We start from the raw sequence: 72089 nt of genomic DNA on the forward strand, positions 1-72089 counted from the left end.
AAAGAGCCTCACATTCTTTAAAGTGTACAACAGGCTTATACAAGAGCCCGATGAATATAGGTATTGTATTGGTGCAAATAAAACTTAAGTGCCATTAGCTGGGATGCTGCTCGGTTTTGTAGCGCCAAAGTGGTTATATAGATATAATTTCAACCATTTCTTGAAGGAACGCTGCAAGAAAGGCAGCGCGTATCGTATTTAGAGCTGCGTGGCTTATTACTGAAGTACTGTTATCAGAATAGCCCGGGCTGCTAGAATGAATAATGCATTAGTCCTTCATAGCCTCTGATTTCCAGGGAACCTGAGAGTGAACAATTGTTTTGTCTCTTCACCCCCTTTTTCTTAGCCTAGTGGGAACAAACTGGCCTTTGGCCCTCTTGCTCTCAGCCATTACCTTCCCACCCCGAGCTATTCAGTATGAAAGAGCACTGTACTCGCGGCGTTCCCTGTTTTCACCTTCACCCACTCTCCATGGCACAGCTGGGGAGGCCCAGTGCAAAGCTCCCCTCAGAGGACCACACAAAGAGCCGACTACTGTGCTGCAGCTGTGACAAACCGGCCATTCTTTCCCAGCCACCTAAGCCACATATTCCCCAGTCTGAGAACAGATGCATTTAAGCTGAGCTCGAGGGGAAGAAATCTGGCAAAGCCCTTTGAATCTGATCCGCATTCAGAGGCGTTGAGGCCCTTCCAGTGTGGCGTTCAGAAACTCACATTCCGGAGTGTAGCAAGCCGGGGTGTGTGTGTGTGTGTGTGTGTGTGCGTGCGTGCGTGTGTGTGTGTGTGTGAGAGAGAGAGAGAGAGAGAGAGAGAGAGAATGTGTGTATTTGGACAATGGGTTGCCTTGCCTTTCAGCAGTCTGAAGCACATGCTGAAAACCGATGACACAAAACAATTCCAGTTCATGGATTTATACCATTGCTTCTCAGCGCCCGAATGTTATTTCCTGCCCGCCCCGCTTCTTGTATCACAGGAAATCTGGGTGTCTATTGTCCTGACCAACTGATGTAATGCATCTATTTGTCTTACTTATTCAGCAATTGTTCAATTTCCCACCCTGTTCACACAAACGCCCCTGGAGAGAGGGAACTTTAACCATTTAATCTATATAGGCCTAGTGAGCTGTGAAACACACGGCTGCTGTGTGCGTCTATCTGGGGGGATGTTAAACACAGCTCCTTGGGTGGCTGGGTTGCGAATACTGAGCTCAGGCTTTGCAGCCGGACTTCTGTTGCAAATGAACTATCAAGCAAAATGACAAAACCCGAAAGGTGCAAAAGGGCCTGACTTCCTAAGAAGGCTGGAAAGGAGTTTACAAGGCCTCTTATGGTGGATTAGCTGCCCTTAGCACCTTCCCCCTTTAATCCTCTCTTTGTTTATGTGGCCCAAATTTGTAAAAGGATCATCCCTTTCCCTCTACTCTATTCCCAAGCCTGTTTAAATACCATGATTCAGTGCTTATTCCCAGCACTGACTGGGAGACCAAGATGGCACCCACAACATCGGCCTTTTTGGTCTCCTAAGTATTTGTTTGTGTTAACAACAGCACAATATGGCAGACACTGGCCCAAGATTATGATAATTAGCTGCCTTTAACAACCTTTAATCTTCTTTTTGTCTGCATGGATTGACTGGATATTTGTGGCAGGGTAGTCCTTCCCCATTCTTCCAAATATTATTTAAGGCATGAGGCAACTGCAGGAGAAGATCACGGACATTGGTGCAGGAGTAGAGATGGGATTTTTTATTTTTGCCTGATTCAGATTCTCTCAGTTTTCAAATCTGAAATTCGTCTCACCATATTAGTTTGTGATTTTTTTAAAAAAAAGTCCAGCATTTAAGTGTATTTTTTGTATGTAATGTTGCTCAATACGCACATTTTCAAAGCATTTCATCCTAATATTTATATATTTTATTTTCAGTAATATATATTTTATTAACACACACTTTCCCCAAATGTAACATTTTGTAGACAAAATTCAGAGAAGTGTGAATTTTGAAGCATATTTGCATTTCAGTTCACATATTATTTTGGGAAGCACGAATTAGGTAGGTTCACATTAAATTGTGTACCAATATGAATTTCTTGCCCATCTGTATTGCAGAAGTACTATGCTGGGAATGAAAACTGGATTTGGTAGAAGCACCAGACCATGAGCTGTACCTTTGACAAGGCTATTTACCCCAGAATTCCTTCCTGTGTCTGAGTCCGAATGTACTTTCTTGAGTCGTAAACTGATCACCACTTGCTCAGAAATACAAATTAAATGAGGGTGTTTTCTAACTAAGAACCAGTTGCAAAGTCCTAGAAATCCGTAGCAATGAAATGTGGGTAAGACTCTTCATCTCTATTATTATTATTATTATTATTATTATTATTATTATTATTCTACCCTTCATCTGAAGATCATATGGTTCACAACATAAAAATGCAAAATTGAAGTACAAAATATAATAAAACAAAAACAAACCAATAACTGCCCTCCCACAAACACGTTTATACATACATACATACTTATCAGACCTTTATTAGGCATTTTACAAATAAAACCATAAAAGAGAAAATAACATATAAAAGCCTTGAAATGTATATAAAAAAGGCAGCAGTTGGCTACATACATACATACATATATATATATATGTAGAATCTGTGGTTTACCAAAAACTCGGCTACCCCCGCCGTTACCCTTTGGTCAATGTCAGATAGGCAGAATCCCACACTTTCACCTTGCTGGGGTTCCAGACCACCCAAAAGAGGGGACAGCACACGTTGGTGGAGCGTACTGTACAATGGGCAATGAAAGAGAATATGCTCTACAGTGTCCGGGACATTCATAGAACATCTGAAGAATCTCTTGTTTCTAGGAATGTTTTGATATCTTCCCCTGACAAATGCAGAGGGAAAAACATTCAAACGGGCCAGCATAAAAGCCCTACTTTGGGCTGGGATTATTAACTTAGTGACGTAATCAAGAAACACGTTTATAAGGGTATAGAATGTTAATCGGCTAAAGATCTGGTTGAAGAGAAACATTTTTGCCTGGCACCTATGCAATGAAGGAGCCTGGGAAGAGCATTCCATAAACAGGGAGCCACCCCATAATAAGCCTGTTCTCATGTTGCCACCCTCTGGACCCTTCATGGAGGGGGCACACAAAGAAAGGCCTCAGGTGATTATTGCATGCTCAGTTTATAAGGAGAAAGGTAGTCCTTGAGGCATAGCAGTCCTGAGCCATCTATGGCAGGGGGGGGGGGAATGGAAAATGAACATTTTTATATTTGGTTTGAAAGAAATGCTGTAGAGGCTCTAAGGCATGTGTCTGCTTCCCCTAAGAATCAGATGTGCATAGAAAAATATTCCCAATCATAGATGGATAGAAAGAATCTACTTCTTATCTCCGAACGTCATTTTGATTCAAGAATTGCTACCGTAGTTGCCACTGTCTTGATGTGTCATTACCTTCCTGTTCTAACAAATTCGGCTGCAGAGTGTGTTGTTGAAAGAGAAAAAGGCTGAAGATGGGCAACTATTTAACATACAGAAAATTGAGCACAAGCTAACTTTGAAGTGGAGGGGAGCGGTTGCCGGGAACGACTGGAGAGAACAAAGAAAGTGACCTTGTCAGGCTTAAATCCATTGATATTGAATGTATTGACAGGCATCACAAATATTCACCACATGAACAACAACAACAACAAAAACCCAATAAGGGAATCAGTGTGTCCCTTTGGACCTGGAGAAAGGGAATATATGGCTTTCCTACTTATAGATGGGGGTCGGTGATTTTGGGAGGGCACAGACAGGCATGGGAATGGCCAAGACTTTGAGGCTGAACAGCTGATGTTCAAAACAAGCTAAGGTTATAAAGCCCTAACGGCAGTCCTGACCAAGGTTAAGATCCTCCCTTCATTCACATCCTCTCCTAGCTACTTGGGAGACTGATGAGGGGGCACACTAGATATGGGAGGGGGAAAGTAAATGACAAGTAGATCAGAACTGTGTTTGTATGACTTCTGCTCCATCCAACCAACCCAGCTGGGGTTTGGGCTGTGGTGGAATTGCACCCAGTCCCTGGATGGAGATGGTACTATTATTATTATTATTATTACCCGGCCCATCTGGCTGGATTTCCCCAGCCACTCTGGGCAGCTCCCAACAGAATATTAAAACCACGATAAAACCACAGGGCGGGCGCCACAACCAAGAAGGCCCTCTGCCTGGTCCACTGTAACCTCACTTTTCACAGTGAGGGAACTGCCAGAAGGCCCTCAGAGCTGGACCTCTGGGGTGGAGACGCTCCTTCAGGTATACAGGGCTGAGGTCGTTTAGGGCTTTAAAGGTCAGCACCAACACAGAATCATAGAATCATAGAGTTGGAAGAGACCACAAGGGCCATCCAGTCCAACCCCCTGCCAAGCAGGAAACACCATCAAAGCATTCTTGACATATGCCTGTCAAGCCTCTGCTTAAAGACCTCCAAAGAAGGAGACTCCACCATACTCCTTGGTAGCAAATTCCACTGCCAAACAGCTCTTACTGTCAGGAAGGTCTTCCTAATGTTTAGGTGGAATCTTCTTTCTTGTAGTTTGAATCCATTGCTCCGTGTCCGCTTCTCTGGAGCAGCAGAAAACAACCTTTCTCCCTCCTCTATATGACATCCTTTTATATATTTGAACATGGCTATCATATCACCCCCTTAACCTTCTCTTCTCCACAACTTTGAATTGTGCTCTGAAACGTACTGGGAGCCAATGTAGGTCTTTCAGGACTGGTGTTATATGGTTTCAGAGGCCACTCCCAGTCACCAGTCTAGCTGCCACATTCTGAATTAGTTGCAGTTTCCGAGTCACCTTCACATGTAGCCCCATGTAGAGCGCATTGCAGTAGTCCAGAGCTTGCACCACTCTGGCGAGACAGTCTGTAGGCAGGTAGGGTCTCGGCCTGCGTACCAGATGGAGCTGGTAGACAGCTGCCCTGGACACATGACTGACAACATGGCTGACAGTGTGCAGATACATGCTGCATCTGGATGCTGGCTGAGGATGAAGCTGGCTGTAGGCATTTAAGATCACACCAATCCTAGATAGCCCTTGGTCCAGCAGCACCCATTGTGCCACCAGTGGCAGAGCTTCATGCTCCGGCACCGGGGGCGGGGCGGGCGGAGAGCAGGTGTGGCATGGGCGTGCCGTGCATCCTGGGGGCGTGGCACCCAGCACGGGGAAGAGCTGTAATGGCACCCCACTGGGATCGTGCTGCTGGGGGCGGTGCGCTCCCCGCCCCCCTCTTCCTCCACCAGTGTTTGCCACCATGTGAGAGCAGCTGGATGTATATGAGCTGTGTTGGGGTTTTCCCAGCTGCTGCTGCTCCCCTCTTGCTGCTGGTGGGGGTTATGTGTTGAAACAGGCATATGTGAGTCATATTCTTGACACGTGTTGGTGCATTTACAAGACCTGTCACCAAAGCAAAAATGGTAACTCACAGAAGCGCCATCATCATATCAAGCTGTGTGACTTGGCCATCAGAGATAATGGGAAAGGAGCGATTTCTGAAATTGGCTTGCAATTTGACATGGTGAGTGAATTAGACCATCGTTTCACTTGTCTAAATATTATCAGACTCATTTTTAAGTACCTTTCACATTCCTTTTGTGTTTTAAAAAATGGCTCATTAGACTTTCTGAGCCGGATGAGTGATATTTTCTTCACCGGCTTTCACTGCCATGCATCTTCAACATTTAGCAGCAGGCTGCCTCCGTACTGTCTCACATGTTCCAGTTTGCCTGAGTGGATCCCCCCCCCCGCCCCCCGGAAAGATCTGTAAAAACCACAGGAGATGTGCCCACAAACTAAATTCTGAATAACTAAAATGCCACCCAAGTTTTTAGAATTTCCCACCAATCACAATTTTCTGGAAAACAAGCAGATGCTAAGAGAAAATTCCATTCGGTAAGGCTAAAATCCTGTACCCAAATACCTGGGAGTAAGCTCCAATGAACTCAATGGGATTTACTTCTGCGTAGACATGTAAAGGATTGTTCTATTAGTTTCTGCTTGGAGATGTCATTTTTGGCCAGTGGCAGTGATAGTACAATAGTACAAGGACATCTGGTTGTGCAGTGGAAATTTCCCTCCCTCTCCTCTCCATGCGCACCTTCTGTGCATCCCTTAAATCTGTTGTGAGAGTTCCAAATCCTATGTGGGCATTCTCTTGGATCTGGTGCAGAAGGCGGTGATTTTGCTTCCACAGAACTGTAACCAACAGCACTTTGGGAGCACTGCTCCAACATGTTTATAAAAGCACCTACTGTTATTGGCATTCATCTGTCTTGAGAGACAATGGAGGAGTATACCATCAGGAATAAAGTCAGACTGTCGGAGAGTTACAGCACCTGCTGTGGCTGTAAAGACAGATACAGGAGAGACATGTTTTGTTGCAGCTGAGGCTGATGAAGGCATCCAGTTTCACTGTACAGATGCACTTTGGAGTTTCTTCTCTCTGTACTTTCCCCAGCAGTCATTTCTCTTCTGGTCACTGCTGTGGATGCACAACCTTTCTGTCTGTCTCCAGGCACTGTGGTGATCTGCAAGGGTTTCCCACACGGCGGGGTCAATGTTGCCATCCTTCATGTCTCATTTGCAGACATTGAGCAACTCCAAAAGTGTACTATATGGGTGGTAGTTAACTCAAAGTAGATTAACAAACATTACTAAGTCCGTTCTTTTCAGTGTGTCTGCTGTGAGTACAACTTGGTTGAATACCACCTTCAATATTTCAGAATTAATTCAAATCACAGTTTTTAATCATTGATGCAAAACACCCAGGAGCAAACTCTCCTCTTCCTTAGGTTCCTCTATCATCCCTGAGGTTTACCAATGGTTGGGCAAATTAAGGGAGTTTGGGAATATAAAAGGCCCTAGTCTGGTTGCTATGGAATATCTATTCCATAAAGGTTTGCAAACAGCTGAGTCTAAGCGTATTTTGGAAGAGCTGTGTGACCTACGGTAGCTTTTGAGGACAGGGTTCAGCCAGCCAGTCTGAGGCTTTGGTTGTTTTCACGGACAATTATATTATAGCTGTTTTCATTTAATTTTAATTGGATATTTATACTTGTAATAATTATTTAGGAAGTTTCTATTTAAAATCTCAATTACTTGGATAGTCATTAATGTGTTACATGCTGTTGGATCACACTATTTGAATCTATTTCATTCACGCACTAATCCAACTTTACACTTTATACAGTAGGAAATATTGGAATTTAGTAGCATAGAATCTGAATGCCGTGCTGCATACTTTCGACAACTACTTGTTCCCATCAGTATTTCTGAATTGTAATTGAAAGCAGCCTTTGCTTTAGGGTGAAACAAGTACAGGATGATGGATGAAGCAACACTGAGATATGATCTCTGCTTTCTGGATTGGGGAGAGCAATGTTATTTTGCAATTAGAAAAAAATCAATCATTTGCAAAATCTAGCCACCACAATGAGAAACATGTGTATAATCTTTGAAACAATACCTTCTCACGAAACAACCATATTATTTGGATCTATTTATATTTAAGTTTTAAATATGATTCTTTTGATGGGCACTTGTTGCATTGCAGCCTTGACATAATAAGGGAAGTAAAAGATTGAACATTCAGTGTTTTATTACCTCTGTTTTATTTTGGTTTTGGTAAGCAGCTTCTTCTTAGCAGAGCACAGGAACACAGCTTCATATCCAATGCTGCTCTTCCACTAGTGCAGCAGAGTTCCACTTCCACTTGCATTTCAAGTAACTAATGTGTTCATAGCCTTAGTGAGATGTTGGTGAATCATCTGCTTGCATGTTTGGTCTTCTTATAAGGACTGAAGATTCTAGATATGTATTGTATAGATTTATTCAATTAATATTTCTCAACTACAGTCATACCTCAGGATACGTCTGCTTCCTGTTGCATCTTTTCAGGTTACAGACGCGCCGAACCTGGAAGTCCCGGAATGGGTTACTTCCGGGTTTGGCACATCCGTGACCTGCGTGCATGCGCAGAAGCGCTAAATCACGCTTTGCGCATGCGCAGAAGCGCTACATTGCGTCACGCATGTGCGCAGATGTGACGCTTCATGTTGCGGCCTTTTCATGTTGTGAACGGGCCGCCGGAACGGATCCCATTTGCAACATGAGGTACCACTGTACTCAGCCACATGAGAACATAAGCTTCTCTATTGCCTCGCTATTATAATTTTACTGCAATCGAAAGGGTTGCAGTAAATAATCTCTCAAGAGAGTGAATACAATCTTCATCCTAGTAACAGCACAATTGTAACCTATGTGTGTGTATACATATACATATACATACTTGTATACTGCCTTTCAGCCACAGATCTCAGGGCGCTTATACAGTATTTCTAGCATATCCAACCAATATTCTTAATTGTTTCACATTCCATTCCCAGGAGGTACAAGGAAAGCCTTACTTTCTTGATCTTGTATTTCCAATGATTATTTGCTCAGATGATATACTTGCACAGAGAGGGAAGAGGGTTCTTGGTTTGTTTGTTTATTTGTTTTTATTATGTATTTTATGTTTTACAGTATCTTGCATTTTTACGGAGTGAGATCTCCCTGAGATCTTCACATGAAGGGCAGTATACAATTTAAATAACAACAATCACAGAGAGATGACTTTGCAGCCATTTCCCTCAGATTCAAAAGCAAGGTAAAATTATATTCATGCCATTTTAAATCACAACAGGAGATGCTTTGCTTGATCTAACCATATGTCCATTAATGCCAGAACTCTTTCTCGAGGTGTGGCAAGTCAGATGTCCCCAGAGACCGCTTAACATTGGGCCTTACATTTCAATCAGAGCCATGCTACGTATGAAAACAGAGGTCCCATTTTTAACCTATCATTGTGCAGCTTTGTCCATCCTAGGTATGCTGACTAAGGCTGAGGGGACATCTGATGATCCCAAAATCTGGAGGACACCAGGTTGGCAAAGGCTGATCTAGTGGCTAGAGAGCTGAATGTTTCTCCCCTCATAGGCCAAAACTCAACCTCTTTCAGTGATGAAATATGGCTGTACCATCCAATATGGTTTCTATTGATGGTTTGCATAATGTTCTTTTAGAATTATTTTCTTTGTTGATGGAAGGACTGTCACTTTTTTTTGTTTACTTTGCCTTAAAAGGAACCCACATATTCCCAGCAGGGCTAAAACAAAACAAAACACACAACCTGATATGGCTTACTGCTATTTCCCCTCCAAATTCCATTTTTATCCTGGAATCCCTCCATGTAACACAAGGTGCCTCCTAATCCCGAACTTTCCAAATTAAGGCTGAAATAACGTGTAGACAAAAATAAGTGTGGACTTAAAACTGTGCCTTCTGCACTCAGAAATATATATTTAATCTCTACAGTTCATTTCTTTTCTTGGACACCTAGCAAGGGCAGAGTAGTCTGTAATTTTAAAGCTCACATATTGTGGTGTCGGTTCTGCATTATGAACTGCATTGTTAAGACTGCAACCCATAGGCAGGGACTTGTCCTTTTCTTCTGTTTGGAGAGCTTAGCTTCATATTATAAATAATTAACAGCACCAACACTGTTAGTTCCTGATGTATTGTTTTACTGACCTGTCATTTATAGAGTTGTCAATTAATATAAAATTCATCACAAGCCCGTTAACCAATGTATTGATCCAGCTGCTAATTACATTTAGATTAATATGCATATTAGCAACACCTCAAGGTAAGTGTCTTTCAATGTAGTAAAGAAAAACAACATCTCATTGTTGAAAAGTTAAGGCTATTTTTAATATTTCATTTCCCATTTTCTCTTACAGTAGCATGCCAGGGAAAGAACAGACTTCAAAAAGAAGTGTGCTCTTAACTTGCAGTGCTGCCAAGTTAAAATTTGGCGATTAAAATCGGCACCCGTCAGTTAACCAACAAAATATGCTTAATCTATGCACAGCAAATAATATTTTTTTAAAAAAAGCTTTATTTCAATTCTTCAAATAGTACAAAATACAAATAATGCATAAATCATAAAAGACAAACATAAAAAATAACGCAATCAAATTTACAAAAAAGAATAAGAAAAAGAAAACACAAAAAGGAGCAAAAACAAAGGAAACAAAAACAAAGACAATATTTTACAACACTCAATAATGTAGATCATAAAAACAGAAATATACAAAACAAAACATCAATAAACATCAATAAACATATAACTTAAAACTTAACTTCCTACCATTCCTACATCACTTCCCTTTTCCTATTTTCTTCTAATCCTGCTTTACCTTAATTGCACAGCAAATAAATTAGCTGCAACTTGATTTCATGCAGCCAAAGCTTCTTGCCTCTGTCCCATTGTGTCTATATCCCCTCAGTTCCTGTCATACCTTTTCTTGTTCCCATAGCTTGATTTTAATTGCATTATTCAGTAGAATTGCATTATTCAATTTAATTACATAACAATTACAATTGCATGATTCAAATGTCTGCATGCAATGTGGCTTCCATTTGTGTGGTCAGGGATTCGTTTGGCTTTAGGAACATTTGACGGTGCTTCACATGGATCAGTTGAGTCACATTGTATGTAGCCACATCAGCACCACATCTCCCATTGCACAAGATAACAGATCCGAGATCCTTCCATGTGATAAATGTACGTGGTGGACCTACAAGGGAATCTGATAAAGCTGGTCTCATGTGGCAGTTATAAGTGCATAAGAAGAGAATTTGATTAGACCAATGACCCACCTAGTCCAGTGTGTTGGTGGGGTTGTGGTCTAAACCACTGAGCCTCTTGGGCTTGCCAGTGGTTCAAATCCCTGTGATGGAGTGAGTTCCCATTGCCAACCTAGCAATTCGAAAGCATGCTGGTGCAAGTAGATAAATAGGTACCACTGTAACAGGAAGGTAAACGGCGTTTCCGTGCGCTCTGGTTTCTGTCACAGTGTTCCACGGTGCCAGAAGTGGTTTAGTCATGCTGGCCACATGACCTGGAAAGCTGTCTGTGGACAAACAGCGGCTCCCTCGGCCTGAAAGCGAGATGAGCACCACAACCCCATAGTCGCCTTTGACTGGACTTAACCGTCCAGGGGTCCTTTACCTTTTTATCTTTATCTCTCACAGCAGCTAACCAGATACCTGTGGAAAATCCACAAGTTGTACCCAAGCACAAGAATACTCCACCCAAGAAAGAATCTTACACCAATGAGGTAAAAATGCAAATGTTTATCAAAGATCCTTCCGCTGGTTTAGGTCTTAATTCAGCTTCAAAAAGCTTGGAGGAGAGCGAAAGCTAGTTTATATCTTGCCGATGTTCTCTTTCTTTTCTAATTCCAAGGACAAACTCTTCTGAGTCATAGTTGCCCAATTTGCAGCAATGTCCTTCATATTCTTTCAAATGCAGAGCATTCTTTTAACTATCCAAGGATGACAGATTGACTCTTGTAGGTTTGAACAGCTTTAATTTAATGTCCAGTCATTGGGAAAACTACACAAAGGAGCTGGCTCGACAGAAGAAGGGTGCTATTACAGCAGCATGACCAGAATTTACAATGGTCTGCCTTTCTAGGTTAGTGTTTTTAAAACCTTTTCGATTCATCAAGCAGCCACTTTTCTGAGCTTTGCAAATCCCCATTTGCAATCTTGTTGTCTCTCGATTTTGACTTCTACGATGAAGAATGCTGATCCATTAATTGGGGGCCAGGGCTCCTCTTTTTTCTCCCCAAAGTGTTTTCTCTCTCCCTTCCAAGTGTGAACTTCAAGCACAATCCTATGGGTTGTATGTATCCAACAATGTTGTTCATTCTGTGCAAGAGTTTCCAATTGTGCAACAGAACGTCCTGTCCCTCTCCTCTCCCCATATGTCCCCACACCCCCAAGTCTGCTTCAAAGAGTTGAGGGGAACCCCAGAACAGATTAGAGTAGGTGTAGGAGTGGAAGGGCTAGCTCCATTCCTTGTACAAAAGAGACAACTTCACTAGATACAATCCTATGGGTAGTATTCTATTCTAGTCCTACTCAGTTGAGGATGAGAGTGAAGATGACGAGTGAGATTTTATTTCTTCTCTCATTCTATAATATTCATGAATGATGTGTTTTGCTCCTCGAGATTGCTGCAGTGAACAGAGCAAGGATTACTGTGCCATTGTCCCCAACTAGTGAAGGGAAGTGGGAAGTGGGGCAAGAGGAAGTGGGGCAAAAGGAATTTATTTGTCCCATTTGCCATTTTTGGCATCCTGCTTTAGGGGCCATGGCAGACTAAAGTTTGCAGATTGCTGAAGACAATCTATAAGACTCTGTGGTTCAACTTCATTAGCTTTATAAACAGGGTATTACAAGATTCTGCCATACATAATTATAACTAACTTACACTTTCCTGATAAAGGAACAAAATTCATTTTCCAAATACATTATGTCTGGGTTTTTATGGTGCTTGTTAGAATACACACTACGTTGCAAATTCAGTAACTTGCAGTGGCTCTCAAAGCCATTATTGGAAAATTAACAAGGTTCTACTGTATATCTCTGTTCTATTACAACACTGATAAGGTGCTTATATAAAATAGGCAAAGCTGTTAGATCTACCTGCATTTGGTATCAATCTTCTTATGCACTTTTCCCCCTTGGTGAAGCAAAGTGGAAAGAAAGGTCTGCAGATTTTGCATGCTGCCAACCATGAGGATACTGCAAGGGCCATTACCCAGGCATGCCATATAGAATCTAGCTTACAGCATTCATTTCCCACAAAGTGCATAAAGTAACATTGAGGACATATACCGGTAATTTAAAAATGAGGATAGAAGTACAACAGTAGAGAAAAAACTCCAGCACTTTGCTTTGGCAAATAACAAAGTTTTTCACGTTACTACCAAAAGACTGTTTTGCTATGGTTGATTTCACTTTTTTTGGGGGGGGGGGTCTTTTCTGCAGCTACAGTGCAAATCATTGGCTGGAATTTTAATAGCCTAGGCACTGTAATGCTGCAGTGAGAAGACTTTAGGACTGTATGGTCTCCTTTGTTTTTAACTACAGCCCCAAGGTCTACCAACAAGGGCAAGATAGTGGCTAAGGGTGGTAGTTGTCCTTAGAGGACATGCATACTCGGCCCATGAATTTCTTTCCCACCCCAGAGCTCAACTTACAGTCTCTTTGCAGAGATATCTACTCCTACGGTAGTTTCCCTCAAGCTATCTCCCTTTCAACAGCCTAATTGATTGATTGTCTTTACTGAATAAGTCTGTTAGTTGTTGCTTAACTATGGAGAGTCAGAAACTCTCGCTGATCTTTTGCAAACCACCCAGGGATCCACCAACAGACCCTGATCTTCCCTTTTCCCATTACTGGAGTAAAGAATAGAGTGTTGGAAGTTGGAACACCTGGCTTCAAATCCTGCCCAGCAGTGAAGCGCTGTCCCACCCTGAGCTCCTCTTGGAGGAAGGAAAGAGACAAATGTGATAAATAAATAACAGGAGCACTTAGTGAAGTCCATGGACCCTGGGCCAAACTCAACGTGATGCTAAATGCTTAGTTGTACATTTCATATATAGTTTTAAAAAACTGAAAATAGCAGCTGTTGTGGATGCGTGGCCAGTATTGTGACCTTGTGGGGTTATTCCTGCCATGCCACAAGTCCTGACCCAGTAGCTGCTATATGGCAAGGGAGGGAAGGTGCCATTGGTACCAATGGGCAGTGATTTCCTATTCCAAGGAGAAAGTGGGTGGGAATAATGTTCATATATTCTCCTGTCCTCCATAGCCCAATGGTCCTGATCCTGATCCCCTCCAACCCTTATGCTGATATTTATAGCTTAACAAAACACATACAACACATTTTGTAAACCACACTAAGATCTTTTGATGAAGGGCAGTATATAAATCTAACAAATAATAACAATTAATAACACTATACTATGCATTTAGTGTTGACCCTTGTAACGGTAATAAGGATCAGGGGTAGCCTTCTTCCAGCATTGACCACACCTTCATCATACGTAGGTTTGCAACTTGAATGGGAACCTTGGCCAATCAGAGACCCTGTTGCTCATTCAGCATCTTCTTAAGAGTGTTAGTAGTTTGTGAGGCATCATCAAATGAGTAGAGCTAGCCCCACACAGTCCCACAACCCCTTATAATTCTCATAATAAAAGCATGAAGTGAGCTGAAGGATTAACATCAAATCAACAATGATCCTCACAATCTGGGACTCTTGACAAGTGAATCTGATCATCTGATCCTTCAAAAAATGGATGGAATTAAAACTTCAACAGCTGATTCTCAAATAAAGCTAGATTTCCCTCCCCCTTTTGCTGATCCTAAAAACCAACTCCTGCTCTAACAATGATCTGCAAAAATGGAATGATTAGCTGTGCACCTTCACTACTCTCATTACGGTAGGTGTTTGTTTCTCCTCTGGGTTTGCCCATGCAAGCACAAATATCCTGTCACTCAAGTGGGAGCAGACAGAAGATCTTGTATCACCTGTTTTAGGGCCAGGACTGTGGAATAAATAAACCTGCTCTGCCTGTGGATTACAAGAAAATGAACTCTCCAGACACTTTCTGTCCAGACACTTTTCAGAAGCACATTCGCTGCACTTTCTGGAACACTCTTCTGCATTGTTAGTCTGTGAAGACATCTCAATATGATATTGCACAGTTTTATTTTCTCCTCTCCACAACTGCAAAACTATTCAGGGAAGCTGTAACCCCAGACAAGAGACTATGATGTGTTTGGTGTTACTATTACACTTTATGAAAATGTAATTTGAAATGGTGCATGTGCTTAAGGAAACATCCTGTAAGAATGGATTTGTGTTTCTTCCATCAGCCCAGTGATGACAGCAGTAGTTCCCTTTGTGGGATCTGCTTCTAAGAATAAGTTAATTCTTAGAAAAATAAAATATAGCCACATTCATGTAGCTAACAAAGTACAGCAACAACAGAACACTGGAAGACCATAAAAATTTGAAAGAAGAATACTCTCCACTGTTGCCTGTATGGCTTTCGCCAAAAGCAATTCCAATCAGTAAATAAATAATACCAGTAAGTCAATAAGATGCCCAGAATTTTAGTAACAGGAGCTCTAAAAAAACAACAGTTGCCTTGTTCAGACAATAGCATCTTGATTTAATATGCTGGGATGTGAATATTCCTTTTGGTCCTGCACGGCACCTCTGCTTCTCTCTTCACAAGAGCTGTAATGGGGCCACAAAATCTCCAATTAGCCATCACATCCCATTTCATCCAAAATGGGAAACTTTAGCTATCCACTTCAGAACAAACCAGGATCCTAAACCATGGTTTGAATTTGATTGAGGATCCTGTTTTGGTCCAAAGCTGGCAACTATAGTTTCTCAGTTTGCATGAAGCAGGACACTGTAGCTAATTGAGGCAGGATGCAGTGGCATTTAGGCACATCTCAACAGAAAGGGCTGCATGTGTAGACAAAAGACTCATTCACATCTTGGCCATTGATATTCTGGTGCAATGAACAATTTAAATCCATTTAATATTGTAAGCAGATCGGCAGTGGTGGAGTGTAAAGCTCACATGATTTCCCTCCAGGTGTATAAAGGGATTTTTTAAAAAATAGTTTTATAAGTTGTGTGTCTTTGTTTCTCAGTTTGATCCTTTCACATGGGTTTGTATGCATTGTGGTATTTTATGCATTGTGACTTGCAGTTATTTTTAATTGATCATGGTTTTGTAATTATGCATTGTTAAGAGTGGATTTCTATTTAATTATTCTTTGCTGATGTTTTGAGAGTTAATTTTGCTGTGTACTATTGCTTTCTAATAGATTATTGAATATTACTTTATTTGATATAAGTCGTTCCATTTTAAAGTTATATTTTATTATGACTTTTCATAGTGGATCAGATTATTATAAGACTATGCTCTTCGTTGTGTATTTTGCTGTTGTAAACTGCCTTGTGTAAATAATACAGAAAGGCGGTATACAAATTAAAAGGGAAATGAAATATTCATTAGCCACTGTGCATAGACCCAGCCAATGCACGAAGCCCAAGCACATGCGTAGGGTGCAGTCAATGGCACAATCACAATTTCCCTCTCCATACACAGAGAAGGATGTTTGCACAGGGCTCGTGTTTCTTCCAAATGTGATTTGCATTGTTATTGATGAGAAAGCAGCGCCTAATGAAAGTAATCAGCTGCCTATGGATCTATCGACTTCTTTCCAAAGATCGGCTTCCACTTTGCAAACAGTATTTGTGTGTCGGCAGATTCCCTTCACTTGAACTGCAATAGGCTCTTTCCATTGCTGCCCTGCTGGGGTGGCCATGTTTCTTCTGTTAAAGGGGATCGTTGCCAGACTTATAAACATGCATAATCAACAACAGATTAGAATCAAACACACATATATCATATTCATTCAGCATCTCTTAGCATAAGCTTGCCTGTTTAGCACGAACTACTGTATATGGCTTATTTGAAATCCACAGCTGGATTGTGGATGGTTTCCAGAAATGATTTCCAGTCAGTTAGGAGGAGGCACACAGCTTACTAGGTGTCTTTGTGGCGAGTATTAGAATATTTGTGAGTAGCCATTAGAATAAACAATGGGGAAAAACACCCATCCTGATCTTGAAGGATACAAGAGTTTCCTAATTTTGCAAGGGCAAGTATAAGAAGGGACATGGGCAGACATAGGCAGAGATTATCCCCTAAGTGACAAACATTGGCCTATATTGAGGTCCATAGGGCATGAGTGTAGGAGTGTAGCCAGGATGAAGATGCATGTCACACACAGTAGGGGGCTCTTTGTATTTGAACTACCTACCCTGGAGGTGAATTAGCATCTTTGCTATAGCATTTAAAATCAACAGAGTGCTGCTTCATCCACAGTCAGGTAGCATTACCTCTCCTGAAACATGCTCTGAACCTGTCTGGACTGGTATAGAAGGTCATACTGCTCAACTGTCCTGCTTTGAGCAGGACATCCTAGAATTGCAGAAGCCATCTTGGCTTCTAATTGCATCCAGGGGTGCCCCGTTTTAGCCCCCGCAAGAGCACAACCCCGCAAGACGTGCAGCCCGATTGGACGGTATGGAAGGGGACCTCTCTTGACAGGAGTTTAACTGATTCAACCTATCAGGCAAAGCTCTAAATTCTCCTTCATACTCCTCTGTTTGAAGCGCTATCTGGCCCAAGTCTTGTTTAATGATTAAGAATCATAAGAAGGAAGAGAAGGGGCTTAAATTTTCACAACAGCAGCAACTGAGGACAGCGGTTTAACGCGACACATGGGCCACCTAGTCACAGCTTTCCCCTATATGGTGAGATGCACTGTGTTTCCATTTAAATTATTTCTAAATTTGCATCTGCACTGTAAATTAGCACGTGAAATTTTATGTAAACCTCTGCCTTTTGAAGTGCAAATCTGTGCCCCTCATTGGGTCCTTCTTTGGGGTAATGCAATTTCTCTTCCTTGGTGAACCAGAAGTGGTCACCATGCTTTGCATGTGTGGTGGTTTGTTTGTTTTTTAAAAAAGAAATTCTGGGGCACTAAGGAATCCTGTTGCCTTTAATTTTGTTTTCTGCTCACACACTGGATAGCTAGCAGAAAGAAGTCTGGCTCCGTCAATGCTCAGATTGTTCTATGAGGTGGTGCTTTACTAATAGCTTTATTATTTACCCTTGTAAGCAAAGGAAGCAGCGCAGCTTAGCAAGAGCTCAGAGAGATCCACTTTCAGCCTGAAAGTAGGCCACTGTGTAGAAACAAGTAATTAAAGGGTACAATGCCTGTAATCAATTGCACACAGGTTATCTTTGATTGCTGCTGCAAAGGACAAGTTACATGCAGGCCCACAAGCCAGGAGGGGGAAAGAAAAGTAGTTCCTTTATCTTGCTTTTGAAGCTACTTTGCTGGGGAAACAAGGCCATTCTTATTTGAAATCTCCCCGTTTAATTAAAAGGAGGCAAACTTCAGATGATGATGATGATATGGCCTATCAAATGTGACCTGGAGACTGTAAAAGTGAGGGGTGCATGGAAGAAGAATTTATTTTCTGTACAAGTCTGTTGTGTATTTTTCCCCAGGCACTGCAGCCATCTGTTTGCTTATGGTGATAAGCCTTAACTGCTGATGCCTTTGGGCTTGAAGGGTATCCACTTTTGATACCGTGTATAATATATGCTTTGTGACACTTCTGAATGACGGGACCTTGTTTTGCCGTAATAAGCTTCAGGCTACCAGCTGTAAGTGAGAACTTGTGGACACTGCCTCTATAGGGAAACACAAATGAATTTCTCCAGGACCGTCACTACTTGCTTGTTCAGATTGAATTTCCCCCGCGGGCTGGTAGGGCATTGCAATTTTAAAAGAGAAAGAGGTAGGCTGTGGGGAAGATAGAAGCAAAAGGAGAACTTTGCTAAATTAGATTTTTTTAGTCCAGGGGTGAAGAATGTTGTCCAGATGTTGTTGGACTACAGCAGGCATCCCCAAACTGCGGCCCTCCAGATGTTTTGGCCTACAACTCCCATGATCCCTAGCTAACAGGACCAGTGGTCAGGGATGATGGGAATTGTAGTCCAAAACATCTGGAGGGCTGAAGTTTGGGGATGCCTGGACTACAGCTTCCTTGACTGTTAGCCAGGTTCTCCTTCTCCTGATGTAGTCCACCATGCTGCTTCCCACGATGGCCAAACAGGTCCTTCTGGGAAGTGTGCAAATCAATAGCCTTCTCTCAATGTTGCTCCTGAGGGTGGGTGGACAGACAGGCAGCTTTCAAGGCAAAATGGCCCTGAGCGCAGGGAAAGCAGCCTTATATAGGCTTTCCCCTCCCCTTTGCAAGGGTTCATGGGAAAGTTTTATGGTATTGCTGGATAGTTCTGATGAACTGCAAAAACATTTTTAGTTTGTTTTCTGTTGCCACCCTGGAACTTTTCTTTATTAGTGCCACTTTGTTTTGTACGATTCCTTGCAAATGAAGGAAAACAACTTTTCTGCTTGTATATGTTGATAATATAATTTTGGTTACTGAGAACAAACAAGATTGCACAAAAACAAGATTGGGTGCAGGCCTGGCCAGGACATAGGCATCCTGTGAGAAAGGTGACCTGTTGCGTGCTTGCTTGCTTGGTTGATTAACAGCTGTTGGGAACTTCAAGGTCCCTGCTCTCCCTTCTTATGGTCTTTATATTGCAACTAGAGACTTCAATAGAGAGCGTTCCATGTCAAGAAGGAGGGCAAGTGGGCACCCTATCAAATGACAGGGCAGAAGTTACACGGAGCAGGACCTTTTCACTGGTGGTGCCCTATTCTCTTTTGGCCTGTATTTTGGAGTTTATAATTTAGGAAGACTTTGGAAGAACTGATTGACAAGTCTTATCAGTCGCTGACATAGGAGTGGATTTTATTTGCTGCTATTCTGGGCTCCTGGTTCACCAGCGTTTACACCAGCATAATAGAGTTGGCCAGGACACCAGAAGGGATACAATTTACGAGCTTTCTCCATGATCTGCACAGCAGGGGCTGTTTAGTCAACAGTGCAAAGGCTGGGCTGAAGCGTTTCCTGTTGGTTACCTGCTTTCAGCAATACAGGTGGCTGGGCTCATCGTCCCAGTGTTGGGGGGGGGGAGAGGTGACAAAACTGATTTCCAATAAGTGCCCCCCTTTATTTCCATAACAAGTCCTTGAGTCTGTATTCTGAATAGTGATACCATGGACATAGAAGGTGCAGGGCTACTCCTAACCCCCACCCCCCCGGCACCAGGGCAATCTAGATGTGTTTTATTTATATCTATACAATTTTGCAGACTTTGGCTGTGAACTGGGGTCCTACAAAAAAAAAATCTAAATTTGGGCCCCACTTCTTCAAATTGGGCCCCACTGGCTAGCCCTGAGTCTCATAGTTGTTGGGCCTGAGTTACCCTGCCCTTGCATGAAGTCTTGGGTTTGCAATTTTTGGAGATGGGAGCAGGCAGGCTGGTGAGGCCTCCTAGATTTAGAGGTCCTAGGCTTCAGGCCTACTTAGCCTATAGTACATAAATCCAGCACTGAATGCAGGAAAGAAGCCCTTTCAGAACTGTTTCAAGTATTACAGGCACCAAAACCTTCCCCATCACTTGCCCTGAAATCCATGCTATTATTTAAACATTTTTTTTCCTGATGGATGACTACTTGTACTGCTCATTAATTGTCACTAAATGTTCAATTAAGATAATTGAGGCATAATTGTGATGAATGTCACAAGGTGATCTTAGCAAAGATCAGAAGGTTTTCATTTTCTTTTGGGTGGGAAGTGCATTTGGGATTGTTTCGTTTGTAGTGGCCTGCTATGCAATTGTGTGGTCATGGCTTTTAAAGTGGTGCAATTGTAGCAGAAATAGAGGTCAAGATTCAACCTACTTAAATATTCCAGTTGGCTAAATGGGTGTAGACAGGGGGGGGCAGGAGGGGGCAGCTGCCCCCCCTAGAAGCAAAAAATTATTGTATTTTACAGACCATAACCAATACTTTGCCCCTCCAAAAACTGAAGTGGAAAGGGCTTTGCTTTAGCAAGAGCAGCTCTCCACTTGCTGGGGGCGGGAACACAGCTGTAACAAAAACACATCAAATAAATAAAGCAAAGTGGCTACCAGTACTTAAGCAGTTAAGACAATGGAGCAGAATATCCCTTCTGGCAAGGTCCACCCTATTCACCCTATTGTTATTCAGTGGGAGTTGTTCATGGGCATTCAGGGATCGCATTAACAGTTCTATTGGCGATTTAATGAGGGTGCAGAGGATTCAATTTGACTAAGGTGGCCCTGCAAGGCTAAAAGGAAGTGAATAAGAAGGGGGGGCTGTAGCTTTGATAGACACAGTGATGTTTATAAAAAGCAGTGGTGTTCCAGTCTGCCCCTCCTCCTGCATCTGTATACTGTAAATCAGGGGTGGCCACCTCCCAAGAGACTCTGATCTACTCACAGAGTTAAAAACTGGGAGTGATCTACCCCCTTTTGGGGGGTTCAGGTCAAAGCTGTTGAGTTTTTTTAAGGAAGGGAAGCCCTGTTTTGGGGGGTTTAGGTCAAACTTGTTGAGCTTCTTTTAGGAGGGAGGGAGGCCCATTTTTGTTTAGGGCTTCAGGTCATAGCTTTTTTTAGGGAGGAGGAAAAATTTGGGTGAGCTTTTTTTAGGGGTGCCAGTGATCTAGCAGTGATCTACCACAGACATCCAGTGATCTACTGGTAGATCACAATCTACCTGTTGGATGTGCCTGCTGTAAATCAAGCAGAGAGAAAGCTGCTTACAAGGCTCCTGTACAGGTGTACCGGTATCTTCCTCTTGCTGCAGAGTTCTAGCATCACAGCGTCACCCAGAGGCACCCACAAATGTGAGTTATCCCTCTCTCTATTTCTTCCTTCCTTTCCTCCCTCTTCCATCCTCAATAAAATACTGGGGGGGGGCAGATAAGGCCCACATAGAAAGCCCATCAACATGGGGGGGGGGAAGGACTCTTTAAAATACAGTATTTACTAGTAATTTCTTTTGGGGGGGAGGCACCTAGGCCTCTAGGAGTTGGCTGCTATGCCTAGGACAATTCAAGAAAGCAGAATCATGCATATGCTATGGTAATATATCAATAGAATCATGGAATTGTAGTCGGAAGGGACCACAAGGGTCATCTAGTCCAACCCCCTGCAATGCAGGAATTTTTCCCCAATGTGGGGCTTGAACCCACAACATGGTTGAAATATTATGCTGATACGCAGCAACGCCTCGGAGCCATCGAGACTGCGGCCCTGTCTTGCCTCGCCCTCGCCTGCCCTGCCACCCCCTCTCCCCTGCCCGACCCTCCCATCCTCTTGCTGCAGAGTTCCAGCTTCACAGCATCACCCAGAGGCACCCACAAATATGAGGTATCCCTCTCTCTATTATTCCTTCCTTCCCTCCCTCTTCCATCCTTAATAAAATACTGGGGGGGGGCAGATAAGCCCCACATAGAAAGCCCATCAAAATGGGGGGTGACTCTTTCAAATACGGTATTTACCAGTAATTGGGGGGGGGAGAGGCACCTAGGCCTCTAGGATTTGGCTGCTATGCCTAGGAGTAGGACAATTCAAGAAAGCAGAATGATGCATATGCTATGGTAATATATCAATGGAATCATAGAATTGTAGTCGGAAGGGACCACAAGGGTCATCTAGTCCAACCCCCTGCAATGCAGGATTTTCCCCCCAAGGTGGGGCTTGAACCCACAACATGGTTGAAATATTATGCTGATATGCAGCAACGCCTCGGAGCTGTCGTGACTGCGGCCGTGCCTTCCCTTGCCCTCACCCGCCCTGCCACCCCCTCTCGCCTGCCCGACCCTCCCGTCCTCTTGCTGCAGAGTTCCAGCATCACAGCGTCACCCAGAGGCACCCACAAAGATGAGTTATCCCTCTCTCTATTTCTTCCTTCCTTCCCTCCCTCTTCCATTCTTAATAAAATATGGGGGGGGGCAGATAAGCCCCACATAGAAAGCCCATCAACATGGGGGGGATGACTCTTTCACATACGGTATTTACTAGTATTTGGGGGGGGGAGGCACCTAGGCCTCTAGGATTTAGCTGCTATGCCTAGGAGTAGGACAATTCAAGAAAGCAGAATGATGCATATGCTATGGTAATATATCAATGGAATCATAGAATTGTAGTCGGAAGGGACCACAAGGGTCATCTAGTCCAACCCCCTGCAATGCAGGATTTTCCCCCCAAGGTGGGGCTTGAACCCACAACATGGTTGAAATATTATGCTGATATGCAGCAACGCCTCGGAGCTGTCGTGACTGCGGCCGTGCCTTCCCTCGCCCTCACCCGCCCTGCCACCCCCTCTCGCCTGCCCGACCCTCCCGTCCTCTTGCTGCAGAGTTCCAGCATCACAGCGTCACCCAGAGGCAGCCACAAAGATGAGTTATCCCTCTCTCTATTTCTTCCTTCCTTCCCTCCCTCTTCCATTCTTAATAAAATATGGGGGGGGGGGCAGATAAGCCCCACATAGAAAGCCCATCAACATGGGGGGGATGACTCTTTCACATACGGTATTTACTAGTATTTGGGGGGGGGGGAGGCACCTAGGCCTCTAGGAGTTGGCTGCTATGCCTAGGAGTAGGACATTTCAAGAAAGCAGAATGATGCATATGCTATGGCAATATATCAATAGAATCATAGAATTGTAGTCGGAAGGGACCACAAGGGTCATCTAGTCCAACCCCCTGCAATGCAGGAATTTTTTCCTAAGGTGGGGCTTGAACCCACAACATGGTTGAAATATTATGCTGATATGCAGCAACGCCTCGGAGCCGTCGTGACTGCGGCCGTGCCTTGCCTTGCCCTCGCCCACCCTGTCACCCCCTCTTGCCTGCCCGACCCTCCCGTCCTCTCCAGCCAAGCAGGGTAGCCGCCGCCGTTGCCAGCCCCAGAAGCACAAGGTGGCCGCTGCCGCCGCTGCCGCCACCACGATGTCCTCAGGCCAGCTGGCCCTGTAGCCCCGCCCACGTTCCCACTTTGTGGCCCCGCCCCTGAATGATCATGGCTTGCCCCCCCCTAGTTTTGATCCTGGCTACGCCCTTGGTTGGCTATAGCGGAGACAGAGAGAGACTGTTTGTGCGACTGTTTTTTCTAGTAATTAAGAAGAAAATCAGTCTCATCTTTTAGCTTTCCCCTCCTCCTGTTGGAATCTTAATCTTTCCTTGATGTCTTATTTATATACCAGCACATAGACACAGAGTGTTCCAAATTGCCTTGTGGCATTGATGTACTCAGCTTCCTACAGGGCACACAGCGGTAAACATGCTTTGATTTAGATGTCTTCCACTGCCATGCCAGAAGTTCATGCAAAATAAAATTATGGCTTTTCAGCACAGCATATTCGATCCTCATCACATCGACAAAAGTGTGCCTTGGGAAGGGACATAAGGTGATAGCAGCATAATTTAAGGCCACACAAACAGCATAATGTTTTGAAGAATGAAAACACTACCATTGTTATAACACCTGTGCAGCTGTTTCTAGGTAGTTGCACAGTTTTAATTTCTGTAGATAAAAAGGTAAAGGGACCCCTGACCATTAGGTCCAGTCGTGACCGACTCTGGGGTTGCGCGCTCATCTCGCATTATTGGCCGAGGGAGCCGGCGTATAGCTTCCAGGTCATGTGGCCAGCATGACAAAGCCGCTCCTGGCAAACCAGAGCAGCATATGGAAACGCCGTTTACCTTCCCGCTGTAGCGGTTCCTATTTATCTACTTGCATTTTGACGTGCTTTCGAACTGCTAGGTTGGCAGGAGCTGGGACCAAGCAACGGGAGCTCACCCCGTCACAGGGATTCGAACCGCCGACCTTCTGATCAGCAAGCCCTAGGCTCAGTGGTTTAACCACAACGCCACCTGGGTCCCTAATTTCTGTAGATATGCAGTAGTAAATGCACAATAGACAACAGTGAGTGAATGACTCATTGCAGTGACATACTGTGGGTTGCCAACGCCCGGTTGGGAGGGTTGGGAGGGAGGGAAACAGATGGAGCATACATACACATTCAATTGCCTAATGGCATCTGCATCACACAGGAGATCACAGCCACAGAGATAAGAAAAGAAGAGTTGTTTCATTGTCTGGAGAGGTCACTTCCTGGTTCGCATGGAGAAGCCATTTTCAATGGAACCCAGCGATGGAAGTGCTGGATTCCAGGTGTTGAAATTTTGCACCCCTCCCTAACAATTTTGCACCCAGGGAAACAGACCCTGTGCCTATCCACACTATGCCACTGACTCACTGACTAAGGGAATATCATCAATATTAAGCATCCTGTCCCTGTCCCCCATGGTATTTAACTGGGATTTAACTGCAGCATAGTTATTTCCACCATTGGAAACAGGACAGAATTATTCTATGTTTGCACAACTTGCCATTAAACAAAATAAATTAAAACCATGATTTTGCATGGCTGCAAATATGTTATGAAAGGAGGAGATTGCCCGTTTTATTTTTAGAAGCAAGTTTCTAGCGCTTATGGCTATAGACAAGAGTTCACATGAAAACACATTGGTAGTTAGAGTGGTTATGGGTAAATAATACCCATACTTTCCTAAGTCCCACCTCCAATTCTCCCAAGCTCTTTTCATTGCTGTTCTCCATGTGCTTACGATGAATATGAGAAAAAGAAAATTTACTCACAGCATTGGTGACTGTGCCTTCCCCTCTGATTTGGGCTACACAACTGAGGTATTTCTTTGAGCAGATTATATATCTCACAACTGAGTGAAAGACAAGCATCTAGAAGACAATAGAATTCAATGGGAGACATGGTTAGCTCTCTTTCATCAAAATAAATGGGACTGTAATGTGCTTAGATTATTTTAAGAGCATACCAGGGAAGACCTATACACGTCTTCTATTATTATTATTATTATTATTATTATTATTATTATTATTATTATTATATCTATACTGCCTGTTATCAAAAGATCCCAGAGCGGTGTACAACATTACAAACACATTACAGAACATCAATGATAAAAGCATTAAAAAAAAACCATACCGACAGACAGCCTAATTTAAATAAAACAGTCATCTTAATAACAGTCCTATCTCCTACTCTTTCACAGGCCATAGGTTGTTTAATAACCATAGGAATGTTTTTGCCTGGTGCCTAAAGACATGATGGCGCCAGGTGAGCCTCTCTGGGGAGAGCATTCCGCAATTGGGGAGCCACCACAGAAAAGGCCTGTTCTTTTGTTGACAGCCTTCGAACCTCTCTGGGATGGTGGTCATACATACAGAAGGGCCTCAGAAGGCTGGACAAGTGCAAGCCTGGATCGGTTCATATGGGGAGAGGTGATCCCTAAGGTACTGAGGTCTGCTCAGAAGTAAGGCACATTGAATTCAATGGGTCTTCTTGCTAGGAAAGTTGTCACATATAAAATTTAGGGCAGGGCCATAGCTTGGTAATACGTCCAGTTCCTTAGTACCAGAAATTTTGAAATCCCAGATTGGCAACCCTTCTTACTATTCCTGATGTGGAAATTCTTTAAAAACTAGGTGAATGTGATAACATACTTCCTAACATATGCATATGACTGACAGTGCTTTGACCCAGAACTCTTAACACCTATTCTTCTACAGCAGGAAATATATTGATGCAATAGAAGCAATGTCATCTTAGTAGTAGATCACAGGTGCTTGGCGAAGAAGCAGGAAAGAAAGAAAATGATATTTGCTTTTATGTGTATGTTGTTTTGGCTGAATCACTGCAGAGTTTGCTGTGGGTAACATTTCTGGATATACTGACTTATAATTAAACTATCAAGCTGGTTTTTAGCTTTAGGGTAGGGTTGCTGTTGTTGTTTTTACACAAGTAATAGCAATTCTCTGCTGTAAGCCTTCTCCATACGTCACCAGAGTCTCGCTGCCCTTGTAAAATAACTGAGGGGGAACTTGTGGACGAGACGTGGTCTGGTGTTTTGTTTGAAGGAATAGAAAACATGCTTTCTGACAGCTTTCCTAGTATGCATCAAAAAAATTGCAGTCCCACAGTTGCTTGCTAGAGATTCACCTCAGTGAAATGCCAGAGCTGTCAATCAGAGTGATTTATTACATCCTCAATTCCCAAGTTGTTTGTCTGAAAAGGAGCTGAAGTTTCTAGAAGCCATTAGGAATCTTTTAGCCTAAAAATGGATATGCACAAAGAAGCTAAGCAGGGGGAAATTATGTATTCTGAGTAGCAATGATAACTTGGTGTGGGCCCTATTGTAATACTGAGAGCTTTGCAAATCTTTTGAGATGAAGCTATAAATAAACATTATCGTTGAGTTCAGCTAATAAATATTTTAAGTCTGGCACATATGAAACCTATTTTTTGTTGAGTGCTCATCTATGCAATCAAATATTTTAGCGTAATGAAGGACTCTACAAGAGCCCTCCAAGTTAGGTTATTCACTACATAAATATGCGTAAGAGTAGAAATGCTTGAATCCAATTAGTAGGCGTGCACTCAGTTGACACTAACCAGCAAGATTTAAGTTGTTCTGCATCCAATAGATTTGACTGGGAGAGATGGTAGGCACAGGTTTAACCCTTTCCTGCCAAAGCCAATGAGACTTAAAAGAACCAGTTTGTTCCACAGAACAGACTACTAGAAGAAAATGGAGCTGGGATTCATAGTTAAGTGTATTTCCAGCCCATGTCAGCCCTTATCTGAACTATACATTTAAAGTAGTACCATACTACTTTAAACAGTCATTGTTTCACCCAAAGAATCCGGGGAACTGTAGTTTGATAAGGGGACTGAGAGTTGCTAGGAGACACCCATTCTCACAGAGCTACGGACCTACATTTCCTATAATCATTTAACAATCAATCCCACTTCCCGGGAAATTCTGAGGGGGAAATGTCTTCCAATCCTCACATTAGTCTGGGAGGTGCAGATTGGATCAGTTAGCACCAGAATTCACAAAGTACAAATTCCCCAAGCACCCCCAGCATGGCATGATGGGTGATATTTACAATTTCTATAATAAAATTAAATTCTGAGAAAGAAGAATTGGTCAACAATGGCTAGTCTATTGTGTCAGGTTCATGCTCAGAGAGGTACTCAGTTCTGGTTTTCAAGAGTTGCGTGTCAAGACCTTCAAGCCAACCCCCCGTTAGAGTAAAGAAATTCACACAGACACAGACTTTAGGTTTAAGGTTATTGGGCAATTTTTTGGCCACAACTTTATTAATTACAGTAAATGCAGGCTTAGGCATTAGCAAAAGACTATATCGGACTCCTGTCCCCTTTGCAGGAAGTCTGTAAGGGTAAACCACCCAAAGGGGAGCTGCTTCAGGGGAACCCGCCTACATCTCCCCCTGGCATGGCCCTAGCCCCTCAAGCGGACTTCAGACAGGATCCAGGCCCTGGATTCCTTTAACAGAATACCCTTGGACAATGGAGGGGCAGGCGATGGCCGACCTCCCCTCCCCCACTCAACTATAATCCAATGCCTAACCGCCAAACCTTTCAAAGTTGTGACGATTGCTAAGAGGTAGGTGAAAACCAAGTGGCTAGTGCCATGCCAAATGGAAAAATTCCTACCCGGTTCCTGTCCCAAGACCGGCAACCAACCAAAGTCCAAAGCAAGGCCAGAGGACACCTAAATTAAAGGGAGGGTGGGCGTGTGTTCAGCAGCGTGAAGCATGTGCTTAGCACACATCGCGCTGCCGCTTTTATACTCCCCCCCCACAATCACCCCACTCAAATTGATTGGGCAATTAGCCCCAGTTAATCATGATGCCACCCTGGCATGAGGGCAATGGATCCACCCCTGCCAGGGTGCGGGGATCGGGTTGAGGGCCTGCCCACAACCAGGACCATCTATTAAGGTGATCTCACATAGAAAAAATCTTGTCTCAGCTTCCTTACATTCAAAGCATATGCATCAAGAGAGAGAGATTGTGGCTAACTGCTGTCTATGTAGGGATATGCACTGGCAACCAAACGACATCTTTGTATGCTTTTAAGCTGTATTGTATTTATCTACAATTTTCGCACACACAGAAATGAGCCTGAAAAATCACCTGAGGAAAAATGTGTCTCTGCGTCTATAAGAGAAAACGATTTCTTGTTAGCCAGATCTTTCAGCATTCCCAAAGCAGTAAAGAGATCTGTAAATATAGTTTTCTTCTCCACAATCCATTGACAATGAGCTTTTGACCATCAGCTAACAGTGCTTCCCAAATATACTGTAGATGGAACTCAAAATAGCAGAATTTTGTAACAAAAACTCGGAAGAGTAACGGATATAGTGTGGAGACTCACATGCCCTGATGATAAGTATTTTACTTATATTCTGCATATAATCTAAAAACCTTTAGAATAAATCACTTAAATTGGAATACAAGTGAGAGTACTATTATTAACTGAATGACCTCCACCTAATATCTAACATCTGGCAAAATACACTTTCTGGACTGCCAGATGTGCCCTACCAGTCTGGTACAGTTAATACTGCTTATTTTGCTGATTCTCAAGGAAATACAAAAGTAGAAGTAAGTGGAAAGTTGAAAACAGAGCATGTAGGTGATGTGAGTTTATTAATAATAAGCACTTCCCTAATGCTTTGGTGAAATTGATTCTATTTTTGGCCTCAGGCGAATCCTATAACAAGACCAGCTACCCTATTTCCCTCTCTTGCTGTTTGTATTGTTGATGGTGCTCTTCCTTGGGTATTTTTAGATATGCAATGACCATGTCTACAGCCTTGATTTTTCCTCTGCATGTGTGAGCATATTCTGCCTCTATCTGCAACTGCTTTTGTTGTGTGTACACAGTTTATCCAACCTTTTCAGTTTATTCCTGTCTTCTCCTCCTCCCACTGTTTTAGTGCAGTGGTTTGCTAATTTGTCCATGCATTAATGCTGTATTTTAATGTTGTAACCTGCCTTGGAAGCTTAGGACCAAGGGTGGGCAATTATTATTATTATTATTATTATTATTATTATTATTATTCATAATAATATCAGGATAAGATTGTGTGCATGGTTGTATCAAGATACTGCCTGTGAAATGTTTCAGTAGTGTGCAGGGGTGAATTGGTTGAGCACTGCACAAAAATGCTGTACGTATGATACATAATGCTTTTTTGCAGTGTTTTAGCTATGTGCGTGTGTTTAGCAGCAACACAGATGAAAAGTTGCAAATGAACGAAAGGGATGAAAAGTTGCAGCAAAAATTGCCACAGTTTGCACATAACGCTAAGCAGAGTTTTTTTCACCTCTCAGGTGGGCGCCATTGTCATTATAAGAGAACAAGGGAGGCATTCATGGTGAGTTCTGGCACCTCTTTTTCTAGAAAAATAATAGCACTGATGCTAAGCCAAACCATGACTTGGCAGGAATGTATGGGCTCCCGGAGAGGGGATCATGGCCGTATTGTTCTTCTTGTAGTCTTCCTCCCATAGCTGCCAAGTTGTCCCTTTTCTCGCGAGGAAGCCTATTCAGCATAAGGGAAAATCCCTTTAAAAAAGGGATAACTTGGCAGCTATGCTTCCTCCTGCTGTGCTGAGATAAACCATGGTTTGGCTTAGCATGTTGTCCAAGCCAAGGCTCTTGGTTTGTCTCAAATTGTCTCATTGCAAGCTGTATTCATAAAATTAGCTGCAATTTACTGCTTCTATTTTCTTTTTATGGAATTCCCTTTACTCATAGTCCTTTATTTTGAACCTGTTGTTGGCATCTCAGGAGACAATGGAAGAGTCCATCTTTGGGAGTGAAGTCAAACCATTGGAGAGTTACAGCACCTGCTGTGGCTGTAGAGACCAATACATACTTTATTGCAGCTGGGGCAGATGAAGGCATCTGGTTGTGCTGCTAAACACCATGGCATTTCTTCTCTCTGCACTCCTCCCAGCAGTCATTCCTCCCCTGGTCACTGCTATGGATGCACAACCTGTCTGTCTCCAGGCACTGTGGTTGTCTACAAGGGATTCCCACATGGCGGGGTTAATGTTGCCAGCCTTCATGTCCCATTTGCAGATATATTTGTAGCACAGAGGTGGTCTGCTAACAGGCCTAGTGCCAGAAGCCAGCTCCCCGTAGAGCATGTCCATGGGGGGATCCTGCCATAGCTGCCAAGTTATCACTTTTTTACAGGGATTTTCCCTTATGCTGAATAGGCTTCCTCGCGAGAAAAGGGAAAACTTGGCAGCTATGGATCCTGCCCTTTTCCATTCTGTGTACATGACCAAGCCAACGTAGGCAACATTGAGGCAGGAGTGTGAACACGCTGGGAATGTGGGCTTGGGACAGCAGATCTTTGGATCTCTATCATCCCATGTGATGCCCAAATTCTTCCTGATGCAGAATATGTGGAAGGCATTGAGTCATTACTACTGGCAGTTGTAAGTTACCTGCAATTCACTTCCATAAAGCAGTGTGTTTAACATGCAAACCTGGTAGAACTTCATCTTGGTCATTAACACCACACACTCCCATAACCTTTTGGAGAGGTGAGCCATTGTTTTAGCTTCCTTGACAATATGCTTGTCCAGTTCAGTGTTGATTGAAAGGTTGCTGGTTTTGGTGGAGCCCAGGCAGACAAAACTGTCTACCACCTCAAGCGTGTCGTCACCAATGCATCGCCAGTGGAGTGCTGGTGACGTCACTTAATAAATATATTGATTCGGAAAACTGAAGTTGGTTAAATAACCATTTTCCTGTGTCATCATCTTTGTGTATGCTATTACATACTAGAAAGAGTTTTGCTCAGGATTATATCTTCCTTAAAAAATCCTCAGTTCTGGATTTCCACATGCTCATATTTAGAATAATTAACATGGTAGTGGCAGCTCTTTAGTATTGAAGCAGGAAACACCTCTCAGTTTGTTTTACCTAACATGGGAGTGTGGAACATCTTGTTAAACAAAGTGTCAGAAAGTTAATTAAAGAATGGGGATCCTGAGTTCAGAGCAATGGCGGGTTTGACATTCATTGAGATGACAGCAGAAAAAATGGGTTTGTTTTGAAAGCTTGAACTCTATTTTCACAGCGTACCCTCTTTGAGTTCGAGACTCATTAACACATCTGAAAATGTGTTAAAGCAACGTAGATAAACAATAGCAATGTGTAAGCATCACGGAAAACAGAATAATATTTACACAATCCTTTAGATTCTGCATATGAGACAATAAAGGAATTCCTTATAATGGCTGTTGCATTTTGGTTTTTGATATTCCTTCCATCACCTTTCCCCAACCTTGTGCCTTCCAGATGTTTTGGAGTCAAACTCCCATCAGCTCCAGCTAGTTTAACCAGAGGCCAGGGGTGTTGGAAATTGCAGTTCAGCAGCAACTGGTGGCACCAGGTTGGGTAAAGCTGCCCTCTATTTACCCTAACCAGTTAGTTTTGGGCATGAAATATTGCTGTGGCCAACTGGTCATATGTAACCTTAGATGTGGCTGTGCATTCCCATTCACATAAAGTAATATATCTCAACCTTTTAATAAGGGTCAAATGAGAACTCCATTGTGAATTGGGAAGTGTATTTAGATGGAAATTGGCACTGGCAAGTTGACATATACAGAATGCTGGTTATTTGCCTTGAAGGTTGTTTATGATCACCTCTCTTGGTTGATCAAAGGACTTCTGTTTTGGAGCTTTAATCCAGGGAGTCCCCATAAGGAGTGGAATGTACTTCTGCAAGTAAAATGGCGGCAGTTATCCAATTTTCACCTATTGGCACCTTAAGGGCAGACTTTAGTCTTTCTTATTTCAGTGGAGCTCTGTCCAAGGCCACAATTTGGTGCCCCCACTTCTCACTTTCTGTTCTGCATGTGCACTATATCATAGCTGCAACTCCCTGCAAACACCCCCCCCCCCCGCAAGCTCGGCACCCAGTGTGTGGGAACTGGTTATATTGACCTAAATCTGCCTCTGGGCTCCCAAACTGTGCCACATTATGCACTGTTTCTGAAGGTCCTCTGACCAGAAATTGATTGGAGGGTGCTGCAAAGGGATGCAGAAGGAAGGATGATATAGGAAATCTGCAAGGGGCTAGAAGTACCTCTGCCAACTTTTGGCTGCTGAGCCCACTGTGCTTCTCCTTCTTATTTTTTTTTAAAAAAACCAACCAACCAACCCCCTTCTTAGTCTATCTAGACATCTCCCACCACTTGATGCTCTCAGCATCGTTTCCTCCTAGCTCCCATGTCACTGCTGTTGTGCAACCTGCCTTCATTTATACTCTCTGACCCAACCCTGACTTCATGCAAATCCAGAATTGTGATACAGCAGTACAAAGCCTGCAATGGGGTCTGCATGATGGCATGCTTACATTTTTATTATATAGTAAAATTTGCTAATACGATCACGTGTTATAGAAACAGAATCTCATGCAGTGCAAGAAGTTACTGTAAAAAAAGTTTGTTCAACTGAAACTGGAAGAGGAATGGCTGGTTTACAGCTTTCTACATTCTATCTATGCTATTGTTTGACAAAAAAACAAATTATAGCTAAGTACTTTAACAACAGTATGCAATACAGGATCCCTTTTGTTCTCTGAAAAGGCAAATCTGAAAAGCCTGGCAGCAAACAGATAAGAACAGACTGAAAGAGATTTCAGATAGGAGTAGCTGTTGTTGCTTGTGCATCTTTTGACTTCATCTGTGTTCAAATATGATTATTGCACCCAGTTAGACAAATGTATTTAGCACTGGAATATTATTATTTTCCTTTTATTGTACATTATCATTCTAATGCATTGCTACCATCCTTTGAAGCATCGGAAGCTCCTGCTAAGTGCACAAGAACACTTATGAAATGATAAATTGTTCCTAATCGTTGGTATCTAATGTACCCTTTGATGCACAGAGAATGTGTTTGGTTAAAATGCTATGGGTTGTATCCACTGTTAGTCACACTCAAGAGTAGACCCACAGAAATTAATGGACATCAATAGCTTCAGTCCTTTAATTTCAGTGGGTCTGTCCTGAGTAAAATTGAGTTGGATACAACCCTATGAAAGCTGTTCACTGAAATAATATAATAATGATAATAATAAGCAGTTGTCCCTAACAAGTAATGGAAATTTGGGAAATATTATTATTATTATTATTATTATTTATTTTATTTATACCCCGCCCATCTGGCTGGGTTTCCCCAGTCACTCTGGGTGGCTTCCAACAAAATATTAAAATACAATAGTCTGTCAAACACTAAAAGCTTCCCTAAACAGGGCTGCCTTCAGATGTCTTCCAAAACTCTGGTAGTTGTTTTTCTCTTTGACATCTGGTGGGAGGGCGTTCCACAGGGCAGGTGCCACTACCGAGAAGGCCCTCTGCCTGGTTCCTTGTAACTTGGCTTCTCGCAGCAAGGGAACCGCCAGAAGGTCCTCGGTGCTGGACCTCAGTGTCCAGGCAGAACGATGGGGCTGGAGACGTTCCTTCAGGTATACTGGACCAAAAGACTATACCTCAGTGCTAGAGCAATTGCTTTGCATACAGAATGTCCTGGCTTCGAGATTTGGCATCTCCAGGCAGGGCAGGGAAAGATTCCTGTCTAAAACTCTGGGGAAGGTTGAGGGAAATGGAGGGTGTTGGTCACAGCTCTACGACATGTTCATTTCCGTTTTTTCTTCTTTTTCTGTCATCGTCAGTTTCGCCTCCTTATTGCCAACCTTGACTTCTATTATTGTCCCAGACTCCTCAGGTGGTGAATGGTGGAGATGAGAGAGAGAAAAAATAAAAACCCCTCCAGGATGCTATTTTGAACTTGAACTCACATGCTTAGAATGACATCATGGGAAGGAACCACAGTCACCTACCTTGAACACACCCCAAAGCTATTGAAAACCCGCAATTTTCTTCTAATGTGGACTTTATATATTATCCTCCTAATGCAGTTTTGGACATGGTTGCTAAAGCTATTAGAAATGGCTAAGAGTGCCGGCATCACGGGGCAACATGTGACTGGGGCAACAACTGAGGCTCTTGTTTTTACACATAACTTGAAGAAACTCAGCTAATTGTGACACTTCAGATGAGCTCACTTGGTTTTGGGGAGTGGGCTTGTCACATGGATACAATATATTGCTTTGTCTCTTGGCTTTCAAGCTCGGAGGGTGGGGGAGAAGAAGGGACCGAATGACCTAAGTGTAGCAAACAAGAAATCAACAATGTGTCTTTTTTTAAAAAATACATAGAAAATATGCACAGACAGGAAATACCATACTTTTCCTGTTGCATTTTCATTGAAATTAGCAATAAGACACCCTACATAAGAGATTGACAGCCCAGGACTGAGATCTTGAATTCTGGGCTATAATTATGAAAACAAGGCCGAAACTGAAGTTGATCTAAAATTGCCTATTTTACATTTTTTTTAATGAAGAAAAAGCATGTCTTCCAATGGGGTAGGGAAGCCCTTGCCTGACTGATAAGCACCAACTCTTTAATGTATTCTATCCATTGATTTCAGTTGATGCATATGAAACATTTTCTTAACTGCGCTCACTTAAGGGAACAATATATAGTTGGACTTATTTATTTGTATCATTTTTATGCCACCCTTCAGCACAATAAAACTCTCAAGGCAGCTCACAACAGTCGTAAAAACAGCATCAAATAAAACTTACTGATTAACGCAGCGGAAGAGTACTCAGGTAGCATAATAAAAACCAGCAGCACCAGTAAAAAAATCATCAGGCAGAAACCTTGTTCAAAGGCATGAGTAGCATGCTAAGCCCAGAGGTAAAAAAAATAAATTAAAAAATTGCACAGAGGCCTGAATAAATACAAAGGTCCTTGCCAGGTGCCAAAAAAAGATATCAGAACTGGTTTCAGGAGACTCTCCCTGAGGAGGGCATTTGACATGAACTGAAAATATCACTCTCTGAGGTCACTTCCTACCTCACTTCAGAGTGCAAGAGATTTGGATAAGTATCTGGAACATGGAAAGTGACCTTATGCTGAATCAAACAATGGCACTCTCTAGCTCTACCTTGAGTTGCCCAAAACTGAAGCCTGGACCTTCTGGAGACAAAGCATGTGCTCTGGCACTGAATAACACACCTCAATAGAATAATTTGGGAAGACTCATGTGAACAATTACGTACTTGCCAGCTGATGTTGGATAACAAAACCCATCAGCTCTGGCCAGCATGGTCACTGGTCAGGGAGTTGATGGGAGTTGCAGTCCAACAACATCTGGAGCATAGGTGCCAATTCCAGGGTGCTGTTGGTGCTTGGACACCCACAATAATATAATTGTGGGCGCTGGGCACCCATAAAGTCAATAAAAAAAGTTGGCAGGTGGCAGTGGAGCCTCCTCTGAAAGAGAAGCAGTTCAGCCCTGCCCTCCGCAACCAGTGAGAAAGTCCTCCCCTCCATGGGGAGGGGCTTGTTTGAGCCCCACCACCTGGAAAAGGGTGCCTCACTGGCTGTGGAGAGGAGGAGGAAGAGGAGCCACCACTGGCTACAATGTGGACATGCAATATCACATGCACACACCTGCATGTGGTGCGTGTGACGTCGCACGCACTATGTGCAAGCATGTACATGTGACATCACACGTCCGTCTTCTGGCAAAGGGCCCCCATAATCCTGAGGGTGAGATGGTGCGTCTGATCTGGAGGGCACCAGGTTGGAGATGGCTGCTTTAGGGAAGCTGCTATTCAGTTTTTTGCTTAAACCAATGGAAAGGGGTAGAAATAAGCCACAGCGTGCTTTACTCCAGGGATGAGTGGGGCCATTCAGAAATTTTCACCTGCAGATCTAAGTGACTGGGGCAGAATGTAAGAGATTCTCAAATGCTCAGGTCCAGAACGGTATAGGGCTTTAGCTCAGTAGCAATTTGGCAAATTTAATGAACCATAGACCTTCTGCATCATCACCATCATCATAATTGTACCCCAACCATGTAATTGAGCGGCGACCAGAGGAGGAATGACCACTGGGAACACCCCAGCTGCAAGAAAACATGTCTCTCCCATGTCTTCAGCCACAGCAGGTGCTGTAACTCTCCAATGGTTTGACTTCCCTCCCAAAAGCACATTCCTCCATTGTCTTCCAGGAAAGACAGGTGCAAACAACTCCCAGGCGAGTGGGCTTAGGACTGCAGTCTTACAAATTTATTATGTCATAATAAATGTGTTCGACTTTAAGACATAGTGCCCTTCTGAAATTGTGGCCAAGCTGAAGGGCATCACATTGGCTGTCCTGCTTCAAGGTGCCACAAGACATTTTGCTGCTTTTACACTGTACACACTGATAAGGTGGAAGTCAACCTGACACAGTGGAAATGGTTGTTCTGCTAAGTGCATGTCTGGATGTATCCCAAGTTAGAGCATGAGAAAACATGCATAGGGTCAATTCTGCTGGAAGGCCTGAACCTCTTGTAGAAGGTATTTCTCTTGTTTGGTCTGTTAGAGCAATACATTGAAGATATACATAACAGCTCAGAACAATGTCCTGGAAGAGTGTTGCAGCCATCTGCATTCATTTGCTGAGCCAAGTATGCAAAGGGAAACAGGATCAATCCATGCTAAGATTTTAGTTTTGGTATTCCTTTGCAGCTGCTGAGCAGGAAGGAAGGTATTCGCAGGTGTTCAGAGGCAGCCAAACTCACTTCCTTCCATTCTCTGCAGGCTCTCGTTTTTATTATCATTGCATTTCAGGGTAAGATTTAGACGTGAAGATGTGAAATGCTTACATAAATAACAGTTGGGACGATGATAAACAACAGACACGGATCACAGTTCTGCTTTTAATCACATTTATTAAGGTTTGGAAGATGTTCATGGATGATCTAATTTAAATCTGAACCATATATTAGAAGGCAGGAGATGGGATTGAGTGGTGCCAGATCACGTGGGGTCCCTCCAGATAGGCATATACTATTATGGTGGAACTTTTCAAGCTTTTTGAGTCCACAGCTCCCTTGACCACCTGCAGAACCCTTGTGGGGCTCAGGAGTCCAGCTATGTCACCCCTTGCCTGCAGAACTGGCATCCTTTCATCCCTTTTCAAACACCCTCCCTTGTGGAGTGTTCCCTCAGCCTCCTCTCCTCTCCCTTCACCTTGGGTGTCCTCTGGGCAGCCGCTGCTGCTACTACTAAGCCCCAAAGAGAGGTGCCTCCACACACTACTCCACAGGGGCCTGGGAAGAGCATGCCCCCAGCCTTAGTGGCCCAATAGAGATTGGCTAAAGGTGAACATGAGGCCAGCACTTTACCTTGGGAGGTAGCAGTGGCAGCAGCAGGTGCTGCCAGGCCTGCATGGCAGCAAGATTCCCCTTTGGCACTGGGCACTCAGCTCACAGGCAAACCTTGCAAGCACAAGAAATGCCAGCGCAGCGACTGCCTGCATGCCTGGCCTCCTACTTGTCTGTCTATCCCCAACAGCAAGGGCTGGTGGACTGGCTGGCAGGGCTCCCTCACCTGCCTGCTTGCTTGCTTACTTACTTGCTTACTCTGAGGCCTTCTTAGCTCTTGGCAACCAGCATGCCCTGGCCGGATGTCAGGGGACCACCAGGGGTCACTGTGGAGCCCAGCGGAACGGAGCCAGAGCCTCAGGGAGAGCTTTGGCCAGAGCACCGTTCGGAGGGTGGTGTTGAGGGTCTCATGGTGGAGGAGGGCTCTGAAGATGCTAGCAGCTCACAGGAGCACTGGGGAAGGTCTGAAGTGGCGGACCAAAGTGCTGCAGAGGGGAAGGCATCGGAAGCCAGGGAATTGACGTGACTGTTGAGCAGTTCAGGGGGAGAAGGAACTATCCCTACCCCTTCGCCCCAAATCCGCAGGAGGGAAAAATGCAGGGAGCAAAAGAGGAGGTGGGGGGGGCAAGGTTCCTATGCTGGCAAAAGTCCAGGCGTGCAGCACTTCCAGATTCTGATTCGGAATAAGATGGACATGGACTCTTTGAGCTTTGAGATGTACTTATGTATATAATAAAAACTCTGTAAAAACCAGCTACGGAGTTTGGAATTTTTAATCATGTGAAGCCCCCTAAGAGTCCTAACACCAGCCCCAGGGGCACCATTCACCTGCAGAGCTTGAAGCCACAGCTGCTGCAACAAACAGCTATGCAAGCCTTTGTGAGGAAGGCACATGAGAGGGGATCAGAGGAGGAAGAAAAGGAAAGAAGGACAGAGGCCAGTGTTGCCCACAGCACCCCGACCATAGCTGCCAAGTTTTCCCTTTTCTCATGAGGAAGCCTATTTAGCATAAGGGAATTTCCCTTTAAAAAAGGGATAACTTGGCAGCTATGACCCCGACCATCATTCAAGGCACCCCATAGTGCCAGGGCACGCTGGTTGAAAACCACTGTATAATGAGATTGGTGTTTCTCATGCATGCAAGGATTTCTTTTTCCTTCCCAACACCCACACAACACCATTGCCATCAAAACGCCAGCCCATATCCCCCCACCATTTAAGCCAGTCACAATTTCCAGGGAAAACGGACCATTGAAATATCACAAATGAGTCATCAGCAACACCTTTTCCTTAACTGACTAGATTCACGATTTCCAGGGGAAAGCTAGTAAGTTAAAAATACCTGTTGCTGACGATTCATTCACAAGATCTCAATGACCCATTTGGAAGCCCCTGTTACACTTTGGAATTCTTGACAGCAAAATATTCCATAGCTAGAGGTGGAGGAGAAGTTCAAGTCAGTTTACATTTAAAGGTGAATCTGTTTGATTCTGACTTTCTGAAATGAAACACAAACTGAAACCCAGCCATCCTTCGAAATTCGCACTTCTGTGAAATTTGCACTGCAAATTCTCCAGCCAAGTAATGGGGGGGGGGGCTCAGCTTCCCCCCCCAAGATGGTGCCCCTGCCAGCAGCCATGGTCAGTCTGGGCAAGATACCACAAGGTAGGTGTGTGTGTGTGTGTGTGTGTGTGTGTGAGAGAGAGAGAGAGAGAGAGAGAGAGAGAGAGAGAGAGAGAGAGAGAGAGAGAGAGAATATCAACCTTTAAGCCAGGAATGAGAAACTAGTGGCCCCCAATCCATTGTTTAAATACAACTCCTATCATCCCATTATCAATATTTGCTGTGACTTATGGGATCTGGAATCCAACAACAAATAGAAGGTCACAGTTTCCTCATCTCTGCTTCAAACATACATGGTTACTTTATTGATCGAGTGGTTCATTCATTCATTCACTCACTCACTCATTCATTAAATTTCTATCCCACCTTCCCTCTCAAAGGAGCCCAGAGCAGTGCTTTAAGCACACATGCAATGTTATATCTTAAGGCAGAAATCCATGCTTCCTTTCATAGGGTATGAGATTCCTTTTCACAGTTCAGAACAATAGTGTTATTGTTCTTTTGTTGAATAGAAAGCGTATGCAGAGGGCAATGTGTGTTTTGGGGGTCTATTTTCTAGCCCCTTTACCCAGGGAGATACATGTAAAAAAAAAACCAGGAAATCAATTCAGATAAGGCTTTTGCTAGCATGAGATGATGCAATGTATGGATGAAGCCTCCCAGCAAACCTTTTCCACCTAAAACAGCCACACTGTATGATATCGCAGCAGCAGTCTCTCCTTGACAGCTATCCCAAGCAATAGAGCTGTACAGCCTGCAAATAAAGGGATCTGGCAGCCCTGCCTCTTCCCAGCTAACTTACACTATTGAGACAGGTGATTTAGTATTGGATGCTGGAAAATCATATGTGTTCTGTGGGTCTGTATGTAAATGTTTGGGAGATTTGCCTTTGAATGCACTTAACCTTTTCTGCTCAGTAGAAGGGAGTAGATAAGCAAATTATGGATTCAGAATCTACATGGAGATATTAGATACAAGTCAAACTTAGCTGTAGATCTTTTGAGACTTCTAAAAACTTTATCTCTCAGCCTTTTCGTTATCAAGAATAGCACACAATTAAATTTTCACCTCTTGATTAGGTGCTGCATGTGCAATCTTTTCAAGGCGTTGTGTTCTTAACAATCTGAGCATTGGTATTATTGCTGGCTAACCTTGAGGAGAGCAATTGTCCTCTGGAACTTAATGCCAGCTCAAGGATGTATTGCCGTCCTGTACTTTCAAGAAACTCTTCCCCATAGCACACCCAGGCCCAAAAGACAACTGTGGATCAAATATAAGAGGAAATCACTGTGTCCCTCCCTGCTGCTTGGGTATGTTCCTTCTTGCTACAGAAATAAAATCCTGAGAGATATGTTTATTTTTCAGCCTCTCCTTCCATTTCCAAAGCTTCCGTTTGTCATTTCACAGGGAAGATTTAATTTGCCCTGCATTTATTTTGCTACAAGAGTTCAGATAGATTTATGTCTGGATAGGAAGACAAAATATATTAGATTGGTTCTAGTTACATGTGGCATTTTAAAGATTTTTTATTATAAAAAAATAAAACCAAATAAGAGCTCTTTAGCTGTCAGCACAATTAGGGCTTCTCATGAACAGGATAAACATCTCAAGAAGGCCATTATGTTGCCAGCAATATTTTACTCCATGCATTCTCAAACTTCCCTTCAGATGTTATTTTTTTAAAAAAAGACTCTGGTTTTCTATGAGTCACTGTCCTTCAAGAAAACAGAGCTAATGTGGACAGCTCAGTGCCTGTCAAAAGGCATTTGGCAGCTCTGCTAGGTATGTGTGAGAGATAGACTGACTTCCACATGACAAAGGGTTGAAATACCTACTGCCAAAGCACCTATTATTCCTTCCTTTAAAAAGAAAGCTGCTTTTTAGTGTCAATCCAGATCCAGTGTGGGTTGAAGGCTTGGTCTCCGCTTGCATCAGAATGAGGTGGTAAGAGCCTGAGGAAGTATATAGCAGAGCAGGGATACCTTCCAGATGTTCTGGACTTCCAATCTGTATCATCTCTGACCTCTGGCCTGGCTGTCTGGGGCTGATGGGAATTGTAGTGCTCAGCATCTGGAGGCAACCACATTGGCTATTCTTGTAGCAGACCAACCCACTTTAGGTAATTTGCGGAAGATGGCATTATCCAATACTCCAGTGCTCCCCTCTCCCACAAAAACCTTGCACACCAGGAATGAAAGTTCTAATCCAGTCCACTTCCTGCTGTGCTAGTTGTCCACATATGAGAGCTTCTCATTCTAGAGGAATATTTGAAAAATTGATTCTGCACCTTTAGTAATAAGTGGTACAGCCCATTCTCATCCCCTCAGGACTTTGTTGCTGGAGATCTAGGTTCAGATCTCTCCCCCGTCACAGAGCTTTCTGTGTGAGCCTTGGCAAGGCACTATATTTCATGTGTCTATCAAGATTGATGTGAGGCTAAAATGGAGCAATTCTATCTATGCTTCTTTGAATTCCTTTTGAGAGCAAGGAGAGTACAAATTTTACAAATCAACTCATTTGCACTTCTCTGGTCTCTAGTATGGAGATCTTTCCTTTCAGGTAAAGCGGACACCATGTTTTCTGTCAAGGTGCTCTCATGAAATTTCACGGGGAAGTGTTGTGTATATTCTTGAAACGTTACCGCAGCTTCAGAAATGGTAGCTGTTTTCATCTCGTATTTTCAAACGGTGTTTGCCCAAATAAAGAACAGCATATCTAAACCCACCTGCCTGACCTTGGAATAGTGTGGAGCTGTGCCTGTGGTATTGCTGCAGGTATCTCCAATCAAGTAAAGCAGCTTAACTATGAGTTAAAGTTTTACAATTTTTCAAGAACACATATTTCTCTTGCATTGCACCCCTGTTCTCATTAAGAGTCCATGTGTAAGAAAGCAATTGCTGTTTTTGCTACATCTTGCTGGTTATCAAATCAAGCTTCTCATTGCTCCAAAGGCACTAATAACTTTTTTCAGGTACCGGTAGATGAAGTGAGCATGTTCTAGCCTATGTCGTAGAGTTATCACCTTCAGTTCTGGTGCCTTTAATAGTTATGAGGTTAAGGAGAAGTGTGGCATTTATGGATTACTGAATACTTTTGTCAAAGCTGCTATGTATCTTCATAATCCAGCCCTTCTTTAAAAATTGAAATGAACCCTTGTACATCCCTTTGCAGCAGTATACTTCGTGAATTAAATCCTAATGGGAAAACGGGCATTTATGTACAAGGCAAACATTTACAACCGGAAGGAACTGAAGAAGGAAAAAATATTTTCTTGTAAATCAACGTATTTGGTTTTGATCTGTTACATAGCACGACTAATTCCATTAAATTACCAGTACTATCTATTAATAGGTCCTTAATCATGGATTTAAAGAAATGTTTTAGGAAGCAGCCTTATGCATGTTTACTTAACTCCACTGAACATAGGCAAACATAGTGAACATGCATGGAATTGCAGCATTAATGAAGAAGTCCTTCTGTAAAAAGGCCAGAATAGTAGTGAATGCAGAGCACAGAATATTCACAAATTTATTTATATGTGTGTAAGGGGGAGAGAGTATAGAGAACCTCCCCCTCTCATCAGGAGCAGTTCGTCCCCAAGCAGCCATGAAAGCGCGGGGTCTGAAGGGGCTAGTCAGGAAGCGGAGAGAGAGTGCCAGGTCTCTGGCAGCATGGGAGAGCCCCTGCTCCACAGGCGGGAAGAGAGAGAGGCGGAAAGGGGGGACAGGGAAAAGACAGAGCATAGACCCTTTCCCCCAGCACCAGAATTAAGGAGGAGGAGAAGGGGGAGGAGATTCACTGTCCCGAGGCTATTATATTGGTCGAAATCGCGCAAAGGGGCAGTGCCAGATTCTGGATCGGAATGAGCAGATATGCATCCAACAGCTCGTTACACTGTAAATAGAGTGTACCAATAAAGACTGTTAAAAGACAAGCATGTGGAAAGTCGTTACTCTAGAGTAGTCGCAACAACCCTGACAATGTGTTTGTTGAACAATCAGGGAATATTATGTTTGGATAATGAATAAATCATGTGCATCTGTTACTCAGGTCAAGAAAAGCTATTGCCTGTTTTAAATATCCTGATAATATTATTTATATCTAGCCACTCACCATGAGGGCTATGCTCTGCCTCCATGGTTGGTGGCAGTGAAGAGTCTGAATACCAGTTGCTAGAAACCACAGGAGTGTTCAAGTCCTACTTGCAGGTTTCCCACGGACATCTGATTGGCCACTGCAAGAAAAGGATGCTGCACTAGATGGGCCATTGGTGAGATCTAGCAGTCTCTTCTTATCTTCTCACTGTTCTTTTTATGTAAATTCATTAACAGAGGAATGTTACCAAAGTGCTCTCAATCTTTAGTATAAAGACTTCAATCCATCTTCCCTAGTTAGCCTTGTCTTGCTCTCCACGAAATGTTATATACCTGGAAAAGCACTTGTTTTTCAGTCTGCTATAGGTCAGGTAGCATTAGCAGCCATTAAGACAGTCAGATCTTAGAATGGTTGATGGATACCTGTAAACCATTTGGTTCTTAGAAGAATCAATAGCAACAAAATAGTCCTCTTGATGCATTACTCTCCAGTAGAGGGCCAGGGCGGTGAAAGCAGATGTGGAGTCCCTAAGTTGCATTGCTTCTCCAATGCAGAATGTTGCCATTGCCATGTTGAGCAACAGGGAGTCTTCTATATAAATGGAGGTTCCCTGTGCAATTGAAAAATCCTGATTGCCCTGATTTCTAAACTGTGGGAGGAGCCTCCATCCACAGGGAAGTTTCTCCCCTCCAGATGTGATGCTTAACATGACAGTGACGGGGACAGAAGGAGGAGTACAACTTTGAGGGTAAGGTTAAAATGTGTGGTCCAACAACCCATGTGGCCATGTTTGCCCTCTAGACATGAACACCAGTCCTTAGAACACTGCAAGGGTTGCCAGTCAGCTAACGGGCCAAATTCAAAGTATTTGTACTAGCATACAAAGCCCTAAATTGATTGGGACCCAGGTATCTGAAAGAGTGCTTTCTCCAGAATCAACCATCTCAGGTCCCATGATCGGCAGGAAGGCTCTGTTGTTGATGCCATCACTGGGGCTTATACCCAGTTGGCAGGTCCTGTAACTAGGCCTTCAAGCCAATTCTACATTTGTGGAATGTCCTTCCTAGCGAGATGAATCACTTTCCCACACTATTAACTTTTAGGAGAGATTTTAAAACATTCCCGCTTACCTGGGCACCTGGTGGCTATAAGTTACTGCACCTGGCACCCCGTGAAATTATTCGTGATTGTTTTTAGGAGTTTTTAGTTGTTTTCAGAAGGTCACTTTCAACTGTTTTTAGAAATTTGAATTGCATTTTTTAGTATTGACATATTTGCCTTCGGAGGAAGGTGTGAGATATAAATTTAATAAATAAAGTAACATGTGAATAAGACTATTGGAGAAAACATTTTTTAGAGACTGAATTCCTGATGGAGCCTTCCCAACGGCAGGCTCAAATGTGAAAAAACAACAACCATGTGACTGAGGTCTGTGACACTTCCCTATCAACATGCAATTATTTCAGTTAGCCATGCAAATAGTCGGTATCGTGGACGGGAAGAATGAGTCAAAGAGGTGTCAACACTGTAATGTTTGCACAGCGTTGAGAAACTGGGCATTTTCAGCTGTCCAAAATGTTTTCAGGCTCCCTCAGACATGCCACTAAATTCTAAACCTGTAGGGTTACATTATCTAGCCTGAATGCTGGAACATCTGTTCCCATCCACAAGGAACACTGCTGGATTTTTTAAAGCCTATATTTATTGCAATCCATTTTAACACACATCAGGGTGTATATGTTTCTGCTCAGTCGAAATAGCTGTGGCAATAGATAATGCTAATTTTTCATAATGCCCATTGTGTTGTGTTTTTTTGTTCTTTTAAATCAAATGGTGCCAGGAGCAGTGACAATTAAAACAATGAACATTGTAAATAGATTTTTAAAAAATGTACAGGAGGATCTAAGGAGAATAGTTTATATTGTTGCTGCTGTTATTTCAGGTTTTATGATGCTCTTTCTCCTGCTTGAGCTCAGGGTAGTCATGTAACACCATCCAGAAAAAACACACACAATGAAAACATTATACAGTTAAAGCACGTAAAACACATTTCAGAATATAGAATGCTTTCCAAGTTGCTGAAACGCACCACTTTCTGAGTACCCGAATGGACAAAAATGTTTTTAATATTATGTCCAAATAGTGGTAATGTGTGGGAGAAGCATGTTTCAACAGGGAGAGAGTTTGATAAATTTGAAGAAAATGACTAGAAGCTGTAGCCTAGAATATTGTATATGGAGTGTTAGCTGGATTTTTGCTAACAGGTCTGCCTAGTACTATTTTTTAAAAAACATTTATATTTTCTTGAAAAAATTCAGTGGACAAATAAAGTGAAAGAAATTTAGGATTGAGATATCATCCAATCCTATTCATCAACTGTGTTTTGACTTGAAGACAATTGGCAACAAACTAGGCTTAGCCTTGTGTTTGGCTGGCCAGGTCATGCTCATTTCTTGGAGGTTTCATGGCATAGGCAGTGCATCTCTTGCTCATAGCCACTGAAGAGTATTGTTGATATTGTTTTATCATAGCAAAAATAAGCCCCCCTCCAGACATCTTTTTTTGTTGTGCATTCGCAATGACTTGTGCTCATGATGATATCGAGGCAGTTATACGTGATTCTGCTTTCAATCCCCTTTGAGTCTGCAGACATTTTTCGGTGGATATACTACTTCCTGCACTCCATGCGATGTAACTTCCTGCTGGAATCCTGCAACTTTTAATGCAGCAGATGTTCCGGTTTGTTTTCCGTTGAGCATTTGTTGTACTATTATAGTGCATGAGTTTCCCTCCAGGTGGCAATGGCATCACAGAACAACTAATGAAGAAGAGTGATGTGTGGATGGTCCAGGATAATTCTACCGCTGGTGCACTATTCCAGAGAACTCTGGAAACAATTGTTCTATGAGAGAGGCTAGAGCTCTTTAACAGAAAATTGCCAGCATTCCCTACCAAACTACAGTTCCCAGGATTCTTTGGGGGAAGCCATGAATCTTTAAACTAACATGCATATATGCACAGTGTAAAGGTAAAGGGACCCCTGACCATGACCGACTCTGGGGTTTGTGGCGCTTATCTCGCGTTATTGGTGGCGGTGGGGGGCACCGTACAGCTTCCAGGCGCTTCTGGTGGACCAGAGCAGCACACGGAAACGCCATTTACCTTCCCGCTTTGACGTGCTTTCGAACTGCTAGGTTGGCAGGAGCTGGGACCGAGCAATGGGAGCTCACCCCGTTGTGGGGATTCGAACCGCCAACCTTCTGATCGGCAAGCCCTAGGCTCTGTGGTTTAAGCCACAGCACCACCCGCGTCCAAACGCCCCGTTGAAGTGAAAGTAATGACTGATTTATATGGATACTGTTGCATGCAGAATTTGTCTTTAGATATGGTGCAAAAGCGTCTTTTGGCATGCACATTTAATTAAATGCTGTCAATTCACCTTTGCCTTCACTGTGATTATTTGAACTTCAGTTGCCTTTAGGGGGAATTATGTGGAAGTTTATTACTCACTCTAACACATCTGTTGCTGCTTAAACGACTCAACTGCCAAGAATTTTATGAAGCATCAATTTGTAATTATCCAGGAATACATTATGGGTCCAGAATACATGCATCCGATGCTGTCCGTCTTAGCAGAATGCATGATTTCTAAAAGTGTTCAAAGTTTGTTACATCAATTAGTGCATAAACTATTTTAGAGGCATGTCGAGGTTTCCCTACTGGCTTTCTCCATCACTTACTGGTTCTGCTGGAATGCTTTTTTCCCCTCTGGAAGAAGGAAAATATCACTTCTGTGTTGAAGAACTGCTAATAAAACTTTTTGCCACATTTTATGTAAACCACAGAAAGGTGGTGGTTTTTTTTTGCCAGAACAATGAATTACCACAAAGTTTGGAGGGGTGGAGAACATGTGGACCCACAGATGTTGCTGGACTCCAGCTCACGCTTCCAGCCAGCATGGCCAACAGCCCGGAATGAGGGGCGTTGCATCGCTACATCTGGAGGGCAACAAGTTCCACACCCCATCTCTCCTTGAAATATGGCCACATAAATTTCGCCACAACGCAAAAGAAGACTGAGTGGACAATTTTTTAAATTGAACATTACTCTCCACATATGACTCATATTTACACGATTGCTTTTTAATTATACGATCGGGCACATATAATTAAAGGGACTCTGGAACGACACATGCGTAGGTAATTTTTGATTAAGGACAAACAAACAAAATAGGCTTAACCATTCTCTTTTATTAGCCATGATATTACAGTATCAAGACACAGTTATTTCTTTAGGTAAAAGCTGGTATGTTGTACTGTCGCCCAGCACTGACTTATTCGAAGAAGTTACCCATGGTATCTCAAGACAACATGCGTGCTAGGAAATGGTTGCTATAGCAATGGATTCTTTAAAAGCGTATTCCAGCAAACTGGTGGAGGAATAACATTTTCAGCAGACACTCGATGTGCAAAGTCTTAGATTTTATTTCTTTTAAAATCAAGGTGGTGTTTGCTTCTGAAAGGGTGGAAGATGTCTTTTTTTTGGCACCTGTAACAATTTAAGAAGAACAAGAGGTCCTTTAAATTGCTTATTTGCAAATTCACAAGTATCAGTTTCAGGGAAGCTAACCGGAATATTAGAAAACATTTCTCTTTCAACAGCTTGTTAATCCAGACATAAATAGCTTTTGAGGATCTGTAGCCTGTCTCTTCAACCCACACTTCCAAAGCTTGAATGATTGCATTCCTATCCTCTGGAATTCTCATATATAAATTGAGATTTCAGGAGCTATATGAAGGATTTAAATAATTCTAATCCTGTTTGCTTGGGATATATGCATAGGGTGCTATGGTTGCATTTTGAAAAGAAACTGGTTCAAAGATTGGAACCCTATACAAACCTATGTGGAGGCTTTCCCCAATAAACTTAGAGGGAATTAGTTGTCCAGGCAGGTGTATTACGTGACCCATGAGAGCAGCAAAATAACCATATGGTACAACGGTGATGGAATAAAATCAGGCAAAATTGACAGCAGCAGGCAGGACAAGAGTTGGCATGGCATTGGGTCCCAGGATCAGTTCTTCATTTCACAAGCTCCATGTTGATGGAATGGATCCACTGGGTTTGGATCACTCCAAACCAGTGTTGAACCTTGCCATGGTTCAAGCCAAGCAAGCAAGGTCTCACTGGGGGAACAGGGTGCAGATTCCAACCAGGCAGATATCAAACCCTCACTTGGGTTTGCCATGGCCAATCCTCCCCTCAGGCCTCTTATGTCCCCCCCCCTATATTATGCTGATCCTGACCAATGCCATTTCTGCCCTCATGCAATGTTCTTCCACCTAACAAAGGAAAGCCATAATTTCAGTGAGGGGAAAGTGAAAAAACCTCCAACCAAGTGCCAATCGGGTTGGGGGGGGGGAATCCTTTCTGGCCTATCAACCAGTGACCCAAAATTGCTCAGTGAAGGCTCTAACCCAAGGGTGGGCAGGCGGGAAGCTCTCAAAGCAAAATGGCTGCGAGCACCAGTCTTTTCCCTTCCCCTCTGCAGCAAGGGCTCATGGGACAGCTTTTCCCCATGAGCGCATCACACAGAGAAGATCCTGGGCAAAAAAACCTTGCCCAGCATTTTGCTGCAAGCACTGATGGGCAAAGGAGTCCTGTGCTTATTGGGCATGGAACGGGGCTTCTAAGCAAATGTGCCCATGATCAGGCTGCATATCTTGGCACAAACACAGGATATATCAAAACCACGCTTACCATGAGAGGAACTAGTTTAGCCAGTGGAGTTCCAGTGTAAGAAAGCTTCCAGAATTGTTCTTCCATGAATTTCTCCATGGAGTTCTTGAGGGGTAGCTTTGTTAGTGTGTTGTAACAATAGCAGCAAAAGGTACAGCTCTGAATACCAGTTGCTGGGAACCCCAAGTGGGGAGAGTTCTGTTGTGCTCAGGTCCTGTGTTCAGGCTTCCAATGAGCATCTGGTTAGCCACTGTGAGAACAGGATGCTGGACTAGATGGGCTGTTTTCCTGGTCCAGATGCTTTTCTTATATTCTTAAAACACCTCCAGTGGACCAGCAATGGTGGCAGAACTTTCCGCCCTCACAGTGAGAAGACTCCCAGCAGTGGACTTTTCTTCCCACCCATGGAACTTTCTCTCCACCTGTGGATCTTCCTCTCTACCAGAAAAGAGGGCAGTTTACAGCATCCAGAAGCTCCTCAGTTGTCCTCCCTCAGAGTTGAGATTTGCCCCCTATGTATTTTCAATATACAAATTGAATTTGGATAATAAGATAGCACATATAGTCCCGCGTTAACAGTGCTTGCTGTAATCCATTTATCTCTGATTTTCCTGAGGTCTAAATTATCCCAAGTGTAACTTAATTTATGTTAGTGTAGATTCACCAGCGATGAATTAGTCCCTCTGGACTTAATCACAGGTTAAATTAAAAATTAACTGCACACCTCCTATCCCCGTGACACTTTAAAAAAATTCATCTGCTGTTAGAGCATAAAATCGAAGATGCATTAAAGCTGTCACCTTGTAAGCATAAAAGCGGAATGAAGAGTAGAATGGATCTCATCCCAAAGTATAAGTGCCTTTTTGGCATTTCTTAAAGTGCTGTGTGTTAGCATAATACAGCAGACCAAACACTTGCCGGTGCTGCAGCAAATCTTGTACATTCTCTACACAGATACATGCGCCCCTGCTACAAAGTATTATCCACCGAGCCATTAAATACTTAGGTCTGCAACAAATTTAATAGAACAATTTAAGTGAATAAAGTGAAAAACTGTTTGTAATTGAATTGTCCCATTACATTCCAAGAAATCAATATTGTCAGCCTCACCCCTTTAAAGGCCAAAGTCTAGGTTCACAGGACTGCTGGAGAATATGGGACTTGATAAAGCGTACATATCAGCAACCATATACTTTGGGATGAAGTCCATTCTACAAGTGGTCCTTTGTCCGTGGTGTAACTGGCTCAGCCTCTTCACATTGAACGTAACCTTATACATCCCCACATTTTGTTGGATGAGAGGACTGGATACCCACCACTAGGGATGGAGGAGGAATTTGATTCCATTTGCATTTAATGATGGGTCTATCTAATTCACATTTTCTGAAGAAATTCGGAAAGCAATATGCAGCCGTCCTTCAAAATTCGCACTGCTTTGGATTATTCAACACAGTTCTCCAGGCAACTGATATGCACAAAGTGCATACGTGTGGAGCCTGCTTGAAAACGCAAATATTTATGAAAATATCATAAAATGCGTAATATTAGGGGAAACGGCTTTGCGATAAATGTTGCAAAATTGCATACAAATGTGTGTATATTAAGAGAAATATGTGCTAAAATGCTGGTGAAGTTTCACGAGGCCTTATAAAATAAAAAAATAAAAAAGGCAAACTGATGTGGAAATAGGGAAAACAGAATTTAAGAATGGCAAAATAAGAAACTGAAACTGACAGATTCACCCATCCCTGCGCATTGTACCACCCATTCGGAGCAGAGAATTGCAAAGCTCTCTCTGTGAGATCTGTGAGTGCAACAGTGGCTGATGTAGGTGTCTTTTCCCTTTGTTTTGTGCACTCTCTCCCTCCCTCCCTTCTCCCCACAGCCATTTTATTACTTATTTATTTTACTTATTACTTATTTATCTCATGAACATTCATTAAGTACTTGATTTTTTAAAAAACACACACAAAAGGTTTTACAAAAAGAATGAAACAATAAAATCATCAGTAAAAACAGTTAAGGACAACTATTTAAAACATTCAAAAAATTAAAACCACTGATAAACATAAACCAGATGAAAACCCACATCTACAATCTTTGTATCTGAGTAGATTTGTCTCAACAAACTTTTTTTTAGCAGGCACCGAAAAAAGTGAAAGCACCTGCCTGATGGCAGTAGGCAAGTTGTTCCAAAGTGTGGGCGCTGCCACACTAAAATATTGATTTCTTACAAACGTGGGATGGATATTCTGAGGCACCTCTAACTGCGTCAGTTCTGCAGCAGTTGAATGCAGTAGCACTTCCTTCTAGATCATATGCATAAAATTAGGCTGTGCAAAACTTGTGCTGGGTAAGACTCAAAGGGGATAAAAATGTAAGAAGGCTGTGATTTCTGCTCTGACCTGTGTGCATCACCATCAGTGCCGTTTCCATTCTGCTGCAGTTCAGTTTCTCCCAACTCCTCTATTTGTTGTGCTGCATGCTATTTAACATGTTGTTACAGTTTGTGTGACTATTTACATAACTTATGCAACTTACATCCATTCAATTATTATTATTATTAACAGCAAACATCAAAACATTGTTAAAAATGCAATTAACTCTGTATCATTTTCAGGAAGAATGATGTGAATTAATACCAATGGTATTTACTTGACTGATCTACATTGCTGACCACAGACGGACACAGAAACTGCAGCAATTTCTGCTTCTTTCAATTTCCCCCACCTCCAGCTAACAATATATATAACACTGTCACATCCTTGTTCCACAACTTTTTTCTTGGTACTGGCAAAACAACAATGCATTTCATTTATAAAAGAAGCAATATAAACCTATTCTTCTTCATGCCAAAAAACTAAGAATAATTTAACTTTGAAGGGTTAAATATAAAATATTCAAATAAAATAGCAGAAGGAGGAACTGTTGCCCGGGACACCTGAAACAACAATGCTTACTGAACCCGGACTTCAGCCTGAGAGTGAGCAATGTTTTCTTTCGCTTTTGATCTGAAACTGAATGCCAAATGTTTTCTTGTTTGGTTTGGTAATTTTAAAAAGGGGGAGATGTTCTTGTTTGAACTACAAGGTCAAATCACTGACAGCAGAGATTACAGACTAAGCAGGTAGACCTTCATTCTCCTGGTGTCTGCTCAATCTTGGCAGTAGGGAATGGTCCCAATACTACCTGAAGTTGCAATTAAGCTGCATAAAAAGTTATGAGACAGGATCAGATCCCAGTAGCCTGAATGCAAAGTGCATAAGAATAAGCTTATTCTCTGCAACTGGGGTAAATACTGTACAAAAGCAAAATCTGACAATGCCGTTCCAAAGCAAAAGGGTAGGAACAGCAAGTGGTTTTTAGCCAGACCACACAAAATATAGTATTCCTTGAGTACATGCTTTTGCATGGGAAAAGAGAAGCGCGGGGAGCAAGCAGTGATGGTGTGATATGCACATCTCCTCCTGCAACTATTGTTTTTAAATAAAAAAAATCCTCTGCTAATCTGGATAAATCATTTTCACACAGCTATTATTTGTCTTCTATTTCCATCTGTAATGGATTTGTATTTCAGTCTACACGGAGTACCGAAGTAATCCTGTGAAAAGCATCGTGGATTCAGCCTGCTGCTATGGCATCTTTTTGAACAATTTGGAACAATCCTCACGGTGCAGATCAGAGATCAGGTTCACCACCCCTGCATTAAGTCTGACAAGAAAAATTGCCACAGATGGGAAATGAAACCCAAAGTGGTCGCACAAATTGGCCCTGCCCCTTCCCAAGACGTGTTGCGGAGATAAAATGAAGAGTCTCTTCATCTGGAAGCATTCACTCTCGCCGAGGGTGGAAGGGGTGGGGGTGGGGAAGCAGCAGAGGTGGCATCTCAGGTTGCCAAGGGGGTGGTGAAAAAGAAAAGAGATTGCAATGGTGGAGGGGGAGATTTGTAGGAGTACTCAAAAGGCAGCAGAAGTCCATAAATAGGGTGGGTGGGGGAGAATAAAAGCACAGGCATTAGACGCATTTGCACTGGCTACTTCATAATCAGAGGTGCAGTGCTGCTGTGGAATAATCAATTTTGTTTTAAAACATGGGGGTGTTTCCAAAGGTATCCTGCAAAGCACAGAGAAGATGTGTGAACATACCACTGCTGCCCCTCAGGAAAGTGTAGCAGAAGAGAGCCAGCATAGTATAGTCAGTGGTTAAAGCGTTGAGGAAGACTGGGGAGGACAGGGTTCAAATCCCCACATGTCTACAAAGCTCACTGGGGCCACATCCTTACCATTTATTTAAAGCATTATTGCGCCACATTAACAGTCGCAGCTTCTCCCAAAGAATTCTGGGAATTGTTAAGGCTGATGAGAAGTTTCAGGAGAAGCACCAATTCCCCTCCTCGCAAAGCTACAGTTCCCCGGGAAGAGGGATTGTTTGCTAAACCACTCTGGGCATTTTAGCTCTGGGAGGAGAAGTGTGTGTGTGTGTGTGGGGGGGTATCCTAGCAACTCTCGGCACCCTTAACAAATTACAGTTACCAGGATTCTTTGGGGGAAACTATGAAGGTTAAAGTGGTATAAAGGTAAAGGGACCCCTGACCATTAGGTCCAGTCGTGTCCGACTCTGGGGTTGCGGCGCTCATCTCGCTCTATTGGCCGAGGTAGCCGGCGTACAGCTTCCAGGTCATGGGGCCAGCATAACAAAGCCGCTTCTGGCGAACCAGAGCAGCACACGGAAATGCCGTTTACCTTCCCGCTGGAGCGGTACCTATTTATCTGCTTGCACTTTGACGTGCTTTTGAACTGCTAGGTTGGCAGGAGCTGGGACCGAGCAACAGGAGCTCACCCCGTCGCGGGGATTCAAACCGCCGACCTTCTGATCGGCAAGCCCTAGGCTCTGTGGTTTAACCCACAGCGCCACCTGCACTGTGTATAATAATGCTTTAAATAAAGCTTCTAACAACAGAATACTGCTTTTGTGCTCCTTCTATCCCAATAAGCCTCAGCATCCTGAATGGGTGACATGGATCCATGCACAGAAACACTTCAGCAGGCACCCCCAAACTTCGGCCCTCCAGATGTTTTGGACTACAATTCCCATCATCCCTGACCACTGGTCCTCTTAGCTAGGGATCATGGGAGTTGTAGGCCAAAACATCTGGAGGGCCGCAGTTTGGGGATGCCTGCACTACAGATTGGCAGAAGTAGACCAGACAGGAGCTTGCAACTGTCCATATTTCCCTGGAGGAAGCCTGGCTCATATTTTGGGGAAACTATTGGCACAATTCCTGTATTGCAACATAGTGCATAGATGATAAACTGACTGCAATCTTTAAACCACCCATCCTAGGCGTATTGAACTGGAATATCTCCAGGGTATTTGATTTGCCGTCTGCAACTACTGATTCTTTCATCTGTTGATCTGTCCTCCCTGGGCTCCCAAAAATGTTATATCTTTGGTTGGTGACAGCTGGCCAAAGAAAGCAATGGAGCCCCACAATTAACAGAATAACCAGTCCATAATCTGGGCATGTAATGTTTGAGCTGACTGCCGCTACAGCTGAGGCCCTACCCCACTGAACAGCCATAGCTGATTGGCAGGAGGGCTCCCTAGCTGATCGTTTGAAAGCTGTGCTAAGCTTATCTCAGCTGGCCATGTCAGGCGCTAATACAAATATTTCATTATAGGCAGAATTCTGTTCTCATTTTGTAAACTATAAAAATAAGCCCCTGGCATCATTAGGCTAATATGAAGCCAAAGAACCATTAACAAAGCAGCCGAGACGGATGCAAGAATATTGCCACCAGCCATCCTGCTCTGTTATGCAAAGTGACATTCCTGCTGGGCTCACGCACGGCCTGGTTAGCGTAGGGAGACATCAGGTACTGGTTTGCAGAGAAATCAAGGCGTGCAATGGACTTTGAGGACCTCATGCCAGAGTGACGGTTGGAAAAAATTCTACCTGGTCTAGGGAAAGGTTGGTTTTCCTATTTTCAGGTGGGATTCCATCTCTTACTAGCAGGTTCGGGTTGAGAAATTATAGTTGATTGGGAGAGATCTTGCATAATTGGCCACTTTCCCCCAAAGACGTGTTGGCGAAATGCTCTGGATAATACTACAACTGCTAATACCTTTATTGTCAATGTACGACCTGTGTACAATGAAATTAATCGAGCCCCCCCCCCCCACAAACACAAACACACTTCCAAAACAAATCATACAGAATGCTCATTATATGGCCAATGTTGTCTAATCTCCCTTGCAGTCAAGAGAAACACTCTCCCATCACATGTCAAGGAAATAAACAACTAATCTGACTTTTAGAAGACATCTGAAGGCAGGCCTGTTTTTAATGTCTGTTTAACTTTGCTTTTAATTCTGTTGGGAGCCGCCCAGAGTGGCTGGGGAAACCCAGCCAGATGGGCAGTGTGTGTGTGTGTGTGTGTGTGTGTGTGTGTGTGTGTGTAACTATTACAGGTAATCTTAAAGCACCCTAAAAAAATTAATGTAAAAAAATACTTCTTTGATTTCAGGGCTGATGTTGCTTTCCAACCAGTCCTTTATGCTTGTGTGCAATTTTCTGCACCCTTTACAGGTCTGCCACACGGGTACATGTGTAGCTAACATATTGCTAGGAAACATACCATATTGCAAAGCTATCATAAGTCTATAAAGTTTTCTCATGCAGGAGAAACTTATCCAGCAAGTGCAGTTCTGAAAATACAATCCCATGGCATTGGGAGGCACAGAATAATTTATCTGAATATGTGTGATCTTTCTACGAGGAAATAGTTTCATTTACAGTAGTACCTCGGGTTAAGAACTTAATTCGTTCTGGAGGTCTGTTCTTAAACTGAAACTGTTCCTAACCTGAGGTACCACTTTAGCTAATGGGGCCTCCCACTGTTGCCATGCCACCACCACGCGATTTCTGTTCTCATCCTGAAGCAAAGTTCTTAACCTGAGGTACAATTTCTGGGTTAGCGGAGTCTGTAACCCGAAGCGTCTGTAACCTGAAGTGTCTGTAACCCGAGGTACCACGGTACTTGCTTACTTATTGTTGTTTCTTTTGTTGTTTTTTAAATGCTACTGAATGTTACTCATTCCCCACCCCTCACCTACGTATAAGGTCAACAAACTCCACATCTTTTAATTTTTAAAATCATATTGAAAAAGTTATTTTCAGCCCAGGGAAAGAAGGGAATATTTCCACCCAAATTGGTTTACCAAGCCAAAAACAAAACACCCCAGTGCGGGAAATAGAACTGGCAATAAGCCAAGTGTTCTGTTGGTTTGTCTTTGGGTGTTAAAAAAAAAAATGTTCTGCAGCTCTAAGGGCAGTTACATGATATCATGTCCTGTCATGAAGACCAGATATTATTTCATGGCAGATAGAAACATTTACGGTCACAAAGGGATCTTAACTAGTGCTGTGCCGGAATCCGTCTTCCAATTTCTCAAATGTTTTCCTCCTCCATGAAAGAGGTTTCTGTTTTTCAGTGGGAATTCTCAAAGCAGTTGAGAATTTCTAGAGAATTTTGATGGTGGCGGTGAGTTTTTTTAGTTTTTTTGTTTGTTTATGCATTAATTTATTGCGTTAATATCCCACCTTTTCTTCAAGAAGCTCAAGGTGGCATACTTGGTTCTCCCCCTCCTCAGTTAAGACCCATAACAACCCTGTGAGATAAGTTAGGCTGAGAGGCAGTGACTGGCCCAAAGTCACCCAGTGAGCTTCATGGCCAAGTGGGAATTGACTGCGCTTCGACTTCCTTGTCTGACACGTTAATCACTACACTACACTACACTCTCAATGGCTTTTCAGCTTACCTGATTGTTGCAGGATGGCCAAGGATGAAGCATGTATTTTTCATTCCTGCATTTTTCTAGTACTCTGCAGCCTCCCTGGCTGCCCAGGCTTCCTGATATGAAAAGGTACCATGAGAGAAGTTACCCCATGGGCTTTAATTGAAGTGTGGGCACCTGAGAATACTGCAGAGTTCAGACCATTGATGAGGTGGTTTGTAGGATGAAAGAAAGGGACATTCAGAAATACCCCTTGGCCACCTCAGAAATCAGGTAAGCATTATACACCCAATCCATGAGCAATGCACTGAAATTTTATCTCCCCTTTGAATGCAGTTTCTTTTTTGAATGGTTGGAGAGGAAATACAAGAGGAATTTTTGCACGGCACTAATCTTAACACCGTTGTAAATAAATTAGGACATGCTTGACTTGCTTTCTGTGTGATAAAATGGAACAACAACAAGGCCCGTTCTTGCAGCAACATGAGAACGGGCCTTCTCTGCAATGGCTCCCTGTTTGTGAAATGTTCTCCCAAGGGAAGTTCACCTGGCGCCTTCATTATACACCTTTAGGTGACAGGCAAAGATTTTCCTTTTTAACCAGGCCTTTGGTTGATTTTATTGACATCCTATGCCATTTTAAAATGTGGGGGGGGGGGTTTGGGCCGGGGGGGGGTTACTGGGTTGTTGTTTTTATTTTGATTGTATATTTTGTGGTTTTATATTTTGATTTTGTTCTGTGAACTGCCCTGAGACCTCCGGGTATAAGGTAAAGGGTGGTATATAAATAATAATAATAATAATAATAATAATAATAATAATAATAATAAACACAAATAAAATGGGCAAGAAGAGAGAAGTTAACACGAGCATTCACATCTTTAAACTGGTTGGAGATTTGAGTCCAGCCTGTCCTATCCTGGCAGTTTGAGACTTGGCTCATCTGCTTTTATCATCTGTATCTATCTATGTAAGCCCTGGAATGTGGGTGGTATTCTGGTGGCATGGATTTTCTGGCACGTGTTAAGATCATTCCAACTCAGCCTAACTTGGGCATATGACATTGTGTGAATTGGCCCCAATGCTGACCTCGCTGCCCATTCAGGCTTAGCAACCCAGAGCTGCAATTACAGAGTTGAAAAAGGTACCATTATATTATCGTTACTACTACCCTTTATGAAATGTTTCCCGGGAAACATCTTGAAGCTATTTAACAGTAAAAGCAATAAAAAAAACATCTGTAAAACAATTCCAGGTCAATACAGGTACAGTCTGGGGTAGAAACCACCACTTAAAAGGCTTGTTGAAAATGGAAGTTCTTCAGTAGGTGTTTAAAAGGCAATAGCGATGCAATGGGAGACAAAATGGAGCTTCCAAAGTTCAGTCGTACCTTGGAAGTCTAACAGAATCCATTCCGGAAGTCCGTTCGACTTCCAAAACGTTTGGAAACCAAAGCACGGCTTCTGATTGGCTGCAGGGAAGCTCCCGCAGCCAATCAGAAGCCACGGAAGCCCTGTTGGACGTTTGGCTTCCAAAAGAACATTACCGGAACACTCACTTTTGGGTTTCGATCGTTCAGGAGCCAATTTGTTCGGGAGCCAAGGTGTTTCAGATTCAAGGTACGACTGTATCTGCAATGCTCAGTTGGATATAAAAGGCGTGAGACAATCTTTAAGGTATCATGGGTGAAATCATTTATTCAGAGTTCACTTTCCCTCCAGAAGTCTTTATTGCCAGCGAAATATCAATTAATTAGATTTTTTATTTTATTTTATTTTTAAAAAAGATATACTTGGGTACTATAGAGCAGTGGTCCTCAACCTTGGGCCTCCAGATGTTTTTGGCCTACAACTCCCATGATCCCTAGCTAGCAGGACCAGTGGTCAGGGATCATGGGAATTGTAGTCTCAAAACATCTGGAGGCCCAAGGTTGAGGACCACTGCTATAGAGCATCAAGAATATCTCATTTAATCCAATAAGTAACACTGATCTCTTTGATTCAGCAGGATAGTCCGAGTTAATTAAGGAAGGTAATGAATCAATTCTTCTTCTTATTCCCCAAACAAGGACACTGTGCCTGGTGAGGAGAGTCGTTCATCATTTAACCTGTACGCAGCTGGCAACCTTATTTCTGAAATGTTTAAAAATCTCTCTTTTTAAGTACCAGCTGATAGCGAAGGGCTTCCTTCCCCCGCTGTGGTAGGTTCATGTCAGGACTGCGCTGGAGGCTTCTTTGTGATCTCACCTGAGACGCTCGTTTGAAAGACGCTCATTGCCATGTTCAAGAAGCCTCTACCAACCTCATTTAGATTGTCAGGCTCCTCTAGCTACTTGACAGCAGCAACTCTGGCAAAGCTGTGCAGCATCCCTGGGAAAATGGCTAATTGAGCAGAATGGGCTGGGAGAGATTTGTGCTGTTCAAAGCAGTATTCTGAGGCCACACACAAACATCAGATATATATCGATCCAGGCTAGAGCATTACTATTTTGGCAGGAGCTACAGTCATGTTTTTTGTACAGGCTTTCAGAGGACAATATCCCAGAAACTGGTACAGTATCTAGAAAGGTTGGGACATCCCTCCCCAGACATCATTCAGTAAAAACTTAGGTAAGATCTTAGGCACACAGATGTGTTTTAGTTATAATTTTTTTAATAGAAGCAGTAAAGGAAGGTTCTCTAGACCACATTCACACTATCCACCTCACATCGCAATGTGACAACAGGATTTTCCAGTGAACATGTCTGAAAGCTTTTTGGTGTCAGGCTTCTTTGCCCTGGCTATTGGCTCTTAAATGGCATCATGCCCTGGTATGATTATGGCCTCTTTTGTGGTGCTCATCATTAATTTGAGTTAGCTGGGATTTGCCATTTTTATAGTATTGCTGGAGGAACACCTCAGGAAGTCCATGTGTTTCTTGCCAGTTTTTTTTCTTGTTTGCTTGCTTGTTATCTAATTTTCTACTGATCTCTTGGCCTTTTTTGTGTTTTAGGGAGTTGAGACTTTTGTTGTGGAAATGCAACCACAACTGTGTCAATAATAATACATATATGTGCAGGGAGGGGACTGCAGAGGGTAGGGGGAAGCAGGATGGCATCGTTCTGTGAACTCTGTTCTGTTCATGGAAGAGAAGTGAGGATCCAAACCAATGATCTCAGCAGCTGCTAGTTCTGAACAAGGCCATATAGGAAGGCTGTTCTTGGGCATTTATTATCCGATATATTTATACTCCTCCTTTTAGGAAAAGTCTTTACAACACAGCTTGCAAAAAGTTAAACCATCTCTTAACCAACTAAAACTGTAAGATCACAAAAAACAAAGTAAAACACAGCTCAATGGGATCTTCTTAACATGCCAGTACACCCAGATTAAAGTGACTCATAAAATGAATCTGAAATGAAAGCATTTTCAAAGCACATTTATTCTCAGAAAGAGAGGGTGCTGGCTGGGTTTCCCCAAGGAGAGAGTTCCACAGTTTGGGTGCTACTCAGTATTTCGATCAGTGTAACTCTACTCCCACTATGGATGCTGGGAGATTATTCCCTATTTACACATTCCATTCTTTCTTTCTTTCGCCCAATAAACTTGTGATGAGATGCTGGGGATTTTTCTGCTGCCCTTTCCAATTCTGTGCTATGCCTTGATTAGCATGCATAATCAGGACATTTCTCATGTAATCATAGACATTTTGCAACCCAGGATGATGATGATAATGATGATGATGATAATATTTTATTTTATTTGTATCCCGCCCTCCCCGGCCGAGGCCGGGCTCAAAGCGGGTAAATCTTTTAGAGTTACTGAATCTCTAAAAGGATATTTTACAGATTGGTGTTTATAAACCCCCCTCCCCCCTCCCAGCCACATCTTTACAGTTTTGAATGATCTCAAAAGCAGAACATTGATTTGCAGTCAACAATTTCAGCAAGTGACCCTTGGTGGGAACGTCTCTGCTTTTTCAGCTGACTCTGTTGTTGAATTTCAGAGAAATGGCTCAACTGTGTCCATTTCAGACATCTGGCTGATGGAGAACTGTTCCAGCCTTCACTTTTCCCCTAAATGCTTACATATGACTTCCTCATTCTACAGCATCTGCTGTTTATCTCATTTTGGGGCCGAATTCTATTTCCCTGACCAAGTGTGGTTTTTATAGGGTTGCATTATTGTCAGGACTCTCCTCTCTGCAGTCCCTTGAAAGGTTTCCTTTCTTCTCTCCATCCTCCCCAGTATTTTTTTTTCCTGAGGAGGGGAGTTCTAGCCATCTATCAAAACTTGCAGGAATCAGAAAGAATTTGTGAATACCTATGGGATTCAGCTAAGCTGACAAGTGCCTTTCATGGGCAGAAGCTGGAGTTAAAAGATTGGGCTGAGTCACAGCTGTAAATGTGGTTGGGAAATTAACCATGAACAAAAGGTAGCTATTGTCCCCATGGAATATCCAAGAATCTTGCACATTATTAGAATACGCAATGATGTGTACAGTACCTTTCATATGTCCTTTCTTCCTAAGCCTGCTGGTTCGGAAGAATCTGGGAACATTTTTAAGCATTCGCCCGCTGTGACTGAACCATCATTCAGTTGTCTTCCAGTACTTTTTGTATGTGTTAACAGACAAAGTTTAATGCCTTACAATTCACCAGACATAATCACCCTCCTTTTGGACTGTTATGTCTGGCATTTCTATTTAGGTAATGCAGTATTTCAAACTTAACAACAACAACAAAAACAAAATGTGGACGATTGAACAGATAACTGCAAGGTAAATGTCCACCAACAGATTCCAGAGGGATGCATCTCAAAATGATAAGACGGTTGCCTCTTCTTCTGTCCATTATCCAGCTTTGAATTATGGGAAAACAGAGACTCCTGCCTCCATTATTACAGAAAGTGAATATCAATTTTTAGCTGTGCAACACATCAGTCCAGGGAATAGAATATTGCCTCTGCTTTAGGGTACAATCCTAACCTCAAAAAATGATGAAATAGCTTCCTGTGCTTAAGTAGCTGCTGTTTCACTGCTGCAGAATCTGTTTTTATAAAGAAAATATAAGGAAAGAAGATACAGTTAAGCAATTAAGCTGAACTTTGTAAATGTCTAAGAGGTGGATGATTGGCCCATGTCCCATTTTCAAAAATCCCAGACAAGTACCATTCGCTTGAATATATGAAATTCAGATATGCTTAGAGAACAGATCATATCTGAAAGGTGTTACCTACCCAGGTGCTAAGATCCTCATTCTCCAAGCTAATGATGACACACAAAAGAGGCTTTTCTCTGGCTGCTCCCAGATTGTGGAATTGCCTCCCTTTGAAAGCATTCTTTTTTATCAATCCAACAATTAAACAGAAAAATGTCAAACATTTCCTTAGGAAGCAATAAATAAAGGGATTGCATTTGTACGGGAATTCAGGTGGCTTCTCATGCCTTTTGTATCAACATTTCAATTTGAATAGATATTAAATATCTGCAGTGATTCCATTCCAATTATTGTGATTCATCTTCTGATGTAGAAAACCAGACTGGATTTTACAATAAATTAAATGGCTATTTGTCTTGGCCTGAAGCACACAGATTCCACACATGCACCATAAGTGATTTTATCACTGAAACAAAAAACAAGGGGTAGAAGTAGAGATCTGCATCACCAATGATCTACCATCATTGTTGCTATCAACTCTCCAACTCTCGTATAATCCTCGCCTGAGCCTTGGTCTCATGGCTCACTGGAAAAACATGAAGAAATTTGGTAATGTGTGTTTACATGCTGGCCCAATAGCAAAGTCCCTAACTTGTTTTTGGACTTGGAAATTATGCAACCAGGGCCTGTGATGGATCAGGGGGACGGGTAAGAGACTTTTCCTACTGGTGGACCCCCTTTTTGCATAAGAGTTTCTCCCCAAGTGTTAGGCTACAGTATGAACAGTCACGCCCTTGTGCCATGCTGCTGTTTCTAAGCTCTACTACTAAGGACCCCGTCTTTTGGCTCAGTTCTAGGGAAGGACAGAGGCAGATTTAGGGCAGCAAGACTAGTCCCTCAAGCCAAGGGGGAGCCTTCCTAAAGCCTAGTCAGAATCTGCTTTGAGAAGGAGACGTGAGTGCTCTGAAAGGGTCCCGGAATCCTTCTGCCTCCTTCCCAAAGCCTAGTTAGTGCTTGCCCAGCTTTGGGAAGGAGGTGGGAGGGTTATAGGACCCTTCCAACGCATTGTGCCTCCTTCTCAAAACTCAGTGCCTCCCTTATCCAACTTTGGTAAGGTGACTTTGGGCTTGGGTGTGTGTCAATTTTTGGCCTTGCACAAGTCTTCATATTAACAAGGTCTGCCCCTGGGGTGGGGTGTGGAATAGGGAACAAAAGACAGCCCTACCATATGTTGTGAACTTTCAAAAAAATGGTCTGATTAAAGATGCTCTAGGGTGCATTGTTTGTTCAAAATGGTTAGTCACCAGGCCCGTTGTGGAACTTGTTCCCATTTTGAAAAAAATAAGTTTGCTTGCAGCAATGCTTAATAGAAGAGGTAGAGTACAGAACATTATTTTGGAAAGGTGGCAGAGTTGCAATGGATTACAAGTGTAATACTACATTGTTACTGAACTATGAGACCTTCTGGGATCTGGATGCTTCAAAATCTTCATTAAACAGAACAGTACAATACAGGCAACCCCCTTTTTAGGCGCAACCAATATGTGTGAAATTGCACACACACACACACACACACACACAGTGCCGGACCTGGAAGTGACCCACAAACCTCATAAAAGGGTGGGGTGGGGGCAGAACCGGGGTGGAACTGTGGGTTTCAATTGCATGCAATTTCATGCAAGTGTGCAGTGACCCAGGACTCAACCCCTGCACCAATCGAGGGTTGCCTGTAATCTCATTTTATGTTTTAGAGAGCCATTCCTTTGTGGCGATTAGTTGTCTGAATAGGTCTGGGTACACACAGGAATCAGCTGTGAAATTTACTGGGTGATCTTGACCCTGTCATAATCTACCACCTCAGGTCACATGTACTCACATTATGGTTGATGCAAGCATAAAATGTAAAGGGATGAACCACATGCACGGCCCTGAGCTCCTTGGAGAAAGGAGGACAGTTGTGTGCTGGGGGGTAGTAATGAATTAGGAGATCCCCAAATTCCTAAAACCACAAGTGGATATTCTGTTGGAGAATCAATAGTGGCGCTTACAGTGACAGGGGACCACCTGCCTTTCTTGCAGGTTGTACAAGAACGTACCATGAATTGCGGCAAATAGTATTTTCAAAGGAAACACAGATGGGCTGTGTCAAGAATTAACAGCACAGCTTACCGTAGGTATCATTCACCATGTTTTCCTTCTAAACACTCACAGGTGATGCCCACACCTTTCCCCAGTGCTGCTCACGTATATTATGAATGGGACTGCACACATCCACCACTGCAATCTGTGTACATTTTGTACTTTGGCATGTGGAGGAAAGAACAAAAGGCAGTGTGAAAGGCGTCCCTTAAAGTCTGAACACTACTTTTGTTCATAGCTGCGATGTGTTCCAATGCGCTCACTTTCTTCTTCTTCTTCTTCAGTTCCATGACTTTCTCAATGTGATTTAGAGCTTCTCTCCATCACCCATGAGGCTGATAAGGACACTAAGTGCTACTTCCTGAAGCAGCTGTCAGCTGTTACAAAATGAGGGCACCTCAAGATTAATTCCTGTGCCCTTTTTGCTCGTCCTGGTTGGCTTGGGAGAAAGCAATGGAACAGCAAGCTCTCCATTTGCCTAGCTGTTTGTTTCACACACGGCTGAGCTGAGCAGCACAAGCCATCTTTTGCACAATTTGTAAGTGTCTGAAAAGTTCATTGTGACTCTGGTTGAACGTACTTGACTTGTAGATTTGTTGTCCCAGTGGCTAAAATGGCATTTGAACTTGGTTTCAGAGTGAAAAATGTAGCCCATTAGTTCAGGAGAACAGCTACACTGGCTGCTCTTTATCAGACATTTATGGCGAGATTGTGGTCCATTGCTAGCAACAGAGGGGACTTTATCTGGGGAATGGTCTATCACAAACATGGCAGCTGCGGAGTTATTAATATATGCTGCCTCCATGACTGGCTGCCTTTTTGGCCTGCTCTGGCGTTAGTTCTATCATGAAAAATAAGCCACATGAATTCATAGCACACAGTTCTGGCTCACATGAGATCCCTGATGGTGGTCCTGGTTTTGCACATCTGTCAGTGGCACAAATCCATAGAGTGGTGTTTAACTAAGTTATACTCAGAGTAGAATCAGTGAAATTAGTGAGCACAACTATGTTAGCTGCATTAATTTCAATAGATACAGTCTGAGTCGCAGGTGCTGGCTCCTGGGGCAGAAGTACCCTCCCCCAATGTTTCTTTTCAGGGGACCGGTCCCTCTCAATGTTCAGAGGGCATTCGGCTCTGCCCCTGGGCTCCTCAATCATACTGAGAAACTGGTGCCTCTGGTCTGAGTAAAACTTAGTTGAATATCACCCAGTGTTGTGGTGTAAACCACTGAGCCTCTTGGGCTTGCCGATCAGAAGGTTGGCGGTTCGAATCTCCGCGACGGGGTGAGCTCCTGTTGCTCTGTCCCAGCTCCTGCCAGCTTAGCAGTTGGAAAGCAGTCTAGTGTGAGTAGATAAATAGGTACCTCGGGCAGGAAGGTGAACAACATTTCCGTGTGCTCTGGTTTCCATCACGGTGTCCCGTTGCACCAGAAGTGGTTTGGTCATGCTGGCCACATGACCCGGAAAGCTGTCTGTGGACAAATTCCAGCTCCCTTAGCCTGAAAGCAAGATGAGCGCTACAACCCCATAGTCGCCTTTGTCTGGACTTAACCACCCAAGGGTCCTTTACCTTTACTTCTTTAATACATGCTGGATCAGGCCAAAGACCCATCTAGTCCAGCATCTTGTTCTCACAGTGGCCAAGCAAATGCCTGTGGGAAATCCAGCAGCAGCACAAGAACATTTTCCCCACCTGCAGTTTCCATCAACTGGTATTCCACAGCATTACTGTTTCCAGCCATAGAGGCAGAGCTCAGCCACCACGCTATCAAAATTTAGAATACAGATACTTTTATATTTTAAATCATCCGCATAGAGATCATGGTGATCTGCAGAAGACATAACCAATGCACAACATACCAAAGATATGTTATTATAACAAACAACAGCACACAAAAACTTATGGAGGCAGATAAAAACAACCAAAGCAGATTATTAAACCAATTTAATTTGTTTAAATGTCTGGGCAAATACTCGGTACCGAAATAACAGTTACATTTGTGCCGATTGTATTACAGTATATTGGCAAGGGCCCTAGTCTGAAATAGCATTTGACATGCTAATCTATTGAAATATTTGCAAAGAATCAATGAAAAGCACCTCCGTTTTGAGACTTCTCTATCTGGGCTCTTTTGCATATTAAGTGCAGCAAAGGATGTCCTGTTGCAGATTCCACTGGTGGCTGTGTAAAAAACCTTTAGAGCACACAACAGCAGCTTCTTGGTGGTGGCTCCAGCTTGATGGGAGTCATCAATATTCTTCTGAATCCTGGCCTACTGTTCTTTACAAAACAGTGTGAGCAAACTCTGGTGCCCTTCCGTCTTTGCCATTAGAGGAGGTTGGAGAGAGAGATCATAAGACAGTATCAGCAGCTACACTGTATCCACAATACGGAGGTGTGTGATAAAATTGAGGTGTGCTCATGTTTTCATGAAAGCAGGTTTTTGGTCCTACTCTAGAAGTCTCTAGAAATGTAATCACAGCACTGAGTCTGTTCCAATATCTAAAACATGTTCTAACCCTGCTAGTTAATGGGCTCATGCAATAGGAAATGTAAGTCATTTAACTAATGCTACATTCGAAATGTTCAATTACTTAGGATTTATTTGTTGTTTTGCTATTCAGTGTAATCACAAAGAATGCATTTTATATTCATGTGGCTGTCATGCGTATCTCTCTTTAGGAGTTTCATTTTCACCCGGCATTCATTATAATTAGTTAATAGACACTTTAAAATGAAGTTTCCCTCTGAAATATTGCAGAATTACAATGGCCCACCTCAAGAAATCCATGTGACACCCACATAGAGTCTGAATAGGCTCCCTGTGAAAAGAATTTCTTTGCTGAATAGCTGTGCAAGGGGGAGAGGAAGTAGGACTGGGCAAGTTACTAAACAGAGGAATATATCAATGTCTGTCTTTTGTGACTTCGGTAGAATGTGAGGAATTAGTGAATTTCCTTACTGTAAATGAGTGGGCATGTTTGGCATCCATCCAGCTCTGTCAGGGAATGACATTTTGTTGCTTGCTAGAAAGACAGTTGCATATGTCTTTCTAGCAAACCAGAGGTTCCCAGATTTTCCAGCTCCTGGGACTACTTGAGAAGACTGAAAATTATTGAGTGCCAGGGACCAGGAGTCAGATTCCTCTTCACTGGGTGAAGAAGGGCAGGACTCTGAGGAAGGGCACTCAAGGCTAGCCCCAGAAGTGCTACTATCAGGTGAACTGTGGAGTCAGTGCTCCACAGCACCAACCCAACCCACAATAGGATAAAGTATGATCCCTCATCCTCTTTAGTGTTGCTCTTGCCCACTGCAAGAAAACACAGGGAGTATTACTTAGGTTCCAAAATGTTTCTGAATTGTATAGAAACACAAAGATGGCTTGCTGAAGCCATGTGGTCTAAGCTTGGAGCATCCAGTTTAGACCTCTTTGCTGGGAGGGTTCACATGCTAAAATGAGGAGAACACAGGCTTGAGGAATAAGGGGGAGTGGCCTAGCTAAGCCTGGTAGGACAGCTTACTTTATGGTCTTAACTCCTTCATGCACTAATTACAGTTAAACATATAGGTTATATAAGGCTGGATATTCCATTGTGATAAGTTCCTTTTCTTCTTTCTTCCTATTCGGAGTATCTGCATGTACAAAGTTGGGCCAAGGAATCTAATAATATACCAGTTGCTTCCATACAATGGAGGGCTATAAAATTCAGATAATGGAGCACATCATCTTAAATTAGGTAAAGGTAAAGGGACCCCTGACCATTAGGTCCAGTCGTGACCGACTCTGGGGTTGCGCACTCATCTCGCATTATTGGCCGAGGGAGCCGGCGTATAGCTTCCAGGTCATGTGGCCAGCATGACAAAGCCGCTTCTGGCAAACCAGAGCAGCACATGGAAACGCCGTTTACCTTCCCGCTGTAGTGGTTCCTATTTATCTACTTGCATTTTGACATGCTTTCGAACTGCTAGGTTGGCAGGAGCTGGGACCAAGCAACGGGAGCTCACCCCGTCACAGGGATTCGAACCGCCGACCTTGTGGTCAGCAAGCCCTAGGCTCAGTGGTTTAACCACAGCGCCACCTGGGTCATCTTAAATTACTCAAGTCCTAAATTGTCTCAACAGTTTCTAATTAGGGAGGGTTCCATACTTATCAAATAAATACTAAACCACAGTTGAGTGTCTCCACCACCCCCCAATTCAGAAGGTATTGCCTTTCCCCACCTCACATCCTCTGCATATCAATTTTGTGCCTGACAACAGGACACTAATTCAATATCCACTTAGCTTCAATTAGCTCATGTCAATGTAACAGTTTGAGATCTGGGCTGCCATTTTCCTTAACAAAACTGAAAGTGTATTCTGTGTAGGCAATGCATATTGAAAAAGAGCCTTCAGAATGAAGCACAACAAATGTGGTATGAAAATGCACTGCCACTTGTTTGAAAGGATCACCAAAAAACAAATAAAGTAACAGATTGTAGGAAATGTAGTTAAGTGATATCTGCCAACCCTCTCACAAAACTCCTGGGCTCAGAGCAGTTGTTTTTTGTTGTTTGGGGGGGGTCCCTCCCCCCCAATCAATGAAGTGCCTTGCTGGCGATGTTGAACATATGCCTTCTGAGCTGAAATTACCTTTAGACAAGGCAATCAGCAGCAATTCTTTTGGTTAATAATAATCATCAGAAACAGGTGGTAGCATGCAACAGAAGGATTAATGAAAGTTGTTAATCAGATTCACAGTGGTATGAAAGGGGAGTGCTAAGACACAGTGGGGACGAGCTGGTGGGTGTTACAGACTGCTGTGTGCCATAAAGCGAATTTCGATTTGGAGTCATTAGATTTCCAGGGAACAGATTTTAAATCTCATGCAGCGGATCAGAACTACAGATTTCAATGTCACACACTGCAATTAACGTTGTCATAGGTTTCGTGACAGTTCTTTCTGGTGACATTATTTTATTGAATCATTGTGTTATATAAAAAGTGAACATTTCCCGTTCCGTTCTTTCAAAAGTTCCTTCTAAACATGTTGCTAAGGGAACTTTAAAATGTTTTTGCATTACGAGTTTCTCGGAGGAACAGGATATGGGTTCAACCTGCCCTTCCATGCTGTTCTTACATATGTTGTTCCAGAATATCCAACTTATAGAAAATTTAATGGAACTGAGACTGATTCTTGATTTTCTCCCGCTGACTAGGCAGAATGATTCTTTCATTCTTCTTCTTTATTATAGGTTTCCACAATTCCCCTTCTACAAATTGAACATGCCCCAGTCGTTTTATATTTCCCCCCTATTACACCTTTCCCACCGTATATCTCAGGTGCTTCCCTGTCCTCTTTCGAAACCTCACCATTCTGTTTGCGGTAATTTCCAGCATTTGATTAATAAAATTGTCATTAGAGTTGAGCCTCCAATTAATAGGTTTGTTTTTCGTCTCTAATTATGATATGCCCAATTTACAACTATGGAATTACAAGAAGCTAATTCTTGGCACCTTTAAAACATCGTTGTATCTCACAGATGGCTGGTGGTGTGAAAGAGGGTGGTTGAAATTGGATCACATAAGTCTGTGAAACAAGCTGTGTGGAAAACAAGTATTGTGGGCTTTTTAAAATATAAAGAGGGAACAGTCCCTTTAAAAGCTTTGCATACATGAAAGGCTACTGTAGTAATAATTTCCAAAGAGGTGGGTGTTGCAACAAAAAGTGTTTTGTGACCAGGGCCATCTTTAGCATATGCGCTGCCAGGGTGCAAAGATCTGCCCAGCACCCCCAAATTTAGTTTAGCCGCCCCCAAATTAACTTTTATTATGCTTATGTCACTATTATCATTTGATAAATAGTGCTCACGCCTGCGCGACTCCAAAAGGAGGGGTTTTTTTTGTATGTGCGTGTTTTGTTTAAAACCAGCTTTTTCTAAAGAAGACAAAGAACACATTGGAAGTTGGTGCAAAGACTCCACGCATGAGCTTATGGACATAGGGAGGTGTCTGAGGGCATTGTGCGTATGCGTGGCAGAGCCATATTGGGCAGCCTTTCATTGTGGGAGTAACCTTATTTCTAGAGGAGCTGGGAGGGCCCTTGCGAGCACGCAAAACGAGTTCTTCTTGGGAAGGTTCCGGAGTCTGTGTGCGCTACCGTCGCTAGATAGGTGCATACTCTTTATGTCTGTCTCTCCCTCTTTCCTGTCACTCCCCCGTCAGTCGTGTCAAAGATGCCACTGACCCCGCTGCTGCATAGCAGCTCAATACAATACGCTGAGGCGGCTTCAGCAGCGGATGCCTGGTGCCCCCCCAGAATTTGGCACCCAGGTGCCCCACACCCCTTGTATCCCTGGGTAAAGACGGCCCTGTTTGTGACACCCTTAAACTGATGAATTTTGCAAATAAAGACTTCTTAATGTAACTTTTGACTGCTTAAAATACTTGTGATAATGAGTTCGGTATCCTTATCCTGAAATGCTTTCTCCATTTGTCATATTTTGATCAGATGACCTTCTTTTGTACCCAAGTAAATGGCATTCATCAGACCACGTGGTTAGGTTCATAGCTACTATTGTGTATGCTGAGAACTTCATTAATTTAACCAATTATTTGGTCTTGATGAGAAGCTGTCCTTCCATTTCCTCCATTCCACTCCTTCCCTGCTATGCTTGACCGTTATGGGTTGTGTATGTGACTGTGTACATGCACACACATGTATGTCAATAAAAACAAGCATGTTTCTTATGAACATTAAATGTGTGAAACGCGGGGGAAGCAGGGGGAAAGAAACATTAAAAGGATTAATAATATATCCCTGAAGCACTGAATAATTAAAGTTTGGCTAGAATAGCTCTAAGAAGCACTTTGACCTAAATGCCATTAATATTTCAAGCATTACCAGTTGTTGTTTTAAGAAAAAAAGAAAGAAATCCAAATAAAATGATTTGGCACATTGGCAACATTTATATTTCTAGGCATGAGTGAGTGTTTTAAAAATGGTGCTACCTAGTAACCTGGCAAATTCACACCAGATCTGATCTATTTGTATTTAAAAGTGTGGACCCAAAAGCCTCTTAGTCTTACCAACCCACCTCACTCTTTTAAGTAGTATCAAAATGACATCTTCACCCATAGCTGATTTATTGGTTATAGTGCTAAATTTAAAGTAAAGGGAAAAGAAACCACAGGGAAAATATATGTCAATAAACAAAGGGAATTATTATTATTATTATTATTATTATTATTATTATTATTATTATATCTTTCCATCTGACTGGGTTGCTGGGCGTGGTTATATAATATAAAAGCATAGTAAAATATCAAACCTTACAAACTTCCCTATACAGGGCTGCCTTCAAATGGGGTAACTGTGCCCCTGAAGGACCAGGTGTGCAGCCTGGGAGTCATTTTGGACTCACAGCTGTCCATGGAGGCGCGGGTCAATTCTGTGTCCAGGGCATCTGTTTATCAGCTCCATCTGGTACGCAGGCTGAGACCCTACCTGCCCGCGGACTGTCTCGCCAGGGTGGTGCATGCTCTAGTTATCTCTCGCTTGGACTACTGCAATGCGCTCTATGTGGGGCTACCTTTGAAGGTGACCCAGAAACTACAACTAACCCAGAATGCGGCAGCTAGACTGGTGACTGGGAGCGGCCACCGAGACCACATAACACCGGTCCTGAAAGACCTACATTGGCTCCCAGTACGTTTCTGAGCACAATTCAGAGTGTTGGTGCTGACCTTTAAAGCCCTAAATGGCCTCGGTCCAGTATATCTGAAGGAGCGTCTCCACCCCCATCGTTCTGCCTGGACACTGAGGTCCAGTGCAGAGGGCCTTCTGGCGGTTCCCTCGCTACGAGAAGCCAAGTTGCCCCCACCAGAGGTCAAAGAGAACAACAAT

This window comes from Zootoca vivipara, chromosome 10, assembly GCF_965207765.1.
Source record: "Zootoca vivipara chromosome 10, rZooViv2.hap1.1, whole genome shotgun sequence".
Taxonomy (NCBI): domain Eukaryota; kingdom Metazoa; phylum Chordata; class Lepidosauria; order Squamata; family Lacertidae; genus Zootoca; species Zootoca vivipara.